Source organism: Phytophthora infestans, genomic scaffold (assembly GCF_000142945.1).
Source record: "Phytophthora infestans T30-4 supercont1.36 genomic scaffold, whole genome shotgun sequence".
NCBI classification, from domain to species: Eukaryota; Oomycota; class Peronosporomycetes; order Peronosporales; family Peronosporaceae; genus Phytophthora; species Phytophthora infestans.
In genome coordinates, this window is record NW_003303723.1 from 750,223 (window position 1) to 820,930 (window position 70,708).

The following is a 70,708-nucleotide window of genomic DNA, read 5'->3' on the forward strand; positions in this document are numbered from 1 at the left end:
ATCTTTGAGAAGACGGTCATTCTTGATTTACATCATGTCGTCCCAGCAACTCGCCGCTTTCTTCTACACCGTTCTCGAGCCTGGGCTCTACCGGTGCAACATCTGCAAACAGCCGCGCAAGCAAGCCCAGCCCCCAGGCTACACAAATCTGATCTCTCACCTGAACTCGAAGCATCCCACTCACGGCGAAGAGTATGCTGAGTTTCAGCGCCGAAACCTGACCTCCCTCGAGGTTTTTGGATTCGTGGACCACATGTACGACTGGCTACGCTGGATTGTCGAGCGGAATCTCCCTCTGTGCGAGGTTGAAAACCCACTAACGAGACAGTTAGTTCGCATGAAGCCTACCTCAGCGGAGACGCTGAAGACCTACATGCAACGAGTCGCTGAACGTGTCGGCAACACCATCGCCGAGGAGATGGGCGAGTGTTTCGGTGTTATGTTTGATTGATGTAGCTCTTGCTTGCAAAAATACACTGAATATTGCGGCATTGCGGATTATTGTTTGTCTTGATACGCCACTATGTATTGCTGATGCCACAGCTGCCTGCGTATACTGCCTATTGTATTTTAGGAGGCCTGAATAAGGACTCTTATTATTAAATCGCGAAATTTTGCAGCATAATTAGACATACACAGATTTTCATTGATCAAAAGGCCAAGCATTGCACACCAAAATGGTTGCTGGAAAACGACCTTTAGGCATAGTTGATAGAAGAAAGTAGATAAGGGACGTCGGCGAAATAGATTTGAGCCATGTTGTGGCTGCGAAGTTAGAGCAGGGCAAAGAGTTCTAGTTTATTTTAGATCTTAGTTATTCTGAGATAGCTTTTAGACAGCGAATCATGTCACCCCCCCCCCCGCGAAGAAACGCACAACCCCAGATTTTTTAAGCTACAGACACAATTACCCACATTCAAACTAAGGTAGTTCCTTTCGTGGACTCAGCGACATCCGAGGGCGCGCAGTCGCGTCTGGATGTTATAGTCGCCCCGAGTCCAATTTTCAAGGCCTTTATCTACGACAACGGATGGCCTGTTTTGAGTACATCGAGCTCAAGACGTCCAGAACCATGTCTTACAAGAAAAATAAAAAAGGACACGAAAATGCCACCATGTGGCTAAGAAAACTCTAACATGTAAATGGACACAATTAGTACTATTAATACTATTAATAGCTGTATCGTTCTGGTTTACCGGTAATAATACGCCATGACGCCGCAAGTCAAGTCTTCAACAGATTTGCGCTATTGCGTGCACGTTCGATCAAACATATTGTACGCAAAAGAGATTAACGAATAAAGCTGTCGCAAGTTAGCCTCGACGTGAATGATACATCACGAAAGGTAACAAGCATATGTTCTATGTACGACATTTAAAGTGCTTAAAGTGACCAAAGGTGTGACCAAAGTCGTTAGTCACCTTCGAGCATGACCGGCGCACAAAAACATGCTTTAAAATGAGATGGAATCTGTCTGCGCTCATAATTGCCTCGCTAATTCATCTCGTGTGCTCGATCTATTGGCCTCCTTAGCAAAGGGAATTGATTTTTTATGGACCTCGATAAATAAAACGACCTTGTTTTGGTAAAACCCGACGATGAAACTAAGTGAAACGACAAACGCATTGAAAAGCCCAACAATAAAGTAATTTCTCACCAAACATCTTTATTTGTGTTGGTTCCGAATTTGATGTAAGCTTCTATCGTCGCAATATAGTGCAGCTACACGATAATTTTTAACGGCTTTACCTTCGAGCAATCGCTACAGTCACTGGTTTATTGTCTTAAGCGCAACCTAAATGTTCTACGTTTGAAGCGTTTTCTTAAACTTTTAAAAAGACAGCAATCTAGACCTGCACAATTTACAACATGCAAATCCCCAGCCGCATAGCAACCGTAACGGTTACCGTTGTCACCGGCAAGGATCAATCACGACGCTGTTGAAAATGCCATGACGCTGACCGTAATAGACCAGAGAAGCGAAAAGCTTGGTAGAATAGTGTCACTCCACACAGGAGGTTGTTGTGTTCCTCTTTGTCCTCGAGTTCCTATGTTTTGGGCCTTTGTGGAAGCAGAAGAAGCAAAACCAGCGCGTACATAATAGCACTCGAGTAAACGGTATAAAAGCACTACATGTAATAAGCTGCAAAGGATAATCCCTTTAATATATAAGCCATATAACTGAGCGACATTCCATCTGCAAATCACAAACAGATTAATAATGTCCAATTACTGTTTGTTTTAAAGCTTATGAACCGTAACATTTTTTTTGCTGAATGCCAGGTAAAGATAAGCCGCCAATCGATGGCGTGAGACCGACTAAGAGAACGGGTGCGAACGCGTACCCGAGAGGCAGGACCGCACGATCTTAGAGGAAGGCTCAGCACCGATCTCACGAGCAAGCCGAGCATCGTTTTTTCGGTTCAGCCGATCTCTAAATGGCATCCAGCTACACTTCGCTGGTCAAGCAGTTTGCTTTTGCGCGATTAAGAGAAAAAAAGCTTTGCGCGTGGAGTGGCGGTTTATCCGAGAGCTTCGGGGGCGAAGATTGTGACCGGTGGTCGCGGGCTTGCCGGCAGTCATCTCACATTTACGATTCGGCCACCTAGCGTGTGACGGGGTCATACACAGGAAGTGCTTAAGGGTATGTACTTCCCGAGTGAACGTTCGTCCACGTGTTCCTGGCCTCAGTGGGAACGGTTTGCTATTTAATAGAGTAGATGTAAGACTGATGTATTTATAAGTAAATTTAGCTTGGATCCCATACAAACTAGAGGTTACCTATAGTGGAGCTAAGTAGCCATGCCCTGACAGGCTCCAAGAGCACCTGTTACCGTGTTCCAGGAGTCCACAAGAGCGACGAGTCACGTATTATGTAACATGGGGTACACTGGATTATACCTCGTTTCATCCCCCCCCACTTAGCTGAGAATCACCTGATTCTCCAATCAGAGAATTAAAACACCCAATAGTGAATTATCACGCTGATCATCCACGAGACTGCCGCGGCTCTCAGTCACACCCACAGTGACTTAGGCACCTAAAGCTCACTGGGATTTGAATACCTATGCTCACAACTGTGCTGGCCGCAAAGCTTACTCTCAGAGATGCCTTACCTCCTGCGCTAGCGCTCGCGTACAGTGCTTTGGCACAGGGTGCAATAGCATCCGAACGTGTGGCATTCGCCCACCGTTTTGCACCAGAGGACACGACCGTCCTCGCGAACGCGTCCGGAGCATGGTGATTACCTTGATGGTACTCGACCGTGGTGGGGTAAATCTCACCACCATCTCACTGCAGCGTTGATGTCTGGCATTGACACCGAGTACCCACGCGGTACCGATCCATGGTGAGGCAGGCAGCCATTGCCATGGTGTCATGCTCGGCACGGCACCCGTTACGACTGCGTGTGCTGCCTCGACCACCACCTGGTCGGTTGTGTGTGCACTCGTGCTCCACACTTGGGCTATGCTCCATGGTCCATTAAGCCCGGCGCGTTGCGTACATCGCGTACCGCAACCGCTTTGTCAGCGGGTGAGACGCTCCGTTCACCCTACTCGACAGGTCATTCATGTCCAAGGGACATGTGCGGTGATTGAACCAGGTCCGCGCTTCGCCTCGTGTGTGGATGCATGCAACCCAACACTGCTGATTCGCTCCGCGACTCCGAGGCATCTAGCGTCAGTGACTTCCGTCGCCACTCTGGCTTATTTGGCTAGGGTTGCAGCACTTCTAGCCCGGCTGTTTGCCTCCATCCTGCGGTCGATTAGCGCTAACGCCTGGTTTCGTAATGAGCTTGGTCTTACCTCAAGTCCAGGGAGGAAACGTATTTTCGAGCCTCTCCCTCACTTAATCGTGAGACTGCGGACTCTCGCGTGGCTTGTGATAGTCACCGACAGGCACGACGGCTCTCCGCCTCGTGCACCGCGCCGGTATGGGCGGCCGCGTTGGCCGTGCCGACCAAAGACATCCACCCTTCGCGTCAGCAGTTTGAGGCTGCGCGACGTCGAGCGAGTTGCTCACGTCTGGCGAGGCCAAGACAGCCTCGCGTCTCAAGTCAATGGATCTGTGTGCGGAGCTGTCTCGCCCGCCTTGGTTGTGGAACTCTGTTACCCACCTTGGTTGCGGAACGGCGTTACCCGCTTAGTGTATGTGGAACTCTTTTATCCATCTTGGTTGCCGAGCGATGACACCCGCCTTGATGTGTGGAACTATGTTACCCACACCGGAAGTGCATACAGCGACTTCCTTATCAGTTATGGTCTGAGTGACCTTGCGTGTAGCTCCGGTATCCACGCTCGGAGCACCGAATGTCGGTCTCCTGAAGCAGTTTCGCTGCTTAAGAAACTGGTACCGGCAATGTGGACCTATGCTACCCACCTTGCGTATGCCCTTCGGCACCACCACTATCGAAGCGCATACGGCGCGACGCCTTTCAGTGTTTGAATTCGGCGGGTATGGCAGACCCGCACACACACCGGACAGAGTTGGTGTCCACTGACCGAGTCAGCGGAGTCTGGGCCCTGGCCTACGAGTCGCTTGAGGCGATATCGGCCTGAACAAGGTTTCCACTCGACTTGTGGCGGCTGACGTGACATGGAACTTCGTTATCCACGTCGAGGTGTCTCGTTGACGACACCAGAGGCACTTAAGACCTTGTGTGGCACTGTGTTACCCACATCGGAAGCATGATCAATGCCTTCCGCTTCCGTTGTAGTCTGGGCGACTGCGCGTGGTACTATGTTACCCACACAGGAAGCACATCAATGGCTTCTTCTTCAGTTATAGCCCGGGCGTCTGTGTGTGGTACTATGCTAACCACACAGGAAGCGCATTCAGCGTCTTCCGCTTCAGTTAAGATCTGGGCGACCGTGTGATCCTACTGGCTAGCGCTTATAGGCATAACAACTGTCAAAGCCCGTACGGCACGACGACCTTCGGTGTTGGGTGCTGCTGGTGTAGCCTGTCCACACGCCGGGCAAAGCATCCATGTCCGTGACATTGCCGCAGCGGAGCATGGTCTTGCTGTACACAGAGCTGTCGGCGCGTCGACAAATCCGTGACACTTCTGCGTCCAGACAATCTGTATTAGAAGCCCAAGGCGTGACGGAGGTGGGAACATGACTCACTAATGCTCCGCCATAGACCTGGACTGGCAGACCCTTCTCAGCCCTACCACACCAAAGTCCGGTCTGTGCCTTATGTTCGGCACATCCACGTTGTTCATGGCGAGAACTGCGAGCGATACCGCGGTGCGCGAGTTCATCGACCCCAGACGTTCCGGTCCGTTGAGAACCATTGGTATTTCCTTCTCCGTACCAAAGGCTAGTCCACCAAGAACCAGCCACTCTGACATATAGTGCAGTCGGGTGACGCTATGCCAAGCGACGTTCCGGCGGCGTATCAGCGCTTCAGAACTTATCCGACGATCAAGGGGTACCGTATCCCCGTAAACCGAGTGTACTACCTTCACCGGTTTGAGAGAGCTGGGCTATGTCCTGTGGTGCGCACAGCCTGCACACCCATCACGAAGCCTTAGCGCTCTTCAGTATGTCATACCACCTCTACTATTGGTCGGGGAGTCGTCGTCCACCTAGCCATGACCTGCACAACCGGATCTGGGGTCCATGGACTGTCTTCTTCCCGAGGGCTGGCGAGGGACATACACGCTGGTAGTGTCCATGTCTGCCGCATCCGTAGCAGCGGACCAAGCTCTCGATCGAGCTTAAGGCCATGGGTTTGGGCTCGCTGTACGCACCGGTATCAACGGGCTGCGTGACAGCAGGATCAACAGCGTCATTGCTGCGATGCCCCGACTCCCGAGTAACACCATCCTCATCGTGGCAATGTTCCTCTTCCTGAGGTGTACCAGCCTGCGTGTGGCTGTACTTTTCCTGAAGGACGTTTTGAGTCGCCTCCTCCATAGTTGTCGCTTGCACCCGGAATAGCTGGGTGCGAGCAGGGCCGACCTTCATGCCGTCCATGAAGACTGTTGTCTTGATTTCTTCAGGCAGAGGATTCCCTGCTAGAGATACCGCCAGCGTGCGCATCTCTTACGCGTACTCCTTCGGCTCACGGCTACCATGCTTACATGCGAGAAAGTGTGAGCGCTGGTGGAACGCGCTGTTTGTCGGTAGGAACGCGGCTCGAAGCTGTTCATACAGCTGAGCCCAGAATGCAAAGCATCCATGAGATGTCATCTCCCTGGTGTATGTCCAGTGCTTGGCACGTCCACCAAGGTTGGACAGGGCACAAGCTACCCGAAGTGGCTCGTCCGAGAAGAGACCCGCCTTCATGACGATCTCCACGTCACGGACCCAGAAGCGAAGGCTCTCTCCTTTCTTCCGCTCAAACCAAAGAACCTTCCGCCTTATCGACTTAGACCTGGTTGCCTTGGGAGTAATCATCGAGGCCTTCAAGCTCCCGCGGACGTGAGCAATGAGACCCCGCGCATACGTCTCAAACGCGGCCACGAGGTCTTCTTGCTCAGCAGTCGTCACCGCCGCCAAGCTGCGAAGGACATCTTGTCCAACGATGCCTCCCATCTTCCGAACAGACTCGTACTGTGAGTCGTTCAAGCGAGGAAACTAAATTCGGTCCAACGTGGCTCCAACGTAGAGCGCGCATAGAATATAGGTAGTTCAATCTACCCGCGAAGGTGTACGATTGACTACGAGTGCTACCTAGTGTGATGGGGTCCCACAGCACCTTGCACAGACGAAGTGCTTAAGGGCATTTACTACCCGAGTGAACGTTAGTCCACGTGTCCCCAAGCTACTTCAACCCTACGATTGGCAAATAAGTGTGCGGGAAACCAACGGCTCCGATTCTCAAGTATTCCTGATATAATACTGTGGGACGAGACACCGGCCCGACCAGACGGCCTGCACAGCCTTCTCCTTTCGATACGAAACCAGGATATGTACGACCGCACCTGTGCAGACGACCACTGAAGAAATTTCCCTGGAGCATTTGTTGACGACGCCCGTGCTACACGATTTGCTCCGTAACCGGCCGTAATATGACCGGGTGCGGAAACCCCTTCTCTTTGACGAATGAGCGTTATCCGCTCTCCACTTCCGCCGATTTGACCTCAGCGCCCAGCTCGACCTCACCAAATTAAGCCATCTCAATTCAAGAAACTTCTTAGTCGGTGCGGAGCTGCCCGGCCTGTTCAGCTGCTGGTGCGCTGCCACCGGCAGCCCCAGACCCCTACCCAATCTCTCAGCTATACTATTGACTCAACGGCGAAGCACAACAGGCTCTGATAGAGCTGGTTAATCATGCTAATCTCTCAGTGGAAGGTCACGATTCGATTGTGGCGCGGACAAACGCATGCGGATAACCGACTCACAAAGCTCTGAATGCCGAACACCTCGAGTTGCTACGCATGAGTTTAGAGCTCCAGAACCTAGTGCAGGAAAATATACAATAGGTTTCAGCATACATTTCCGACGGATCAGAACCGTCATTCTGTCTCAAAGGAGGTGCGACAGATAAAGAGAACAATTTAAGTGCTGTGGTAATGAAAAAAGCTTATAGTGCGCAGTATCCGAGAAGGACAAGACAACAGTACCTATCATTTTCCACGGGTCACCCGTGAGCGCCGCATCAGACCCCAATACCCCCCCCCGGCACGTCGCGCTGAATTGATCACGAGCGTGAAGCTGAAGTCTGACGACGTCTAAACCGCTTTCCGCCACTATTGCGACCATATCACAGGTATGCTCAAGATTTACTAGATCCCTTCACAACAGGGAGTAGCTGTGATGGACTGGTCTCTGCCTTTTGTGTGGATAGGATCACCGGCCCACTACGGCACCTTCGGTGGAGCAATAACTTTCTTGGTGTTGCGAGAGTCCACCACGCTGGTGCTCGGTAGCGGAAAACAGAGCCATTCGTTTGCTACACACGGATCGATGACCAAATTACAGTCGAGGAAGACTACGCTGAGCGACTGTTACGTATATCCTTCAGTATATATTGTCGCGAAAGTTATGTTGTCTGGTCATATATGTCCACTTTATTGGGCGGAGGAGCATGACTTGATGGAGGTTACGATTTAACCTAACCCTCAATGGACCATTTTAGGATTGCTTACATCGTAGATCCCCCCCCACACACACTGGATCTCGTTACCGCTCTGGGGCTCTCGGTAAGCTCCTCCTTGTCAGTAAAGTTGCTGCTGCGAGTATCGATATCCGAAATCACCCGAGGAGGCGACGTGAGTGTTAATTACAGCAGTACTTGGATTGATCTGCTACGTCACAACGACGAGTAGTAGGACGCAATAGACAGAATCATAAAGCTGTCTACTAATAAGTCACGACCCTTTTTAAAACATGTATTGCTCTTAAGTCCAGTAGTGTACTCAATCTTAATTAAAACGCGCCCACTTCGACATGCAAACTGAAACAACATACATGAACTTTATTAAATTGCTTTACGGCGGATTTTATTTTAAAAAAAATCGCCCTTAGGACCCCGATTTTGCACTTATTAAGCTTAAGGTAGCGTCTCTTTGCTTAAATTTTAATTTTTACAAAAATTAGCAAACGAATCGTCGTAGAAGCAAATATTTGCCTACCAAAATACCGCTCTGGCCACATAACATTTTGACAGCTCTATTTAACCTCATGTCAATGTGTTCCATATTTGGCGCTTCAAATAGATCTGTATCATGTGATTAGATAAAAATTTCTGGGTTCAGTAAAAAAAAACTCTTTTCTTCGACCAGCCTTATGAATAACGCTTGGTATATATGATGCATATGATGTGGAGTAAAATGTCTCCGGAACCCTTTTTGATTAATACCGTTAAAAAATGATGATGCTGCTATATTTATTAGTGCTTACCAAAATCGTCGACGCAAATTAAACATTTGCATTCAAAATTTTAGCTAATATTGACAGCCGATCAGATCAAGCGAAAATGGGTAATCTCAGGCTTTATTTTAGGTCCTAACCAAAAATTCTGGATGATATTATAGCTCGAGAACCGAATGATCTATTATTAAGTGGGCCAGAGTGGTACCGAAAAAATCGGCCCCAGTGCGACAACGATTTTTGGTCAAAATCAAGTCAAGTATATAACCTCACCAAGGTTTTTTCAAAATTAACCCTTACGGTGACACCCCTCCTAAACAGGCGGCATATCGTCTTTTTGAGGTCTGTTTCCCACAACATGAGTTACTCGGTATTTGTAAGCCGACGGGGTTTCCCCATAAAGTATGAAGTAGGAAGGAGGGGGTGAAAGTCTACTCGCTTGGCAACACGAATCCATGTCTGTGGGGGAGGGGGGGGTAATAGAATTCACGCCAAGGCCTCTACTTTTCGAGATTTGCAGTATATCTGGGGGATATGCCATTCATTAAAATGGGAGCGTCGCGCTGGACCCGTTTGTCGCACTGGGGGCGATTTTTACGGTAGTTAGGTATACAGAAGACACAATCCTACACCATGACTAAATTTTATTGAGATAATAGTGACTGTATTGAACCCATGGCTTCAGCTTACCGCATTGCCCCTGTCCTAAGCGAAGTTTTGTCCTAAGCGAACTTCGGTTATGGCCAATAACAGCGCTGTATTCATAACAGATGGCTGCCCATTAAAGGGTCTTTTCGCGAGCTAATTATAGGCAGCAGTCTGACCGGGGCTGATAAAGATGCAAAAGGAAGAGCGACAGCGTACAAATAGCCAGAGGTGTTCGACCGAAATACTATTAGCAGCTCTCACCAGCGGACCACTTTGGAATTTATGGAGGCAGGTCTTTCACGAACGGAACGTTCAACTGGATCAGTGTCGGATAATTTTTACTTTTTAGCTCTCATTATGAGATTTGCAAGTAATCTTACCCGTAAGGCTCTGTTTCATTTGAGAATAAGTAGCGGAATAACCTCGCAGAAATAGCGAATCAAACAAAACAGATTTGGAATAAGTTGATCTCGTGGAAAAGTGATATCAACTTTTGAAGGTAAACGATTCCCCTACCAAAGAGCTATTGTGGTTTTCATCCATTTTGGCAAACCAGAGGTCTCTTATCCCGAGATAAGGGGTCCAAAATAGCGAGCAGCTCCGATATGGCAAGCACGATGGTGCGAAATGTGCTAGGCGAATAGGTGAAGAGAACGATTTCAGGCCAGTTTTGTTGAGAAGTCTCCATTTTGCCGTTTCAAAACGGTATAAGTAAGCGCGTTGCAGCCTCAGCCTCATCCTCAGCCTCAGCCCTCCCCCGGCATTGCAGCTCTTACAGTTGCTAAAAGACACGTTTGATAATTGCATGTTCCTTTATGACCTACGGCGATGACTTTCGATGGCGTGCGGTGGCACTGATGCATGTCTACGACGTGCCAACTGTATACGTATCTGATCTATTCGGTCCTAAGCAGCGCACCCTTCGCCGATGGTACGCGCTGTTCCTCCAGAAAGGCATTGTCAATGAAAAGCAGCCTCGTCAGACCTGCACACGCTGGCCACCTGACGTACTTGCCGCTGTCGAAGCTTACGTACAAGTTCACCCCACGTTTTTTGATCGAAGAGCTACGTGAGCACATTGTCAAGAATTTTCCAGCAATAACTACAGTCTCGACAGCGACAATTTGTCGCGTACTCAATGTTGATCTCAAGCTCAGCCGAAAAGTGTTGTCCAAGGCCGCACGAGAAGCCGTCCCTGCGGAAATTGAAGCCTACCGCGCCAAGCTTCTTCCACTTTTTTCTTTTGCAGAGCAACTCGTATTTTTGGACGAGACTGCTAAGGACGGACGCCATTCTCAACGACGCTATGGGTGGTCGAAACGAAATACCCAAGCAATTGCGAAAATGCCGTTCCGAAGAGGAACGCGACTATCAATTCTAGCCGCGCTTGATGTGCAAGGATTTTTTGCATGGAAGTGGACTGAAGGAACGTTCACGCGAGATAAGTTCTACGAGGCGTTTGTGGAGCATATTATTTCAACTCTGAACCCGTGGCCTCTTCCTCGCTCCATTGTTGTGATGGATAACGCCAAAATCCATGCCTACCCAGAGCTCCAAGAAGCCATACACCAGTGTGGAGCTAGACTAATATTTTAACCGCCCTATTGCCCACAGCTCAACCCGATAGAGCCGTGCTTTGGCCTTCTAAAACGTTGGCTCCAAAGGCGTGCTAATCTCGTTTTCCATTGTATCCAGATCAGGTTCTGGATGTTGCAATGCGAGCGTGTACGCGTCTCGAAGATAAAGGTTGTTTTGGCACTTTTCGTCACTGTGGCTACATGGCTACTGGAATAAGAGACCAAGTGTTTGACGATCTAATTCGAAGAAGTGCAGACGATGAGTAGCTTAATTTTGTAATGATGAATATTATTCGATACATGCATCTCGTACTGCACTAAGCTCGCGTTTTCTTCTAGTTCATGGGCTCGTCATCGGCATGGTCCTCGTCGTTCATCATTCCATTGGTTGGCTGAGTGGGTGTGAATTCATGGTAGATACCGCGAGAGAATATATCGTGGTCTGGCAGTCGTAATGCACGCCGAAGTGACAGAATGTCGACCTCAAGAGGCATCCATAAACCATTGACCCTAATGCTCACAATTGCTGTATCCGGTATGGCCTGCTCATCGGCTTCCTGCTGCTGCAGAGCCTCTCGCTATCGGTCTAATTCCATTGCTTGTGCAGTTGTGTTATCCTCAGGAACTTCAAATGAAGCCGACTCTGGTCTTCTTGCATGCACTTCATCAAGATGGTGCGAATTGATTGCTCCAAACTGCACTGCATTAGCTGTCTCGTAAGCTATCCTTTGTACTCGAGCATTGGCAATGCGACGCGCGGTAGCACGGTAATATTGCTCTGGTTGAGCCGCCCGCTTGCGTAGAGGAACGTCTTAAAGCGAAAATCTCCAATGTGGCGGAGATCATCGGTTGAGAGTATTTACCATCGGTGTTGAAGTGTTGTCAAAAAGTTATCAGACGTCAGCTCGATATACTTGGCTTGAGTATCGTTCCTCGCACGCCGCAAGTAAACGGATGAGTCGTCTGGTAGTACGAGAGGCTTTTTTGATACTTCAGGAGACGCCACGAGCGCAGTATATTTTGCAATTTCTGCTTAAAAACAGCATAGCCTTCAGAAACTTCGAAATCGACATCACTCTTCCAGCCACCACGAGCGCGGCCAAGCGGTTCTCCCACTCGTATAGTCAGTATTGCATCAGCTCGACTTGGCAACGGCGGAGGGCCAACATCGGGCGGCCCGAGAGCATCGACTGCCCATGGAGCGGAGGACGACGTAGCCCCCGTAGATGCACCGGCACCAGGCACGATACTGCTGTCGCTCGGTCCATCGAAACCGCTAGTCGACATGACAGCAAAACTCTAAATGTTCACCTGCTAGGCGATACGAATTCAAGTTGTCCATACAAATTATTGCTGTGCTTGCTCGTCCTCAGTATAAGGCTTTATTGCAGACCAATATGATGTCCGTAGTGTATGAGGGCCTACGCTTCTTATCGAGGCATTAGACCAGAATCATAATTAGCACAGCGATCCTTCAAGCCTGCTACTCAATAGCCGACGACTAACAATGCAGCTGCAACTTACCTATAAATTTACCGACAAGATTGATAAACTTCCTATGCATTCTGTGCGCCATTATGAGCAGTACGAAGTCAGTCAGTTAGCATTGATCAAAAGCAGTAAAGAGACCGTACCTGTGCGTTAGCGTGCATGCCTCGTGAGCACGGCGTCCCAAGCAGCTTCACGCATATTTCCTTCTCCTGCGGCTGCCAACCCTCGATGTCCGTGGGCTCCTCGGGTCTTCTCTGGCCTTCGGCTTATCCAGCATTCTGTACAGACTAGGTGTAGCTCTAAATGTGCATTTCCCGCCAAGTAATGCGCTTATAGCTTACCGACGGCGTGCGCCCCTGGTTACCTCGCTGCCTGCTCCGCTGCTTTGCTGTCTCCGTGGCCAGTGAGGATGTCACTCGGTTGGCCCTCCAAAATGATTCAACCTATCCCTATAAGAGGTCAGTTTTACAAATCGGACCCCCTCAGAGATGCGTAGCTAAAACGGGCGGCAAAAAGGCTGAAAACCACAATACATGTACTACGAGCCGCTAATGGAGCGTGCTGCGCGCTCGCTTCAGCCTCATCTGGGATATTGTTGCGCACCACACTGCATCCATCGCTTTCCTACGGGTGGAAATTGATTAAGAACGTGTTGAATCGTCGCCATCTACGAAAAGTCCGCGGACAAGGCGGTACGAATTCGAGTGCCTTGGGCGCATCGCCACCCGAGGAAATGTAGGTCATGTTTGCTTCGTCTGTCTGTTGTTTAAGCATTCCACGCATCCCTACCTACACCAAACGTCGCCTCGCACGTCTACTCGAGCGATTGATGCCAGCGTACGCCCAACCATGGCCCGTGGCTGGCCAACGATAGGTATCAGCTTGTGCAATTTTATTCCCGGGATTAAAGTTATTCTGACTTTGAAAGTCAGAGTAAAGATAATTCGAGAATAACTTCATAGCCAATGAAATTAAAGCATTTGTCAAAAAGGGCTAGGCTAGAATATCTTCATTTATTTTTATTCTACTTAATCTCAAATGAAACAGCTGTCGAACATGGGCGTTCGCTTATTAATAGGACAGGGGCGATGCGGTGTTTGTGTGAAAGGGGAAGTGTTTATGAGATTAAATGTTTACGTGTCATAATAATGTATGACAAAATTATCGTAATACAGCTCGATTTCATGGCCACAAGACACATTGATTTCACAACTGTCTGGACCAGCAACGATGCGGCTTCGTTGCTTTCTGGTATTAATTTGTGTGCCTATCATCTTCTCGATCAAATCCATTGATGCTTCAAGTGCCAAAGTACCTCGCTCACCGTTTTCTAGTGGTAACGATGTTCACAAGGCCGCAGAGAGATTCTTGCGAGTTAGCCACGCCACTGATAATGATGGCGACGAGGAGAGGGCAGGAGGGGGGCTTTCTGTGCCTATCGTAGAGAAAGTAAAGACGCTGGTCACGCCTCTGGTTGTGACGCCAGATTTCATTAGAAGATGGCTCAAGAAAGAGAAATCAGCTGCATCGGCATTCCAGCGCATGCATCTCCAGGATGCCGGAGATGATCTCTTTCTGAACGAACAGTTCTTCAAGTGGGTCTCGTACGTAGATGAGCTCAAAGTGGTCACCAAGAATGAAAATATTAACCCAACCTCGACACTAGCTGCCAAGTACGGCGACGATTCCCTCTACAAACTCATTGAAAAGGCCAGGGAGAGCACGAACGTGAAAACGAAGGAATTGGCAACGCATCTTCAAGCAGAGCAAATGCGGTACTGGATAGATACAAGAAAGGATCCTAGCGACGTCTTTCATCTATTCCAGCCCAGGATCAAGTCAAGTCAGGATATCTTCAGCAACCCTGAATTCAGATCTTGGGTCAAGTATGTGGACGATTTGAACGCAAAGTATCCAGAGCACACTGTGTCAATGGTTCCAGCATTACGAAAATATGCCACGGATGGTGATCTGCTCCAGTTAACTTTGAAAGCGAAGAATATTGATGCAACCAAAAGCATCGCAAAGAGGGTGGAGGACGATGTGCTTCAGTTCTGGCTGACTAGTCGAAAAACACCGGATGAGGCCCTGGTTGGTCTCAAACTTGACGTGTTGTACTCATTAGAAAACCCGATATGGAGCACGTGGACCAAGTACCTAAAACAAATTCAACAAAAGGTACCCCAACGAGGCAACTAGCACGGTCGCCACATTGACTCGGAGGTTTGGCGATAAAGAAGTGGCGACATTTCTTATAGCGTCGAAAGCGAAAAGTATGACGAAAAAGAGGGCCACGGAACTGGAGTCTGAACTGTTTCAGATGTGGCTGAGAAATGGTGAGTCTGTTCAAAAAGTCTTCGTCAAGCTAGAGCTACACGAAGCAGATTTGTATCGCACGCAGCTCCTCAAGACTTGGGTCTCGTACATGGATACTGTCGCCACTAACGATCGAGGAAAAATACCAAAGATATTCGCGACATTAAAGAAGGATTACGAAAAGAATCCCGGCCCCTTACTCCATATTCTCGATGCTGCAATGAAGTACCCCAGCATGGAAAAGGCAGCGACGGAATTGCGAGATAGGACGCTTACTGGTATTGTTGCGCTTTGGAAATCTCATGGCGAGGTATTTAAGCTGCTAGGGCTTCACAAAGTCCCGGAAAGTGATCTCGTCGGCAACTCCATGTACAAATGGTGGATGCGATATGTGAAGAATATGGAGAACTTAAGTTCGACTTGAATCATGATTTGAACGGGATGGCGCCAAATCACGAAGGAAGGAAAAGCGAGGCGATCGGCTACCACTACCACTACTGTAGATTAGTGTAGTGACTACACTAATCGTACCTGGTACCACAAGTTTACACAAAAAAGCTTTAAAAGGTTAATTTTTGCTTAGTACTTCTCCGGCCCGTTTCAAAATGATGATTGGGTTTTTTTATTGATCGCACATAACTGAATAATCTACTTCAATTGGATAAAAAAGACTTTGGTTTTGCATGGCTGCGGGCCACTAAAATTATGGTTGGCCTAGACTAAAGTCAGCCCCGCATTTTGGGTTTTAGCACGATGCCCAGAACACCTGGAAAACAAGACATTACGCCTGAAACTCGTCTCAATGTGGTTGTGTTCCTTGCTGAACGGAGCGCTAACGGTAAATTGCTCCGTGGAGCAGTTTATGCAGCTATGGAGGCTTTTGATATGTGTCGCAACAGCGTCAAGAAGATCTGGAAGTCGCGCCAAAAGGTCGGATTTATATCCGCCCAGAAGCGAGTGCAGCCCAAGCGCGGAAGGCGCCTGTCGGTGCAAGAAGTTATCGATATCGTCCAAGGGGTGCCGCTTTGCCAGAGGCAAACCCAACGAGCACTGGCGGCTGCATCTGGTATACCACGCACTACGCTACAGCGGTATCTTGCTGATGGGACTCTACGTCGCGCATCTTCTCGTGTTAAACCTACTCTGACTGATGCTCACAAGACAAAACGACTACAATGGGTTTTTTTCGCATGTCGAGATGGCATTAGGTACTGTAACATCTCGAAAGTTATTATTACTCAACCTTTTTAATTGTTATAGCCATTAATTATCTTGTCTAAATTGTTTTGACTCAGGTGCCCGAATGTACCGCATGCATCACATGTACGATACTGTGCATGTAGATGAAAAGTGGTTTAACCTCTACAAAGGGGCCACAAGATATTACCTGACAGCCAATGAGCAGCTGCCTTATCGATCCTGTGCAAACAAGAGATACAAAGGTAAAATCATGTTCTTAGCTGCTGTCGCACGTCCTCGCTACGACTATCACAAGAAACAGTACTTTGATGGTAAGATTGGCATTTGGCCTATTGTTAAAAAGGTCGAGGCGGTTCGTAGCTCCGTTAATCGTCCTAAAGGTACGCTAATTACGAAGAGTGTGTCTATGACACGAGCTCTTTACCGCGAACTACTTGTCGAAAAAGTATTTCCAGCAATTCGATCCAAGCTGCCAGGAATTTTTTAAGTGTTATTTTTTATTGCTGTAACTCAATTAATTTTTTTTGTTCTTAGTTCGCAGAGGCTCGACCGTGGTCGTCCAGCAGGACAATGCAGGGCCTCATGTTTTAGAAGGTGATGCTCAACTAGAACATGCTGGAATGGTTGATGGACGGAAGATAAAGATGCGCTGCCAGCCGCCTCGGTCACCCGACCTAAATGTACTTGATTTGGGATACTTCTCCTCTATTCAAGCTCTACAGTATCGAAAATCTGCCTACGACTCTGACAGCCTTATTACGGCGGTTGAGGAAGCTTTCGACGAGCTCAGGTGGCAAAACCTTGACAAGTGTTTTATCACTTTGCAGAAAGTGATGGAGTCTATTATGATTAGTGGTGGGGGCAACGATTTCAAGCTTCCGCGCGTTAGTAAACATATTGGACGTAATGCGCAACTGCCAATGTCGGTTGTAGTCGACACCGATGCGGTTACGAAAGGATATAATCAGCTGTATGCATAAATTTGAAGTTAATTGAACCTTTTGTTGCTCGTAATTATCATTATAATTTTTAGGCAATCACTGATTGGTCAATATAAATAGTTGGTTTACACAAATGCTCTCGACTTTCCGAATAAACCTCGCCCCAAACACATCTAATTCGCGGTGCTTCCAGTAAGCCCCTGCGTCTGAAACTGCGTCCAGCTGTTGTTAATTGCCCGGTTTAGCCGCTCTAAAAGTATGGTGTAATATCGCTAATTTTTGACTGAATTGCGACAAAAAACCTAATGCCTTTCCAAACGCGGCGGTTTTGATCGCAGCGTGCACGCGCATATTTACCATTCTTACAACCTAAAAAATATGATCCTGTGCGTCGTACTTCGGGCTATGACGTGGTGTGCCATGTGTCTACCAGCTAGCTCTTGTTAAAGAGTTTTTTGCCCAAAACTGAAATCGTCATTTTGAAGTGGGCCGGAGAAGTACTGCACAAAACTCGACAGCTGCAGACAATCCTCTCGGCAGAAATATCCCAAAACGACACTCCATAAAATTTCGGTTTCCGAATGGCTTCCAAGGTTAGAGATTTGAAAAGCTGAATTATCACTAAACAAAGGTCATTAACTAAGGAAAGGAATCATACACGGAAGGATGGTCAATGCAATTCAGCAGTGCTTGCAACCCGTATATCTGTAGGTGCTGTGTGCTGAAGAGGCGATTGGGTGGCGTCATGCGTATCAAAACTTCGCCCACTCCCTCAGTAAAGACTTGCTCGGAGCAAGTTGCTCCACGGCAGCAGCTGCTACTGTAGCAGAGGCGTCATGAAGCTAAGAGCTTGCTTTGCAATGTACATGCACTGCATAAATGACTGGATGGCTACATTCGTTTGCATGTACATGTAACTTACGTTTCGCTCACCTCAGCTCTTCGTACTCTGGGGGTTGTTGTGCGCCAGTAGGTCCGAGGCTAGCTTGGCCAGCGTCTCCATCGTCGCGTAGTCCTTGGTGGAGATGTTGTTGTGCGCAACTCCGTCTGCTGCACACAGGGACCCTACCACTTCTCCGTTTGGGGCTCGCAGCGGGAAACCAGCGTAGAACTTGACGCCCAGGTCTTCCACGCACGGCATCTGAGCGAAACGCATATCGCGCTGCGGGTTTTTAACCACTAACGGTTTGTCCGCGTACACGGCGTGTATGCACATGTTCTCGTTATGAGGAAGGTGATGCGCTTCCACGGGTAGGTTGTAGTTGCCGATAGCGTGGAACTGCGCATCGTCTACCATCGAGACGAAGCCGATCGGACAGGCGAGGCGTTCGGCCGCCACCTGCGCGATCATATTCAGCGCCGAGCGGTCGTAGTCTGACCGCAACGCGCCAGATTGCTGGATAAAGTCGACGCGTCGGGCGTCCTTCTGTCCATCGGGCATAGGGGCTAACGGGTGGTCTTCATTCGTGACTTTGGAGCTATCGAACTCGTACTTGTAGTCTCTGGTGCGATCGCTTACGTCACAGGCATCAACGGTGTATTTGAGCCGTGACCTGGCCAGCTCGTGGGTCACGTGGTTCTCCACACGCTTCCGCACGCGTTGAGACTGCGTTTTGGTAGTTTTCTTACTCTGCTTCTTGTGGCTTCGAATGCATCCATTACTAGATAGTTTCACGAGCTTACGGCTCGAGTCCGAGGAAGAATAAGAGCTTGCTGGGCTTCCTACAACTCGACCAAGCATCTCCAGTGCCCGAATGCGTGTCTCCGGATCTTCAAAACAAAGCTGACCGGGTAGATCGTCCATATCAGACTCAGAAGACGTGTCGTCTACATTACCGTTCGAGCCCAAGCTCTCCCAGACGTCGGGAGGCGCTTCGACGAGGATTGGACCCAAATCAGGCAGCAGATCTTCGTCGTCGAACTTACAGGAGTCAACACGTACGACGCACCGAACACAGCAGCGGTTCTTACGAACTTCTCCGATACGAGCTTCCACCTCGTACAGCTGAGAGCAGTCTCCACATACCATGTGGCCGCAGAGCTGGCAGTAGAAGTCACGACGGAAAAAGTGGAAGCTCTTGCTGCAGATCGAGCAGCGTTTCTCCCGAAACGGGTCTGCGTATTCCTTGGGGAAATAGATGAAAGACTGGAAGCCAAACCGCCGGCGACGGATCACCCGTTCAAACTGCGCGACCGACTCGGTCAACACCCTCATCACATGACGCGCCTCCGGGTTCATCAGTGCTGTACGGCGGCGGCTCAAGTCGGACGCGTGAATTCTCGCAGCCGCCTCACGCTTCTTGGCTACGGACGCTGCCCGGTTCTCGCCGGTTTCCTCTCGGAAGGCCGATGACGGCCGGTCCGAGGCGTACGCATGGGCAAAAATGCGCGTCATCTGGCGACTACTACCTCCAGGACGTGGCGTGAGCTGCAGATCAAACCCGACAGCAATGTGATCGAGTTGACGGCGCAGCGAAGAGCGGTTCGAGCTAGGAAGCACCTGGTCGTGGACAGATTTGGGCACTGTCTTCATCACGTGCACGGCGCGTTTCTTGTCTGGATACTGGTGCGTACAGGTCGAGAACAAGAGTTGTTGCGTGTGTCTATGACGAGAGGGTAGTAGCAAACCAGCGCTAGGACGTAACGTGGCCGACGCGACAGTGATGACGTCTTTCTGCGGTGTCTCGTCGTTTCCATCTTTCACGGGAACACGAGCTTGCTCCTGCGAGTTAGTGTCGAACGCCACGCGTTGGCGGAACAGTACTTCGCCCTTCTTAAACCTCTTGCCGTACAAAGCTTTCATCGTTGTATCATACGCGTTCGAGTCTTGATGCAGCAACACACTCAGTGCCTCGTTTAAGTGACAGCGGAGCTCCGTTGCTGCCACCGTTTCGTGAAGAATATCGAGATCATCGTCAGGGTCGACGGGCGAGTAATTGGGCTCCATTTCGCTTAGTTGCACGCCTCCTTTGACATTACGCTGCTTCTATCGACCGCCTTTGACCCCGTTGATCACGGCCGAGTGCAGTTTTACGATCGTTGCCAAAATATCATCACAGATCTCCTGATCCGAGAACACTAACGTCTATCGACAGTCTTTGGTACTGCGAATTACCAAACCATTGGCGTCATTCCCGAACATTACGGAACGGGTTCCGGACTCGGTGACACTGGATTCAGCTTCGGACACCGTGTATCGACTATCCGGTTGGTTGTCCGGGGTATATGGAGCCCATGGATCTTTCGAGCTCAACGGATCATTCAGACTTCGACTACTCATCGTTACGCTGTGCTTTGGGGTCGACGGCGAATTGCCAAGTGGTGGTCGTGCTGGGCGACCCAGTGCTGTGCTTGACTTGATGTCAACGAGAAGAGCCCCTCGGTACTCGCGTGTTGATCGTCGACACGAAATGGTTACTGATGCTGGCGTGCGGTGCAACTAGTTGACAGTTTGACCTTGTCCTGCAGCAGATGGCGGCACTCCCATTATAATAGATCTAGTGGTGCATGGGTCATCTTGAAAAAACCAAGATGATCTTCATTTTTCGTAGATATCGAATGCTACCTTGCGTGCTAACTTGCGACAGCTTTACCGCCTATGAACGGCCACGGCAGGATTCCGACCCTGAAATCTCTTTCCTACAGTCTCCAGCTGACTTCGTAGCCGAGGTCAGTTCAACTGACTCAGTTGAAGGCAACGTCAGCGTACCTCCTCATAATCGCTCTCATCTTCAAAAAAAATGGCCACATCAAAGCGGCAACGAGACAGTATTCATGTTACAAAAGTGTTACACCACCTGTCGCTCATACAGTACGCATGCAGCCTGAAAGTTGACGTACTGTGCTGAGTTTACTACTGTACCTGTAGATCGGGGTGATGTTCCGGTAGCCAAAACGAAATACATGTACCTGAATAAGGAACGCCTGATATAAATTAAGAAAGAGATTGCATAAGCTGACAATGCCTCGCTAAGAACAGACTATCATGTGCATGTATTGAATTATGTTAGGATAATTGAAGATTCCAGCAGTGCTGAATCGTGGAAGCGCTAACTTTAGACCATGCAGCCTCGCACCAGAGCAGTGCAGTTAGCTGGTCGACGTTGTACGAGTTATCGAGACCTTCGCCTAGGTGATCCAATGCGAACATCAGTTTTTTGCGATAAGATGTAGCTTTAATGCTGATGATGATCCTGATCCAGCGGCTGGATCTTGGCGGTGGTGTTCGGGGATAGCTTCTCAACACGGACATTGCTTAGTGGACGCAGTCGGCTAGAGAGCTTGAATGTAAATGTAGGAATGAAGTTCGGCTCGTAGGGCTTGAAGCGAAGGAGGATCATCTACTGCGCGCCATTTTTTAAATTGAAATCAAAGTCAGTGCCTGGATTGTTGTCAGTACCTTGCCCATCACTATCCCATCTCCCTAAATCTTTCCCGACTATAAAAATTGCGAGGTTATTCATTGAAACCCCGTTCCTTATTCAGGCAGATTTCTGTACTATATTGTCAATTCCGCCCCAATGCTGAAAGGGGCCAATGGCCCCTTTCAGCAAAACGTTGGAACCTCTAACCTGGAAGTTTTTTTCTAGGTTCGAGGGAAAACACTTTCAGCATACCACTTTTTTCTCCTCCAACCGCAAAAAAAGTCACTAAAAGTTCCAAGTAAACCTCGGTTCAGTGCCAAAGTTTTAGGGAGCGGAAGAGGTCCCTGAAACGTGGAACTTGTGAGACTGGATAGATTCTCCGTGGCACTCATTTTCACTCCCCCCCTTCAGCCTGCGCATGGATAGCGGAGAGCCCGAGGCAGAGCCCCTGGGCTCTGCGGAGCACGTCTATTGCACGCAGAAGAGCTAAGCCAGCGCCGCCAGCAACATGATGAGCACATGACGCTATTGCGAGCTTTCTTGGACAAGCTCTAACGCATTTTGCCACGTTACGAGCGACGAAATGCCCACCACTGCTTTAGTTTTTCTCGTAGGTTGTTAGTCATAGCTGGCTCGAGCTCCGTTTGAGGCTGTGGGAATTTTCTTTCGTACTCCTGCAATATACTCTTTACTTCTTCTTCATCGATACGATCTGCTGTGGCTTCCAGCGATGTGCCCTGAGCACATAGATACAAGAAGACAGCTACTCTCACTGGAGGCAACACAGCATCTGGTTCCATTCTTCCTGTTGTGAGATGGGGGGTCACAGTCCGTATCAAAGCGCCAATTGTAGAGCTATCCATGCGAAATAGGTTACTCATCGATCCATCGAAGTAGATGCGCGAAGAGAACAACATCTTAGCCCAGTGTGAGCTGCGCTGCTTCGCGAGAATCTCCCGATCCTTTGGAGCTGCTACTTCGGCTATCACATCGAGTTCTGCTTGGTACGCTTGCTGGATGAGGTGTCTTGCTTGTCCGCCCATGCCAGCTGGAGGAGGAATCCCCTCCAAGAGAAGCATTAGCAGCAGTCCGACGTTCATGGGCCGCGACCTCTTAGAATATATAGCCAGAATGATTGTGGAGAGCACGCAGCACCTCCAGGGGAAGATTTGCTGAACGCATGGGAAAAACAAAGCTTGGAACTTTTTTTTTCAGGTTCCAGGTTATATTTTTGCTGAAAGGGGCCAATTTGCCGAAGCGGGACGATTCGGAGAAAGGCGCGAAGCGAACGGCGAATCGACGCTGCGTTGTTAGAGGTCAAAATTAAGAAAACCTTTTTTATTATCCAATAAGATACCAGAAACACGTTGAAGTTAAAATCTCGCACTGAAGACTCCGCGCACTTGTCATGAATGAAGATGGCGAGTCAGAGGATTATTCTGTATTAGCGTTAAAACGCATTCTGTATGCTAGGCTACACGATTGGGTGCGCGATTGGGCTGGTCGTGTCTCTCAGACGCCCGCGGAAATTTCGAATAGAACGCACAATATTGTAAATGTTTTTTACTCACTCATTTTTAAATGAGTGAGTATTTAATGAGTGAGTAATTTATATAAACTTTAAAAAAAATACTGATATTAATAAGTAGTACCAATAACGTTTGTCTTACCGGTACCTTAGCTTCGGTATTTTTTTTAATAAAAAAATGAATCACTTTTTTTCGGCTCGTGCAATTCTGGGTTGCGTATTGCTGGAAAAGCTACACAAACTGGCGCGGGATCTCCTTCTCCCACGTCTTTTCAAAGAAAACCTCTTCATTCAGACGGACGATCATGTGATCTTTGAGGAAGAACGTCGTCTCATCTGAAGCCATGGAGCTGTCTGTCTCGACGCGAACCTTCCACGGTAGTACCGGGTGCTCTGCATAATCGACCCGCTCCAGCTTCAGATCGTTGACATGCGTAGCGGCAGTCATCTGGTCGGCGAACTTGTCAAGCAGCTCACTATGCTCACTTGAAGTCAGTTTCTCGTACGTAAGAGTGCGCTGAATACTGACACGCGGGTGGAGACATTGAGGGTCGGTCGTGTACGTCTTAATCGCTGTTTCTTCCATAACAATTCCTTCGTCAACAAGCAAATCTTTGCCTTGGTCTTCGTTGACTACAAGGAGCCTCTCTCAGTGAAATAGTGCGTGATGGTGCTCCAGCATCCAGAGGATAATCTTTCACAGGGCAACTCGCTGCGTTCTCAACAGGAGTAGGACCTTCAGGTAGCACAGGAAGCTTGAGCAGATTCGATTCAGCAAAGGAAACTGACAGCTCCACTGGCTCGGGCGACGGCCAGACCATCGGCCAGTAATTGGGTGTGACGGACAGCACCAGAGTGTGGCTTGCACGTAGAGTGTATGCGCACGCATTGAGTTGCCACGTGACTCGAGTATTCTCGCCAATAGGCATGTGGCTTAGCTCGTCGAGCTTGTGGCCATGACGGTGGCTCAAATTGAGCACACCACGCGTGATCAGAGTCGACTTTCCAGAGGGAGAAACGTCACTAAAACGCGCCATGATGAGGGCCTGCGGCTTGCTCGACTTGACGAATACACTTATTTGAGGACGTCCAATGATCTCGATATCCTCATTTAGTGGACCAGTAGTCCACGTGGTAGCGATTGCATCCTCATTTAATTGATTACCGGGCATATCTTCACCGCCAAACGACAGCCACTCGCCACTCCACGCACCTTGCAAACTATTAAACGCTATCACACGCTCACGAGTACTGGGTGGCTCCGCCGTAGTCTGCAGTTTGTAGCCATCTCCACTCGAGCAGTAGAACGTCACAAACTTCTGCTCTAGCTTCTCAACATCGTCCACGCCACACCATTTGCCTGGATACTCAAGAATCCTCGCCGTCGGGTTCTCGATCTCGTCTTTGACGAACAACTGCAGGTCTGGAAATCCGGTAGCTAAATTGTCCGTTTTATCATTTAATGAGTACTCCCACCACTGTCGACACAGTTCTAAAAAACCCACTTGCGGTCCAGGAGTGGCACTATTCGGCCAGTTGTGACTCCACGGCCCAACCACGCCTTTACTCGGAGAATTCTTCATCCCTTTGATCATCCGCGCCACACCGTTGAAATAACCATCATTCCAGCCTCCGATCTCCAATACCGGACACTTGACCTTGTTCGTAGGTCCTCACAAAATGGAGCCATGTTCCCAAAATTTCATCTCGAGTTTGTTGCGCTAGCCACTCGTGTAGCCACGGGAACTGCTTCTCCAGTCTTTCTTGGTATCGTCGCTTCCCATGCTACCTCCGACCCTACCGTTTCCGGAGCCATCGGTAGTGCGTTCAAGCTGAACATAACGGTGGCCCAACTCAAGGCTTCAGACCCCAATACTGCGCCCCCCATGTAGTGCACGTCGTCTGCATACCGGTCGTCAATTGAGTAGAGTGATACTACTCCACGTAGAGCAGGTGGGGCCATGGCTGCCAATTGCAGTCCATTGAACCCACCCCAGCTTTTGCCAAACACACCCACACTACCAGAACACCAACTTTGACTGGCGAGCCACTCAATGACCATCACTCCGTCTTGAAGTTCTTGGGGAGTGTATTCACCGTAAAAGTGACCTTCACTGTTGCCGGAACCTCGAATATCGACTCTTGCCACTGCGAATCCCCGTTGGGCCAGCCACACGTGATTACTCGCATCCCGAGTGGCCGTCCAGTCTGATTTCCGGTACGGAATGTACTCGAGCACCACCGAAAATTTGGCAGTGGACGACTTGGGCAGCCAGATCCGCGCCGACAAGCGCGTTTCGGCATCCACGGGGATCCACACGTTCTCTACATTGTAGAACTTGGACTTCGGTGCACGACGACATTATTCACACGAGGGGAGGGATCGATAAGTGAAGACGTGTAGACGACTATCCTCCATGATGTGTGTACAATTTGGTGCAATTGCATGCACATTTTTGTCTGGACTATTTTTATTTATTATACGCGACTCAATTTATCACAGTTTCGATCATGTCGGAGGCGGCGCAGCTCGATGCCTTCTTGGCGGCCATGACGCAGTACTCGCCGACGATCCCGGACGAGCTGGTGGAGTTTTATCTGCAGCAATCAGGGTTCGCCACCAACGACGTGCGAGTGTACGTGATATCCCAGTAAGTGGCATCGAAAGCAACGTATTAAGGACCAACGTTTATTCCGAACAGGACGCGGATGATTTCGCTGGCAGCACACAAGCTCCTGCTGGACGTGACACACGACGCTATGCAGTACCAGCGTATACGCTCACAGGCCACGTCGTCTACAGCTACGGGTGCTGCGTCGGCAGCGCTAGGGGCCGTACAGAGCCCCGAAGGTACTGCGCCCACTGGCACTCGCTCTGTACTGACGATGGAGGACTTGGCGGCTAGTCTCAAGGAGTACGGCATCAACATCTGCAGACCAGAATACGTCAGCGACATCGTAGAAGACCCCACGTCCTAAAAAGTAAAAGATATGTCTTTTTTTTGCTCAAGACATGGTGTATTTTGGAGCTCCTATGGTCTACAGCTCCTCGTGCTCGTCCACAGGCACGTCCTTCTCGACAGCCTTACGTTTCTTCTTCTTCAGATCCTTATCGGCACTTTTGACGATATCGTCCATGAAGTTGGTCTTTTTCGGGTCCGTCTTAAGCGCCTTGGGGTATTTCTTAAGGACCCGTAGGAACATGGTGGGCTCCTGGCCCTTGTACTTCTTCAGCAACGTGTCGATGGCCTCGTCCTCCAGTTCTTCTTCCGGCGCGCCGTTCTGCTCGAGGAAATACTCCAGACGATCACGCGTGGCGGCAGCGGCGTCCTCAGTTGGCACACAGTCGCACGCCTCCTTCTGCGCGTCCTGGTACGCCGGACACGCGATCATCTAGCCACAGAAAATCCGTCAGGTATTGTATACAAACAGCGCAATGTGAATGGCCGTACATTGGCGCCGATGTAGAAGATCTTGGCGGTCGAGAAGCACTCTTCGCGCTTGTTGGGGTCCCGGATGGCCTTGCACCTCGCTTTCATGCACTTTTGCAGGCGTTTCTCGCAGTTGGCCTTGGGCATGCCACATACGCTGTAGCACTGCATCAAATAGTCAATAAATAATAATCACGACAGCCACGACGACAGTCTCGTACCGCATCATGCCAGTCGCAGCATTCCTGGAAGTCCGTTGAAGTGGAAATAGGCATGCCGGAGGTACCACAGCCATTTGCTGTGAATTCAAAGTCCCTGAAGAGGATGAAGAGACAAGTTAGAGCGCATGTTTCCATTTTAATGCTCAGGGGGGGGGGGGGGGCTCACTTGACGGGGGCTGCTGCTCGCTTAGGGCGGCACGTGAAGGGCTCACATGGCTGGCTGTAGCTTGTCAGGTCGGGGAAGTCGAAGGGCGCAGCTGCGCTACCAGCGGACAGCGCACAGCAGAGCAACACCAAGCGAGAGAGCACCATGATCTTCAAATGGAATTCCACCCAGTGAACAGGAATATTGGGTTATTTACTAAAGTGAAACTTTATTTGGGTTTAATAACGATTCAATAAGTGTTAGAGTTGAAAAAACGTAATTTCCTTTTAAAAATACTACGTAGTAGTAATTTCAATAAATCTGTCTAAGGCCCGTTCTCAACGCATGCGTTTTCGAACACTTTGGGATTTGATTAGCTAGATGGGTATGGCAAAAAAGGCGCCCATATTAGAATCCACACGCATGCGTTTTCCGATTTGGACCAGTAACGTGTAGCTTTTATTTCTTACGTATTACCGCTAAGCTCGAAATTCAGATGCCACTTGTCCCGCTCCCATCGACATGACGCGTATCTCATTTCGTCCCCACCGTATTTCGCAGCAGCGGTACGTCCCTACAGCTCGACAACGGCGTCGGTGGAAAGACGACGACACCTTGTGCGGTCTTCTCGTCTGCATGGCTGTCTTCAAGCGCTATCGATCACATAGGAAGGTAGATCCTGTTGTTCGTGAACGCATTTCATGGTGAATCCATGCCACCACGCTTTTGAAAGAGTCTGCATTCGAGAAGTACTACAGGATAAGCTTGTCTACTTTCCAGGAATTACTATGTACTGTGGGACCCTATTTGGTAGTCGACTATTTCCAGTCGCTACGCCGCTCTCGCGGTGTCCCTCCACTCACACCAGCTGCAATGCTACAATGCGCGCTCTCATGGCTAGCAGGGGGGAGCCATCACCACATCCGTGTCATTACCGGTTGTAGTACTGCTATATTCTACCGTGTTGTGTATCGTGTGATGTACGCTATCAACGATACTGACGCTCTAGCGCCTCAGTTTTTAAAAGCGCAGGATGATATGAAACGAGTTGCGAGCGAATTTCAGTCTCTCAGTAATCGAGGTGTTATTGATGATTGCATTGGTGTGATTGACGGGTGGCTTTGCCCAATACGCGTCCCTCGTCAAGATGAGTGCGGTCGCGTACTATCGTTTTTCTCCGGACAATATCAGAAATATGGACTGAATATCCAAGCTTGTGCCGACTCTCTTTCTCGCTTACTGCGTTTTCGATCAACTCACCTGGTGGAATGAATGATTTGTACACTTTCCAGCGTTGGCAACTAAGCAATATTCTACAAGAAGTCTCAGGCAACTACGTCGCCATCGGCGATAATGCTTATGTCCAAAGTTAGCGTGTAATGACTCCTTTTAATAAGACGCAGCTGGTAGACAGCCGAGACCGTGACAGCTACGATTTTAATATAAGCCAGCTACGAATTCGTATCGAAATGGCTTTTGGACTTTTCGTGAACAAGTGGAGAATTCTAAAGCAGCCACTTCATGTTCGCCTTCGCCATTGTCGCGTTATTGTATCATCATGTATGAGGCTACACAATTTCTGCATTACTCAGCGTTGTGCATCTTCAGCCAAACCACCTGATCAAGTCTTGGGGGCAATAGTTCGGGAAGTAAGGTCGTGGAATGATCAGGAGCCACTCACCTACGATTCGTAGGAAGTTGAGTTAGAAAATGGCAGCCACGTCGATTTGCTGGACGAAAGGGTTCGATCTAAATTAGTCAATCGCATTTCAAGACATAATTTGCATCGTCCGCAGCGAAATTTACTGAGAAATGAAGGCCGTATTAATGCAGTAATGACCACTGCCCAACAAGTACCGACGGAAGCAGAAGTTATCAGTGTTTCATCAGCACCAGGGCCCTCTCGACCTGATCAAGATAACACAAATGATGATGCACGTGGCACAGCTAGTATCTTGCAGTGGCAAGTGGTGTAACAAGATGAGTTCATCATCGGATTATTAATAGATGTCACCAGGGACAAGTTGAAGTACGGTAATTGCGGTATGGACCAGTCCGGCATCGACATTCGCTCCACACGCTGCTGCGTCACGCCGCAGAACCACGAATACTCTGTGGACTCGAGCACTCTGTCTGAGGGCTGAAAGGCCCTCTTAATTAGCGCCAACGACAAGTCGAACAAGGGTATTATCCACGAACACAAGTTTTTTTCTCGGTGCAGTTCCACCTGGAGGCATGTGGTGCTCCCACGAGCACGGGCTTCCTCGTCGGCATGCTCTTGGAGAATGTCAACAGCGCTCCTCCTATGTGCACATTCATGGACACGACCACCCAGCGTTCCGTTCTGGTGGTCTGTTGATCTGTCAGGCTGGTGAGTTCGACTACTCTAGCTTGCAGGTCATCGATGCTGTGGTGAGGAAGGCGCTTACGTCGTACATTGCAACGGTGCAGCCATCTCAGGTTCTGGTCGACAACGGCCACTTCGTGCGGGCGCGTGCCGAGGCAATGCTGGAGATCATCACGAAGGAGTAGCCGGTTGGAGTACTGGTGAGTGTGGGTGACCAGACGGCCTTGTCCGTCGGTATTGAACTGTACCTGAACGGCGACCTAAAACTTCACAACGCCCGCGTCATGGGCACGTTGATCGAGTCGATCATCGAAACGGGGGATCGTGAGAAGCTCTCGGCCAAGCTATTGGAGCGTCGCAAGACGATTGCTCTGCGTCAGTCGGTCTTGGCCGTCGAAGGCGCGCTGAAGGCTGCCAAAGATATAGGCTACGCTGGTGCGTTCGTCTTTTGCTTTCAGAGTCTGGGATCGGTTTCGCTGCCAGCTTGGCGGAGCTGCGTGTGCTGACAGAAAGCGCGTACACGCAACGGCCCCGCGTGGAAGGGTCAGACCAAGCAGATTCCGATCAATCAGGACCTCCGCGGCTGGAAGGAAGTCGAGTACAGGGTTGTGCGTGACGCCAAGGACATCTGTATCACGGTGTCCGGATGGAGAAGTTCGATGCCTAACCTCAATCTGGCCATGCGGGGCGAACGGTTTCGCTGACCGTCAGATCGCCGACGTGCTGCCCAGCGCCACGGCCATGCTGGTGTGTGAGCGTCGTAAGCGGTGTGTGTGTGTGTGTGGAGGGGGATCGACACGCTGGCGGCTGAGCTGCTGTCCCCGACGAACTACCTGCACATGACGTACGGCGACTTGGAGGACGACATCCCGACGAGCGAGGAGGCCATCGTGGTGCTCGGCAGTGGCACACACCGCAACGTTTCGTTTGTGAAAATAGATTGGTGTGGCGTGAGTGCTGTGCGTACGTGGACAAATCGTGGTCAGCTGCTTGAGCTGGAGAGAGCGTCCTGGTGACGAACTCGCCGCACTGACCAGGAAAAGACAGTGATGCAAATTTTAACGATGAAACTAGGAGTATTGTAGGCGACATTGAACATTCAGCCAGAATCTAGAGAGGCATAAGAGGTCTACATTTAGGAAAACCTATATCGACATTTAGATATAGGGTGCAATCATGCGTTTAGATTTCGATTTTGTGGTAATTTTTAGCCAATTCCCAGTCGTTTAATAATGCCTTCTCAGAACACTGTCATTTTCGGGGGAAAGGCGCGCCAAATACACGATATGATTGGTCTAGAATCAAAATCATATGTCAAAAAGGAAGATGACACATCGCCCGGTCGCAGATTGCCCTTGTCGATTTAACATTCAATTCTGCCAGCAGGATGGTGAAAACAATTATAAAGGTACATGGATTTTGTTTTGTTTTTATCATCTACTGTTCTAATTCCTTCTGAAGAGCGACGAACTGGTCCTCGATCTTCTGCACGTGTCGATCATCCGCTTGTGATACCCGGCGCCATCCATGTGGATGTTACAGCCACCATAATTATCCTCCAACGTCATATTATCTGACGAGAGCCACGTCTGGCCGCTAACATGATTTGCATTGCAGAATGATTCGTCCAAATAAACTTCTGGTCGATCAACTGCGTCACCGACTCGATTCGCATTTTTTTTTCCTTAGATACTCGTTACGAAAAGCAACATTTGCTTCGGAATCTGCGTACATGTGCCTGTTTTCACCTTTCACGTAGCGAAAACCTAGCTCGCATAAAACTCGTTGCATTGTACGATCAGCAAGATGGGTCCCTGTCACTTCTTGCAGATGGGGGCTAATGCGAGTAGCTGTAGTTGGTCTAACAGCTTTATTTTCTCGTTCGATGAATTGACGGATTGTAGGCTCGATATCCGTCAGGTCATAATCTCGCTTTCGACCTCTGTCGTTTTCACTGGGCTTTGTACAAATATTAGTTTAAAAAGGAAATGTTACAATATCAGTTATAATTGATATACCTCAAAATCAGTGTCTGGGTTATTCTTTTTCTCATTAACCACGGAGTCAACGGTGTTGAGGGCACAACCAAGGCAATTAGAGACCAGTTGGCGTGTCCTGATGCCTTTGAAGAGGCCTTGTTCCTTCTGGCTTTTGAAATACTCGTAGCTGTTCACAATCATCCGCTTCTCTCCTGGGCAGAACTCGTGCTTGTCGGACATTTTCGCTGACCTTAAAGGATGCCTCTGGCTAATTGATGAGTTCTACCGCCCTCTCAAGACACTAAGTTATATATAGCACTTTTATTTATATCAAACAGACAATTATTAGATTTTTTACAGTCTGTATAGTATGGGTTACAATTTCTGGCCCAATGTTCAATGTCGCCTACAATAACGATGAGGCTGAGCTGGACAACTCGGATCAGAACGAAGCGACTCTATCCCATGAGAATGACCAGCAGCGTGATCAGGCTGCGTGGACCGTGCTAATGTGATTGACCTACTGGATGAATGCAGCGACGTCGAGTGAATCCTATAAACTACAAATGCGCGTACGATAGCTGTCTGCAGCGTGAATCTACACCGACATATACAACGCATAATGCAGTTGTAAATGCGATCAGTTCCATCAAAAGGCACTTCCTGAAACACATTTTCCGTATTATGGATTATTGTCACCAAGCCGATCTGACGGCGCTGTTGCTTCTTGCTGTTAGCCAGCACGAGAGCGGACACTGTCCATGATCCGCTGTCGCTCCTGCAGAAAGAAGTCCAAATCTCCTTGCAACCGTAGCTTTATAGGACTGGCGGCGGAGTTCATTTCGCACTCAATCGCACTAATGCGCTTGCGAATGTCGTCGAGCATTTTATGCTGCTCGCCGCGCACTCGCATCGAAGCTTCTTGTTCTTGCTCCCTTACAAGAGCGACCTCAGCTTCCCGCACCGCTGCAATTCTTCCAACAAGCGTAACGAGAGCATTCATTGCTTCAGCTTCAGATTTTTACTTCTTGTTCGGTGTGGTTTTGGTGGGTGAGCGCACATTGCGTTTTCGGTTGCCACCGCGCTGACTTGGCGTGGCACGACGCTCTCGCATTGGGGTGAATGCGAAAGTGGAGAGCGAATCAAACTCATCCTCCTCGTACATATTGCCACGAACGCAGCTCAGTTCTTCCGGTCGAAGCTACAGTAATTTTATAAATCGCTTATGTTATACAACGTATGACAGCAAACAAACTAAAGCCCAAACTTCTACCTTGGTCCAGTAACACAAATAAAGCACATCGACTTTGCCATGCGTAAACTTCTTGAATTCCTGATTGTAGGTCCCGGATAGACGAAAGTTGGCTTTGGAGATACTGAAGAAGGACGTCAGCTCCCTCCAAAGCTCTTCCAACTTTGCGGCATTTTGCGGTACAATGGTTTCCGGGGTGATTCCCACGAAGTCGACATCGTCAGCGATCAGTCCACTATACTCCTCGTCGTTCTCTTTGTACGCTGTTTCAACATCGCGCCAGAAAAGAGCTTTCTCAGAAAACTGGGGGTCGTCTAAATCAGCTCGATCAACGTTCTTTTCTTCAAATACAGCAAAATAGTCAATTGCATGGCAAATATATCCAACATGATACATACCCGTAACCTCAACAAGTCTTGTCACCATATCCTTGGACAGCACGACATTCGCTAAGCGGAACATGCAGTGCCTGGTACGACGGGTGTTGCCAGCAGCCATTGTCGATGCAGATGTAGGGTCTTCGCCCCTGTTTACCAGCTCATCAAACCGGTGGAGGCACTTTATGCGATCGGCCTTGTTTGTCCGCGTGTTAAGCTTGATCTCTCGTATGGTGCATTCCTTGCGAATAAGATCCTGTGGCATTTTCTCGTACGGCTCCCAGGCAAAATGTCCTTCAGTTAGTGAGCCACTTAGAATGGTAGGGACCGTATCAATCCTTTCTGCATCTCTCGCCCTTATTTGTGCTGCGTGGGAATCGCTTGAAGCTGAACAAACGGAAGATAGGGCATCGGACTCAGCGTTTTCCATAACGTAATTAGAGCGGTTACCGTGAATTGTGGCAGCGACCACCCCATTGGTTGGTAATGCTGTAATTGAAGGTGCCACCGTAGCAAGCTCCGCCGCGAGACGGCGAGCCACTGGAACCTCTCGATTCGGGTCCTTCTCAGCTTCCATTGTTTTGTTGGAAGGGGGAAACGCGGATCTACAGCATAAACAACGTATTTTACTGGCCAATATTTGTTTTTGCTGCACCAATAAATGTCGCTCAGTTTTATTCACAGCCCAGCACACGGGGTAGGGTACGCGTGCAACGCATGCGTCAAGAAAAACGCTTCGGTTGAGAACGGGCCTTAATTTAGCAGCTCAATCGAAATACATGTACTAGTTGCTGCTTCGAAGCCAGCGTAAGGCAGAATCTGCTGATTGGTCAAAAATATAGGCATGACAGGTCTGCTACGGTCGCAGACAGCAAGCAGAATCCCCAATCGTAAGATTCTTCCCACCATCAATGCAAAGGCGTGTTGCCTGCTGCTTGCTCATTGTGGTAAAAACTTTCTAACCTCTATTTTTCTCTATTGCCGACGGTGCTCGACCAGCTACTCACGCGCTGAGAGGTACATCCGTTTTCCGCCTGAACCCTTTCGTGGCATAAGGGCGCCTGGTGCGTCCTTGTTGTTGTTGTTAACGGTAAATGCCGAAGTGAGTAGATTAAAGTCAATTAAATCTGTCCTCTAAACTTCAGTGCTCCTGGCCATCCACCAGATTAACCGGTTTGGGACCGGTCCATCCTGGAACGTTCAGCCGGTTAATTGAACCGTGCAGAGTCGGTGTGAATTAACACTCCCACTCACCGCTACTGCACGACGTTCGTCTTCGTTAAGGATCGCTACTCAGCGGCGTTCCTCTTCTTGATCCCGCTTGCCTCGCGAAGGAACGCTAGCGACTTCGTTCCAAGCGGCTTCGTCAGCATGTCCGCAAGTTGGCGCTTCGTGTCGACGTAGTCCACCTTGATCGTAGAGCGTTCCACATTCTCCCGAATGAAGTGATGTCGAATATCCACGTGCTTGGTCCTAGCGTGATACCCAGCGTTACTTGCAAGTGCGATAGCACCTTGATTGTCCTCCCAGACCTGCGTCGCTCCCACTTGCTCGTGACCCATGTCCTTGAGAATAGCACGTGTCCATAGTACCTCTTGCGTACACAGACTCAGAGCCATGTACTCTGCTTCCGCTGAGCTGAGTGCAACCGCTCTCTGGTACTTGGACTTGAACACAACCGGAGCGTTCCCAATCATGACCATGACACCTGATACGGAACGCCTGTCGTCAATGTTGCTTCCCCAGTCTGCGTCCGTGAACGCCTCTGCCTTGACACCTTGCGTTCCACTTTGGTAGACGATACCGTGCTGCCGAGTTGTCTTTAAGTATTGCAGGACCCGTATCGCTGCCTTCCAGTGTTGCGTTCCAGGATTTTCCAGGAAGCGTGACAGCTGCGTTACAACGTACGCAATGTCCGGTCGAGTGCATGTTGTGATGTACATCAGGCATCCGATCAAGGAACGGTACGGTCTTGACTGCATTTCACGTCGTTCCTTCTCCGTGGCTGGCGACATCATCTTCGACAGCTTCATGTTGGACGCGCATGGGTTATCCAACATCTTGGCGTTCCGTTGGTTGAAGCGTTCTACAATGTCGTCAATGTACCGAGTTTGCTTGATCATCAGCGTTCCAGCTGCCTTATCATGATCAATCTCCATCCCCAGGATGAACTTTGCCTCGCCAAGCTCTTTCATCTTGAAGGCACTCTTCAGAGCGCCCTTTACTTCGCGAATCTCTTCGCGTGTCTTCGCCGCAATGATCATGTCGTCCACATACAGGCACACGTACACGAATGCGTCCCTGGAACGCTTGACGTAGACACACTGGTCGGCTCCACAACTCTTGAAACCGTTCCGCAGGAACACACGATGGATAGTCTTGTTCCATGCACTTGCAGCTTGCTTCAAACCATATATGGCCTTTAGCAGCTTGCACTTCATGCGTTCAGCGTTCTCGAGACCTAGTGGAACGTCCATGTAGACCAAATCCACCAAACCACTGTTTAGGAACGCTGTGTCAGCATCCAGTTGCTCCATAATGTAGTCGCATGCCACACACACAGCGAGTACAACTCGAATCGAGTTCATGTTTGCAACAGGAGAATACGTCTCAAAAAATCGATTCCAAACTTCTGCTTGAACCCTTGAGCTACTAGGCGTGCCTTGTAACGGATAACACGACCGTTCTCGTCACGCTTCTTGGTAAAAACCCAGCGACATCCAATGGAACGCGTAGCCGTTCCACATGGAACCAACGTCCACGTTCCGTTCTGGGAATGAGAGTGTAACTCAGCCTTTCATAGCCCGACGTCATTCAGCTGCTTCATCACTGGCGATAGCTTTCTGCGTACGTGTTCGGCGTATCCGGGACGCCTCCGATGCTGGCCGCGTATGCCAGCACTGCCTCTGCGAGTAAACAGTCTTCATCGATCCTAGGACGCTTAGGAGACGGCGGTCCATCACTACCTCTTTCAGACTGGCGTTCCACATCGTCATCGTAGCCGTTCCCAAGCAGAAACACCGGTTACCGAGGTCGGGTTGAGCGTTCCGTTTCAGGATGGAAGATTATCCGGTCCTCTTGGAACGCAGGAGGTTGTGAGCGGTACGTTGCCAGCTCCAGTCCACTCGAACGGCGTTCCTCCGGTGCGGGTAGCTGTGGTAGCCGGGCGTTCCGTTCCGGTTCAACATCGTCCATCTCAATGTCTTGAGCAGGTTCTCCGCTTCTCCCATCGGTTCATCTTGAACAGACTGTCGTTCCACTTCTGGAGTTGGAACCACGGTATCGTCATTGTTCCTTGTCACATGGATGATCGTTCCAGAAGCTGGCGACGGCGTGTCATAGATACCGCCCACCTCACGCTCGTCCAGCTTTACCGATCGTGACACCTTGACCTTGGATGCATCCAAGTCGTAGACACGATACCCTTTTACGTTCTCTGCGTATCCGAGGAACGTGCACCTGAAACTCTTGGGTTCCAATTTCGTTCTCTTCACGTCATCCACGTGAGCGTACCCTTGTGATCCAAACACGCGTAGGTGTTCCATCCGTGGCTTCACTTGGAACGCCAGCTCATATGGCGTGACATCCGAGTTGGATGTGTTCGTGGAACGGTTGATAAGGTACACTGCAGTACTCACCGCTTCAGCCCACCACTCCGTCGACATAGACTTGTAGTGTAGCATGCTTCGTGCCTTCTCCATGATGGTACGGTTCATGCGTTCCGCAACACCGTTTTGCTGAGGGCTGTATGGAACGCTGCGTTGATGCACGATGCCATTCCGCTGGCAGAGTTCCAATACCGTCTTGTTTACAAACTCCGTTCCATTATCGGAACGCAGGCACTTCAATCGTTTCCCCCACTGATTTTCATACAGCACCTTGAACTCCTTCAGCTTGCTGCCCACCTCACTCTTGCTCTTCATGAAGAATGTCACAACATATCTTGAGTAGTCGTCTACAAAGGTCAGCACGTACTTGGCACCCCCCTTTGAGAGCGTTCTCATTGGTCCCATAACGTCCGTGTGTACTAGTTCCAACACACGCGTTGTCTTCGTCAGTGATCGTGACGGGAACGCTGTCACGGTCTGCTTTCCCTCCATGCATCCACCGCACAAAGTCTCGCGCCCCCTTCTTACTGGCGGGATACCGGTCGTGGAACGCTGGGTCTTCGTCAGTGCGTCCTTGTTGGGGTGACCCATGCGAGCGTGCCAAAGCTCCCACTCGCTGTCAGGACCGGCGTATTCCACGAAACGGGCCTCCTCCTGCTGACAGTCCAAAATGAACGCCTTACCGACCTTCTTCCCTGACGCTATTGCAGCGTTCCGTCCCCAAATTACACAACTGGAACGCTAGAACTCCACACTCATACCGCGTTCCGCGAGCTTCCCGACTGACAATAAGCGTCTATCGAGCCCGGGGATGTGGAGCACGTCCACCATACGGATGCGTCTACCGTCCAAACCAGTCAACTTGACCGTTCCAGTTCCTGCGACGTGCAGCTTCTTGCCGTCTGCAATCGTCACCTTCATGCTAGTGTCCAACGACTTGTACTCAAACAGGTCGTTCCGGTGAGGGGTCATGTGCGACGTCGCACCGCTATCAATCAGCCACCCGGCCGAGCGTTCCCCACCAACTGCAAACACTGCATCGTCTTGGCTACCCTTCTTCGGAGCAGGACAGTCCCGCTTCATGTGGCCCACGAGGTCACAGTTGAAGCACTTGCCCTTGAAACCAACGTTCCGCTTCGGAGCGTTCCACTTTCGACCGTTCCCTCGGCCGTTTCGGAACTTGCCTGCGTTCCCATTCACTTGGAACGCCTTCTCCGTGGTTTTCTTCTTCTCGAGTCGCTCATACTCCTTCAACAGCTTCTCCTTGGCCTCGATGAGCGTCACACCCTTGGCGTTCTCCAGGATAGACGATATGAGCTCGTATTCGGCGGGGAGGCTGCTCAGCAGTACCACCAGCTGACGTGCCTCGTCCATGGGCTCTCCCAGCGTCTGCAAACCGACGATCAGCTCATCGAACGCATCCAGATGCTTGGCCATAGACGATCCGCTTTCCATCTTGAACTCGTGCAGTCGACGCGTCATCGTCACGCGGTTGTGGAGCGTGGTGCGATTGTAGAACTCGCGGAGCGTTTCCCATGCTTCCATGGAACGCGTCGCCGACCGGATCTTGGTCTGGTGCTGGAGTTCCACACCCTGGGCGATGATGCCAAGCGCCTTGGCATCGTTGACGAGCCACGCCTCTGTGATCTCGTTCTCAGGCTTGACGACTTGAATATGCGCAAGCAAGCCCTTTCTGGCTAGCGTCATGCGCATATTGTACTCCCAATGGAAGTAGTTCCCACTCCCGAGGAGGACTTCGGCACGCTTGGTAGTTGTCATGGTCTTGAGCGTTCTTGCGTGGAGCGTTCCGGTCGAGTTGAGGTTGCGGCTGTTAACCTGTTGTTGTTGTTAACGGTAAATGCCGAAGTGAGTAGATTAAAGTCAATTAAATCTGTCCTCTAAACTTCAGTGCTCCTGGCCATCCACCAGATTAACCGGTTTGGGACCGGTCCATCCTGGAACGTTCAGCCGGTTAATTGAACCGTGCAGAGTCGGTGTGAATTAACAGTCCTTAAAGTACTTTTGCAAAAGAAGGGACGGTATCAGGTTGTCATAGGGCCGCTGGTGTATCCTTTTGCAAAAGCTCAACTGATTCTGCTCCGTCTATAAAACATGCGACAAACTGTGCGATTCGTAACCACTTGGCATACTTTTTTGATCTATTCGTATATCATGATGTATCATCAATGCATCTTCAAAGATTTGTTACAAGAGATGGTGCAAACAAGTACAGTGATTTCGCTTAAAGGCGCATGGGGAGTCCTTAGGGAAATTAATATATTAGATTGTATGTTTAACTTTAGATAAGTGTATCAGGAAAGGGTTAATGATTTGCGCGCTCGACTCCAAGAGCCATTATTGTACTCCACATAATTCATGATACCGGTTTCTTTAACTGGTCAGGTTTAATGTTATTATGCAGCGAATACTAATCGTTTACTAACATTAGGACCAGCCATGGATGGCCCGGAGTCTCCTTTATCGACTACAACCTCTCGTTTGTTCTTATCTTGCGTGTATTTTGCAAAAATGCAAGTTAAGCAACATGAGTACTCAAGTACTGAGAAGAAAATGGTGGTGAGGAGCTACACCTTTTTCGCCCTATAGAAAGAACAAGGACTATTTTGCGGAAAGCGCACGATAGAACTTGTTGCTGAGTGCCTTGGCTGTTCAACGGACACGGTAGCACGCGTAATTGCAGTGTACAACGCGAGTTAGAACTTTATGCATTTGATATTTAACAGCTACATATCAATTACCTTTAACATCTAATATTTTGGTGCTGTATTCCTAAAGCCTGTTTCGAATAGCCAGGGAAGGCCCGCATGTTTGTCAATCATACATTCGCTCCAGCGATTCGCGACTTCGTTGTAAAGCAAATATGGCAGGCCAGGACGATCATCTTGTCTTCTTTACTCCACCTTACCATCCGACATTTCAACCAATCGAGCTTATTTGGGGGATTGTCAAGAGGAGCATCGCAAGGACTCTAAAAAGCGGCGCTGATGTTGTCAAGAAGGTACTTAAAGATCTGAAGGAATGCGATACCGAGTGGCTAAAGGCTTACCGCCACGTCCAGAAGACCGAGGATGTCTACATCAAGCCTGATAGCTCTAACTGCTAAAAAATGCACCTTTATAAATAAATACTTTTCATTCGCGATCTCATCTTGCTACATCACGATGCGACACAACGATTGACGACTCCACTGGAGTCGTACTGCGTCTTTCTCATGAGAACCAAACGAATCTCATTATCGGCAATGATAGCTCTTAGATTATGCATAACGAGGCCAGATCAGCCTCCGAGCAATTTAGAACTTCCAAGATCCTTTTTTTGAGAGCCCATAGCGCTAAACATACTGCGAATTAGCTAAAACCGACCTGATTTTCAGACTCAGAAGGCGAGAAAACCTTATATATCTAACTATCGATATTGGTTTTCATAGAATAAGACCCTTCTATTGTGTGCTAAATTTTGGTATTATGAGATATGCGGAGTACAATAGTAGACGGTGATTCACCCTGGAGGAAAGCTACATGAATGCCTCCGCAAGTAGTAATGTTTGGGCTACAGAAAGACATTTCAACTAGAGTATGTGCACTTCCTGACAGATTTGGTTGATCGGCTCGCTCGACTACTGGAAGCATTTATGGAAGTGGAATTTCACAACAACAACTTGAACAAACATTAAACAAGGTCCTATACAAAACCTGCGGCTTGAGTAGCTATGACTCGCCGGAGCGGATCCTGTCGGTCATAATACGGTACATTTTTGGGCGAGCGACGGTAAGCTGCATTTGCTGCCAGAAACGTTCGAATTTCCCAGTACAGATGTGCTTCAGGCGTGGAGCCGCTGGTCGTTCGGAAAGAGCAGGCGAGGGCCAGCCGCTGTACAGGTCTATCAGCAAGTGACCTGTCAACACGTCGAAAACGAAAAAGTACTCAGAATGGAGAGTGATGACGAGCCGATGAAATACCAGAGCAGCCAGACAAACTTCAGGATTGACTGCACGGTGATATCAGCAGATAATATCGGAAACATAATCTGAATACCTTCCACAATATCAGCATTGTCGCGATCCGTAAGATGAGGTGGTAAAAGCAAGAATTGTGCACTGTTTAGAGGAAGTCCTGCCACGACTCTTCCAAGAAACTGGTCACATGCTGTTTTTTCGTGAAAAAGTAGCGGTCGTGCACTCCTCCAAGTGACCACACACAGCGCATGCACACGCTGACAATATGGGGAGCCCAGGTACTTCCATTACAGGCAAATGCTGCAACACCGAATGCGCTTCACAGGTCTTCGTGTCGGCAGGTTGATCTAGCGTCCTTGCAAACGCCTTACGAAATCGGTTTCGCTGTAGTGATTCAGGAAAAAGTGGGCCCACATCTTGGCGAGGACAGCAAGACCAATATTATGTAGTAAATACTTAGAGTAGTAATGTCCACGGCGATAAAGGGCTGGCATGTATATGCTGAGGGTCTCTAGGTCCAGTACCATCTTGATTTGCTTTGCATTTGTAAAAGTTAACACCGAAACTGTCGTCATGGCTGTTAAAGTGCCCGGTGTTGATTATTTCGACAGACTGCGCGCGACACATAAGATTCCACAGCAGCGCCAAGAACAGGTGGGAAAACCCAGCATCCGATATTATGTCTGCTTGCATACGCGCTCGTATACAGAGAATATGGCTAATTTCCTGGGATTTCTAGTGTCTCCAGCTCCATGTTGATTGCGGGAAGCCTCAAACCTCTTAAGACCGGCAAAAAATGTTTTAAGGTCGTATGCATACTCCGCTGGAGGTGACCGTCGTCTCGGTCTATAAATGTCATTTATAAAACTTATACATCCACTCAGCGCCGTGACCTTTAGGCATCAAGTTAAGTCGTTCATCTTAGCCAGTCAAACCTCTTCAAAGCGCGATGTCCATATCGAGCTGCCCTTCAAGCGTTCCTTCTCTCACGAAAAAGCGTTCCAGTTGATCCTGCGATGTTCTAATCCAGGATTCGATGCCACGGTGGTAGCTTTGATATGCTGTTTCTGTTGTTGACGACGTGCACGCAAGTCAAACGTTGTCAGCGCACAGACCGCCACCTTGGACATTAGCTGCGTTGAGGGTGGTCGTTGAGGACAAGTCGGTGCCAGCAGTGACGCTGGGGATGTCACTCGTAGCTGAGCGAATGGCAAGCATCTAGCCCGCTGGGAGCGGGTAGATGTAACGGGGTTACATGGTGTGGAACACACAGGGGTACGAAGTACCCGGAGAGTTAACAAACTCTCAGTACATAAATTGGAGAGTTAACAAGGTCTCTCAGTACGCTGGCTGAAAGCCACACGTTATGCATTTGATTAGGTTTTACTATGCTAGATAGTTAAAGAGATATATTTACCCCTAGGCGGCTTGGCCGCAATAATAGTAAATAAAACACTTCTGGTTTAGAAGCATAAAAGTTAAGGTATTAACTTTGAGCCCTGGTCTTGGGCTGTAAGTGTCCTTTGGATAAGGAACTTAGTATTAGTGACTCTTTGAGTCGAACGTCTTCCTCTGACGCTAAAGCTACGGCAGCCCCGCTGCACTTGGTAGCACTTGTAGTCAATCCCGCTCCTGAGTCGGTTGACTATATCCTCTGCGAGGATGGAACACCCCGTGTTCGCGAATTCGCCCCCGGCGCAGCAGGACGCGCTTACTAAGCTTATGTCCTTGCTTGGCCCGGAGGGCGTGGCCCATCTTGCATCGCAAGGTCCAGAGGCGGTCACCGCCAGGCTGGAATCGTTCTCCCGCTACGAGAACGCGCTCTTGGAGCACGTCCAAGAGAAGATGAGCGCCGCAACGGCGGCGACGTCGATGACGCGTGAAGAGTCTATGAGACTGAAACCGCTCATGGTGAGCGTAAAAACCTTCGAGGGGAAGGATGGAGAGAATCTCCTTCTCTGGACCCGTGAGGTCGAGATGGCCATGGGATCGGCCCTGCTCCGGCCTGAGCATCAGCGCGTTGCGCTGGCTATCTCCAGGCTTGGAGGTCGTGCTCGCGAATGGGCACTAACGTGCGGCACGTCTGTTGACGCTGCATTTCCCACTTGGGATCAGCTGAAGCAACAGCTTTCGCGCGTGTTCGCGCCGCCTAATCAGGCGTACCGCATCCGGTCGAAGTTCCTTGCTACCCGCCAGGGTAAGAAGGATTTCTTGGACTATGTCCAAGAGTTGAGAACTCTTACCGCCGGAATGGCGGCGGACCCTCCTCCGGAACTGGTCAGCGTGACCGTGTTCATGGAGGGACTTCGTGTGAGCGCAGCTCGAACGGAAGTGTTCCGTGTACACCCTAACGCTTTCGAAGAGGCGGTGGATGTGGCATTGAATGCCGAGCACAACTTCAGGTCGGCGCGACCTGGTTGGAGCGCTGGTAGCGCAAGCTCTTCGAGCGGTCCAGAGCCGATGGACCTCAGCTATGCGGAAGGTGAAGAAGCGGAGCTTCTTGCTGCGGAGCAGCGCGCCGGCATCCGCCGATGCTTTGTGTGCAATAGCACTAAGCACTTGAGGGCCTATTGTTCTCTGCACAAGAAGCGCGAGGCTCCGGCGAGCCAACCCTCCGGGTCATCGCCGGGAAACGGCAACTCCCAGCCTACTGGGGAAGAACTGAGTTCTGTTGTGCCTCGAAGAGGTAGAGAACAACGGGGCTCAGCCCCGAAGAGAGCTGAGCTCTCTTACGAGAAGAGTGTGTGCAAGCCGGGCTTGCTGGTCGTTCAAGCGAACTTGAAGGGCTTTGCAAAGCCATGGAGAGTCTTGATTGACTCGGGAGCCTCGGGCAACTACGCCCGTCGCTCCACCCTAGAAGGGAGTCAGCTGTATGCTGAAGCACTGGAAGTGCCAACGAGAGATACGATCTCTGTCCGTCTCGCGACGGGGACACTGGTAACTGTGTCGAAGGTATCTGTCGACCTTGGAGTGAAGGTTGAGAACTTCAATAGCGTGGAACGCTGTTTGGTCTTAGACCTGGATGCGAGGTATGACCTCATCCTTGGCATGGCATGGCTGGAACGCCATGAGCCATGGACCGACTGGAAGTCGAAAACGCTGGGTGCGTCGCACCCTGCTCCTAGTGGGGCTTTGGTGAGTCATGAGCCCACCTCTGCTAGGAAGCAGAAGCGCTTGTGGCGCGAGCACGAGGCCGAGGCGGCCGTAGTGCTGGACATCGGTATGTCCGAAATTGTTAGCAACGAGGTTGCTGTTTGCCTTGAGGGCGAACGTGGTGCGGCAGGTTATCCGCTGAGCGGTGCAGGTCAGGTCAATGACCAGCTGCTGGGTCCTGGTGAGGACGAGCGCGGAGTGGCGCGTAACCCACTGAGTGGTACGAATCTGGTCGATGACCTACCGCTGCGTGACCCGAGGGTCGCGGTCGACTGCGACTCGAGGCATCATGGGTGTGGCCCAGGAGATGCAGGTGCAGTGACACCTAGTTCACTGTGTGAAGGTCAAGGACCTCTTGACTTTCAGCCGAGTGTCTTGCGAGACACTGTATCCTCTTCGAGGAGTGATGGTGCTGCTGCACCCGGTGGTGGTGATGGAAATGTCGCCACACCGCCCTCATCCGGCCGGGCTCAGTCGCGGATGGAGGGGAGAAGACGATGCAGGGCGTCTGTGACGTCTTTGACGAAGCCTTAAAGGCAGGCGAGCTAGCCGAGGTGGTCCTGCTGGGACCTGAGGAGGAGTTGAACTCCTCATCCGTCGTGGACGACGCGGTCCTAGAGCACACCAAGAAGGCGCTGAGCGCTAGAAGTGGATCGGCGATCCTTAAAGATCCTTCGGATCCCTTCTACCCGGTGGTGAAGGAGTATGGAGACGTTGTCTCTCGAAAGACCCACCGACGGGCCTGCCTCCGGATCAAGGCGTGTGTCATGAGATTGACCTGGTTCCTGGAACCAAATACTGCGTAAGTAGGTAATGGCCTTTGCCGAGAGAGCAGTGTGACGTCATTGACGCATTCTTCCGTGCGAAGCACGAGGCAGGGATGGTGCGTGAGAGTAAGTCTCCGCACTCGACACCCACGTTCTGTGTCAGAAAGCCGAACGGCAAGTGGCGCATTGTTCATGCTTTTAACAAGCTAAATGCGGCCACTATTCCGGCACAAACGCCGATTCCTCGCAAAGATGTTCTGCAGAACAACATGGTAGGCTGTACGTTGTACAGTGCGCTCGACTTGGTCGATGGTTACTACCAATTGCTTATGAGAGCGAGCGACATTTCGCTGACAGCGGTGAGTACTCCGAGCGGTATGCTCTGGGAGTGGCTGGTCATGCCCCAGGGGCTGTCGAACGCACCAGCAACGTTCAGTCGTCTTGTGACGCAGTTGGTTTAGGCCCCACCGGGCGTACGCTCAGACGTACTTTGACGATAAATTCGTCCATAGTCGTACCGAGCACGGAAAGTCAGACGTGGATAACCACATTGACCACTTGCGAGCGGTGCTCGAGTGCATGCGCACTAATAAGCTGTATGCCAACTTGAACAAGTGCGTCTTTGGCGCGGAGGAAATACCTTTCCTCGGGTGCTTCATTGGGAAGCGGCGGATCCTGCCAAAGTCAAGGCCATCGTGGACTGGCCGGTTCCTAAGAGCCAAAAAGACTTACGCAAGTGGCTAGGCTTAGCCAATTACTTGCATAAGTACAGCGCGAACTACGCGGAGATGGCTCGGCCATTATCAGATCTCCTTAAGAAGGACACACCATGGTGCTGGAACGTCGAGCACGACGGAGCCTTTGAGGCTGTGAAGGAGAGCCTCCTCCAGGCTCCGATCCTTGCGCTACCGGACCCGGATAGTCCGTTTAGCGTCGTCTGTGACGCCTCCGATTTTGCAATCGGTTGTGCTTTACTACAAGCAGACACCGAAGGGCGTGAACGCGTGATTGCGTTTGGGTCTCGCCAGCTCAAAGCTGCAGAGAAGAACTATCCAGTTCATGACAAAGAGCTACTTGCAATGAAGTATGTTCTAGTCAAATTCAGGGTACACCTGCTAGGCTCTAAGCCTTTTATGATCTTTACTGATCATGCGTCGCTACGCACTGCGACACAGTCGCCTAATCTCTCGCAGAGAATGGCAAGATGGCTTTCCTTCTTTGCCGAGTATAACTTCGAGGTGAAGTACAAGCCGGGGCGACTTAATGTAGTGGCCGATACGCTCTCGCGCAGGCCGGACTACGAATTAGCTCATGTCACGACAGTGACGTCGTCAGTGCCTGACTTGATACGCAGGGCGTATGCGCAGGACGACATGTGCGTAGCGCTGCTACGGCTCTTGGGAGCGAGGAGTTTAAAGACTCTGACAAGGAATTGTCTGGGCGCTTACGCGCGAGGCTGCATCGATACTCGCTCGATGGTGGCCTGCTCTACTACAGCACCGATTTTGAGGATAACCCTCGTGTAGTCGTTCCTCATGATGAGGATCTAAAGTAGAATCCTCTTTGAGGTTCATTGTACGCCCGTGGGCGGGCACTTAGGTCGGGAGAAGACCTATGGCTCGGTGAGCTCGATGTACTGGTGGCCCAAGATGTATAAGTGGGTCGGCACCTATGTACGCACGTGTGAGACGTGTCAACGGACAAAGTCCGCGCCGAGCACGGCAGCGCCATTGGTGAGTTTGCCTGTCCCCAAGGGATGCTGGCAGTCCATGAGTATGGACTTTGTGTTTGGCCTTCCCAAGGAAAGGGGGGGACACGGGTATAGTGGTCTTTGTAGACCGATTGAGCAAGATGGTTCATTTAGCGGCAGTGCCGGACACCATTGATGGTGAAGGTACAGCTGTGCTGTTTTTAGACCTAGTCTTTCGCCAACATGGCTCGCCTGAGGCAATTGTCTCGGATCGAGACCCGCGCTTCACCGCGAAGTTCTGGACGTCCCTCTTCAGAGTGCTCGGCACTCGTTTGGACATGTCCACAGCGGACCATCCGCAGACAGACGGTCAGACCGAACGCGTGAATCGCGTTGTGGAGGATACCCTCCGAAGCGTATGCGCTGAGGCGCCAAAACGCTGGAGCCAGATGCTCCCACTCGTTGAGTTCGCATTAAATAATGCAGTGCACGCCTCGACAGGCTACACTCCGTTCTATGTGAACGGCTTGGTTAACCCTCGCGTCCCACTGACGCTGCCACGCAGTGGCTCAGGGCTTGATGGGGGAGGGATAGCCGAGCGACTAGCTGATGTCAGCCCTGTTGCGGTTCGCAAGCAAGTCGATGACTTTGTCTCTTTGAGACTGAGCGTAATGCGTCAAGTACGCGACACTATGGCTGAAAGCTAAGACACGCAGAAGGAACATGCAGATGCCAAGGGCAGAAGCAATGTTGAGACGTTTGAGGTCGGTGACCAAGTTTTATTAAACGCTAAAAACCTACCTACTCATGCAGTGTCTGCAGTCTTTAAGATGAAGTTAAGACCTCGGTTCATAGGACCGTTCAGGGTCGTGACCAGGAAGGGCCTAGCGTATACGCTCAACCTTCCGAAGAAGATGCGCACGCATCCGGTCTTCTATGTTGGCTTGCTTAAGCCATATCAAGACCCTGCTCAAGTGAGCGCGGAGGCGTTGGCACCAACGGTGGCTGGACCACGGACAGCTGCAGGGCAGCAGGTGGTAGAGCCACGGGAGGCTGAACGACAGCAAGTGGTGGATCCACAGATGGCTGATCAACAGGTCGCGGAGCGAAGTGCTCGAGATGCAGGAGCAAGGCAAGCTGAACGTTCAGCCGAGCGACTGGACGCTCAAGGTCCGAGACCTGGTTGTGAGTCAACAGTGGTGGCTCTAACCTATCCACAAGGTGGATCATCTCTTCGAGATCGACCGATGGGCGGTGAACGTTCGCGTCGTGGGCGCCGGCATTGTATGGACGCAGACGCCGTTCCGGCAAGTGCTGACTCTCCCCGCGAGAGCCCAGCTGAGGCAAGGCCTCCTCCTGCTCTGCTCGATGAGCATGGTGAGCTCCACTTTCACGTGGAACGCCTTGTGGTGTGGCGTAGACGCCAGGGTCGTACCCAGTACTTGGTGAAGTGGAGGGGTTACCCTCACTCACAGAACGCATGGGAGTTTGAGGTTATCCTCCGGCAAGATTGCCCTGACGTCGTTGACGCTTACGACCGAGCACATCATGTGCCGAAGCGCCACCATGGCGTGCGACAGCGTCGCCAGGCGCTGGGCGCCTCCCACTAGAGTGGGGAGCGATCAGGTCAGTAGTTGAGCTCAGGCTCTGACCAGTGGCTGCAGCAGCCAGCTCGTACATATGAGCGGTGCTCGCAGCGGGAGCAGGAGGTAGAGAGACCTCGTGGTGATAGGGACATGGTCCCGAAGGAAGCAGGTGCTTCGTGTTGTGCTGAGCAAGGTTCAGGCACAAGCGTCTCGATAGACGCATAGTTATTTTGAAACAACTTGCTTGATGAGCATGATCCAAATGTGGATGCGCTGTAACAGCGAAAGTGGTGTTCCGGACGGGGATCGAACCACTGGCCTTTGGCTTGACAGGCCGGAGCTCTACCATTGAGCTATAAGGGCGATGTTCGTACGTCAGTCCGAGAACGGACTACTCATGGTGCGCCCGGGTGGATTTGAGCCACCGACCTGTGACTTCCAAAGCCAATGCTCGACCACTGAGCTGAAAGGGCGTTGCCCGTAAGCTTGTCCATTCAAGGACAACAGTTCATGGAACGAGAGGGCTGTGCTCTAGTGGGTTCGAACCACCGACCTGTGGCTCTCAAAGCGAACGCTCATCCATTGAGCTAAAAGGGTGTTGCCCTTAAGCTTGTACAAGCGTGAACAATCGTTCATGGAACGAGAGGGCTGTGCCCTGGTGGGTTCGAACCACCGGCCTATCGCTTGTGAAGCGAGTGTTCAGCGCTGAGCTGTTGTCGACGACTCGAATGAGTCAATGGCATTGCTCTAAGCAGTCCGCGACTCTTGGAGTAGGCGCAAGGCGCGAGCGTAGGTCTGAGACCGCTTGGGAGCAAGATGTGCGCTGCACTTGGATCATTGGGCCGTGGGCCGACGACGAGAAGTTGGGCATCAACGATGCGTAGGCGTATGTGAGCTCACGGAGCTGTACAACGCTGGTGTAAGGTGTAGTAAGTAACCTCCGCCGTCTTAACAAGACGTGACCTTGCTGAGGAAAGTTTCGAGAACGGAATGTTCTCGTCTTAGTGGTTACATGGTGTGGAACACACAGGGGTACGAAGTACCCGGAGAGTTAACAAACTCTCAGTACATAAGTTGGAGAGTTGACAAGGTCTCTCAGTACGCTGGCTGAAAGCCACACGTTATGCATTTGATTAGGTTTTACTATGCTAGATAGTTAAAGAGATACATTTACCCCTAGGCGGCTTGGCCGCAAATAGTAAATAAAACACTTCTGGTTTAGAAGCATAAAAGTTAAGGTATTAACTTTGAGCCCTGCTCTTGGGCTGTAAGTGTCCTTTGGATAAGGAGCTTAGTTTTAGTGACTCTTTGAGTCGAACGTCTTCCTCTGACGCTAACGCTACGGCAGCCCCGCTGCACTAGAAGTGACCTGGCGATCTGCGAGAGAGCAAATAGCACTATTTTGACTAATTAAACGTTAGAATTTCACCATAAGACATATTGTATTACGATTAATGCGTCAAAATCAAATGATGGCTCAGAATACACAAATCAAATTGACACAATGTTTTTTGGAGGAAGTCATGTATTACGGTGTCTTTCTGAAACCGTGTTTTGTCTTAAGGGAAGTGGACAATTCGAGGCCGGTTTGCAGGTGCAATTTTCGGAAAGGCACTGCTTCGGACTCGAGTCTCGGAAGTCATAAGTTTTGACAGTTCTGGAAACCTCCGAAATCTTGCTTTTTTAAGGTGGTGATTGGCACATAATATGACAGTGTTGGTCGCTGTATTGTTACTTATAGACACAACTGGAATTGTGGTGGAGGTTCAATTAAAGGCCGGAATTAGACTTGTCTTGAGTATGTTCATTGGTACACCAGCATCAGGGGTAGGTCTACTAGAACGGTGCATATCGGTCGTACTTAAGGCATTATCATAGGTTACTAGGTTTGAGAGGTGATGCCATTTTGGAAAGGACTGCATTTCCATAAGCACGCAGACACAGACAGCGCTCGAAATGTCGAGCACTGTCTGTGTCTGCTCGAGCCCTCAGAGCTCCACTGCCACCCCGAGAACCTCGTACGGCTGCTCATGCGTCATGGCTAGCGACTCCCACATTTTGCTGAAGCCAAGACCTCCTGTGTGATGTGGAACTGCCCGGCAGGGTGGGGGTAACGCTGCCGGATTGACAGACGCACAGATTCAACCAATTTGGTACGGCAATCTTTTAGTTCCACATACTTATGAGGTCGTACTGACAGTTGCTGTGTCTAAACTACTGTAGAATCTACAATATCACTACCAGTGCCAGCGCTTGGCGACATCGAGGTCGTCTTCTTGCAAGGCTTATCCCATGAGCTACTCGTGCTCGCATGTTTGCGACTTTTAGCTCCCGATCTGGCGGTGGACGCTTCAATTTCCTGTAAGACCTCATGTTTCAAGAGACGTCCGCCGACGGAAACGCGCTTGCGCTTCTGGCCGCGGTCTTTGCTCGGTGGAGTTGGCATTGTGAGGATCTCGTCTTCGACAAGCGCCTTCATATGCAGCCATGTGGCAAACAGGACGTGGCGAGGCGCCCCATTTCGTGTGAACCGTTCAAACGGGCGCCCATCTTAACCAAAGACAAGGGAAACAGTCCACAAGCTTTATACCCTACCTTAGCATTTCCATCGATCCGAGCCCCTCACCAGGCCATGCTAGCCACTTGAATCGCATCGTCTTCAGCTTTGCCAGGGTGTTGAAAAGCGTAGTTAGGTCAGCATGAACAACAAAGTTACGCTTGATAGCAAGCGACTGGGCAAATCGCACGGTCAGCGCTGGATAGCGCTTTTTAAAGCCCTTGTACCAAGCTTGGCCCACACGTTCGCCTCAGCCCAGCAAGTCCACTACCTGCGCCTTTCGTATGATCACGGCGCGCTCGACTGGGTGGCCAATGAGCTGTCGTCCTACCACCCAGTCGTATAGATGGTCTTCTGCTGCTTTCGGTAAGAACATTTTGGGCCCAGGCCGTCCGGCTTTCAGTGACTTGCCCTGCGCTAGTGCATGTAGCCACTTTCGAATAGTTCTCTCATGAACGCCAGTAACAGCGGCGACGTCTACCACTGTACTGCCGGCTTGAACTTGAGCGATAGTTGCTTGTTTAAAGCCCACCGTGTAGGTAGGTGCCATTGGGCCGGTTTGGAAACGAAAGCTGCTTAGAATAGCGCTGCTTTTTGGCAGTGATCGCTCTCCCGCCAGCAGTTTGGATTTCGCGCCAAATCTGTATAAATTTCTGTGAGTTTCGTACTTGCTTGTATATCTACAAATGACATGCTGGAAATCGTAATACAGCGTATGCATTGGCTAATACCACACCGGCCTCGAATAGATCAACCGGCCTCGAATTGTAAGTTTCCCTTACAAAAAATCATAAATCAATTTGGAAACCAGGCATTTGAGTTTATTTTTAAGCCTGGTATAAAAACTCAAACCCTCATGACTGAAATAACTATTTGGAGGGGAAGTCGACCTTAGTAATTCACTGTATACCGCAGTAAAAGTAAAAAAAAAGCAGTACCCTTGACTCGAACCGATGTATCAACGAAATATCATCTCCTCGGGCCTTCACAATTATCGACATATACAGCCATTCGTGATACTGTTAATTCCGTTCTTACTCCCTCAATTAAAAACAATTATGTTTAACAGAGGACCCATCCGCTGAAATCTGCAAACCTGGGTTTTGACGACATAAAATGTGCAAATGCGACGTGCTAGTTAATTGTAAAGCGTTTGCGAGCTATGTGCATCCTTTTTTCTATTGATTGTTACCAGGTGCGTTCAGTGTGGAAGCCGATTGTCTATCGGTTTGTGATTGGGCTCCATCCCGTGCATAGGTCCATAGCAATCAAGGCGAGGAGATGAGAGTCGAATCATTTCATCTCAGCTGTTCCATATCATTCCTATATCGTACCCACCATTTGTACAATGGGATGTTGATGAGATCACTTCCCGCGACGTTGTTAAGCCCTAGTAGCTTAAATACCTGGTCAGGGGATTTCCAAAGCGCAACAATGCCATTAAACGTCTTGTCTCGCAATTCCATCGCTGCCATTTCCATGCTGGGGTACTTTATTGCAGCATCGAGAATATGGAGTAGGGGGCCGGGATTCTTTTCGTAATCCCTCTTTAATGTCGCGAATATCTTTGGTATTTTTCCTCGATCGTTAGTGGCGACAGTATCCATGTACGAGACCCAAGTCTTGAGGAGCTGCGTGCCATACAAATCTGCTTCGGGTAGCTCTAGCTTGACAAAGACCTTTCGAACAGACTCACCATTTCTCAGCCACAGTTCAAACATTTCAGACTCCAGTTCCGTGGCCCTCTTTTTCGTCGCAACTTTCGCTTTCGACGCTATAAGAAACGTCGCCACTTCTTTATCGCCAATCCTCCGAGTCAATGTGTCGATCGTGGTGGTTGCCTCGTCGGGGTACCTTTTGTTGAATTTGTTTAGGTACTTGGTCCATGTGCTCCATATCGGGTTTTCTAATGAGCACAACTTGTCAAGTTTGAGACCAACCAGGGCCTCATCCGGTGTTTTTCGACTAGTCAACCAGAAGTGAAGCACATCGTCCTCCACCCTCTTTGCGATGCTTTCGTTGCATCAATCTTCTTCGCTTTCAAAGTTAACTGGAGCAAATCACCATCCGTGGCATATTTTCGTAATGCTGGAACCATTGACACAGTGTGCTCTGGATACTTTGCGTTCAAATCGTCCACATACTTGACCCAAGATCTGAATTCAGGATTACTGAAGATATCCTGACTTGACTTGATCTTGGGCTGAAAGACGTCGCTAGGATCCTTTCTTGTATCTATCCAGTACCGCACTTGCTCTGCTTGAAGATGCGTTGCCATTTCCTTCGTTTTCACGTTCGTGCTCTCCCTGGCCTTTTCAATGAGTTTGTAGAGGGAATTGTCGCCGTACTTGGCAGCTAGTGTCGAGATTGGGTTAAGCTTTTCATTCTTGGTGACCACTTTGAATTCGTCTACGTACGAGACCCACTTGAAGAACTGTTCGTTCAGAAAGAGATCATCTCCGGCATCCTGGAGATGCATGCGCTGGAATGCCGATGCAGCAGATTTCTCTTTCTTGAGCCACCTCCTAATGATATCTGGCGTCACAACCAGAGGCGTGACCAGCGTCTTTACTTTCTCTACGAAAGGCACGGAAAGCCCCCCTCCTGCTCTCTCTTCGTCGCCGCCCCCATCAGTAGCGTGGCTAGCTCGCAAGAATCTCTCAGCTACCTTGCCAGCAGTATGAGCATCAGTCCCGCTAGAAAGGTCCGAGAGAGATATTTTGGCTCTTGAAACAGCAGCGCCAGTGACAGAGAAGATGGTAGCGGCACCTACCAGAAAACAGCGAAGTCGCATTGCTACTGTCCACCGGGTTGTGAAATTAAGCAATGCATCTTGAGGACAAAAAATCGGGACTGTCATGTATAAAGTTTACGTGGTAAAAATGTTCATGTGTGTCAAAAGCATTTTACCACGTAAACTTTATCTCGCGGTCAGCTCCAAACCTTGATAATGTTATACAAATAGAGATGGCAAAAAAACGAGGGGCAGCAATCTTTCACCGAAGATTTAAACGTGAGCACCATGAAATCCATAATTTAGGAGGGTTTAAGTAAAGCTAGCCAAGGGTGGATCACCACGTGCAGTATTAATAGTAGACCACGACTGGCTGAATACTTTGGCTCGCCCATCCTCAAAACCATACAAAAGCACAGTCGTCTCAAATGCTGATGGTGAATAGTTTGATAAACTTTATTTTTAGATTGATAGTTTTTCAAATCTGCAAACAATTAATTGCTGAATTATTCGTTGTCAAACGGATGCGAGCGTACACGCCCCATAGCTCCCTATTCATTGACAACCGCTCGCATTCGTTTGACGTTGGCGGAACGAAGCCGACGTCCATCTGGCCTTGGCGCCGATATGACTTGCATCTCTTGAACGCACTTCAAACGAACGAGCAGGCGTTTCGGCTTGACATTCATCGTCATCCGCCAGCCCAGCTACGCACCCATTTGACTTTGTTTATGTCGGAACCGGTGGGAATGCTCTTACGCTCACTATTGTAGAGAAAGCTGTGCTTGTACGTATTTCCTACTCGAAGCTGTCCTATTCGTCACTATTAAGGACGTCATCTTTGCAAGACTGATTTTGATGTGGTTTCTTGGTCATCAGATCCCAATTCATTTTAAGAAATGGGGTCGTCTCCAGCGACTCAGCACTCAGCTGCTTACGAAGATACCCAATCGAACTCATTCTAAAACTTCTAACATTTCTGTACTATAATAAGTGATTGGCCATATCCAATCAGAAGGCGAAAAGAGCTGAGATTTTCGGCCAATGTCAAGCCGAAAAAAAATCGACAGCTCAATTACCTTCTACCAGGGAACCCGAAAAAAATAATATGCGTAAAAATTAATCCCAATTTTTTAATTTAATTATTAATTTATGGCTGCCAGCAACGGGAACAACCCCAATTTTGAGTAAGGTCTAGTCAAGTTACAGCGTGGGGACGCGCTGAACGTCGCGGAAAAATTAGCCTGCGCTGAATTGAGGTCGCCTAATCTCGAACGGTCGTCTTCAAGAGCCGCCGAAGAGCGTTCTATTGTGAGAGCGGCGTTCAAGAAACGCAATTGCGCACTACGTCGACGTCGCGTACATCCCGCCAACGTCTAACGAGTGTGAGCGCTTCTTCTCTCTCGCTAAGCTGGTGTTGTCTGATCTACGGAAGCGAATGTCTCCAGCCAGGCTCGAGATGATAATGTTTCTGAACTACAATCGTGACTTACGAAGTTTTGCAAATAATTGAATTATTAATTTTCTCAGCTCACATCGATGTATTAATCTAAGTATTGCATTTTCGGGTTCCCTGCTTTCTACTACGTAGTATAAGCTATCAAGATCGCAGGATTCGTCTTTAGCGCTCCTCGCTCACTCAATTATTCGTGTAGCTCACTCTGGTAAAATGCCTTGAACTTAGTCACGATCACTTTCTCCTCATCCGTAGCTGAGTTAACTCCCTTCGTGAATATACCGCTCATAATGTTCTCCGGCCTAATACCTTGAGCTATCCACGTGGAGAATTGCTTCTTCTGCAATGTTGTAGCTTCCGTAGTCGTACTTGCACTATTCAAAACTGACGCAAGCTCACGCTTACTACCAAATGTTTGGTTCAACGTACTGATCAAGTTCCGTTCTCCACCCTTTAACCCAATGAACTTTACCAACGCGTCCAGCTTCTGACTGGTAGCTTTTGCATCTTAATTCTTTTGAATGTTCGGTTTCGCAACTATATCGTCAACAGATCTCCAACCCGGGGTCTGTAATTTCTGCGCGACAGCTCTGGTCGCCGGGTCATCCAACGCCGCTACGAGCTTAATCGCCATATCAGCGTCTCGAAAACGGTTCCTGTAAATCTTAAGCACCGACTTTGCGTGTTTGGGCTCCTTTAGATTAAAATCGTCGACGTAGTTCGCGAATTTGATCAAATTATCGGCCGTGAAGGCAGTATCCACATCGTCGTAAAGTTTTAGCCATTGGAATACATTTGTCGGCGATTGACTTTCACCAGTCCACGTACGGAGTAGAGAATCCTCCATTACCTCGGCCTTGATCTTTGTACGGAGATGGGTCTTTGCAGTCTGCAAAAGCGCCCCCAGCTTCGCCTCGCCACCAAATCCCTAAATCAATGTACTGAGCAGCGAAATCTGATCGGTCTTCTTTTTATTAGTGTTGATGAGCTTGACGTAGTCTTCCAGAACATCCAGCTTTCGACTCATAATGTAACGACGCACCAACGTCACAGCCGGCGATGGCCATGACGTTGGTACCAATGCGTCCTACTTTCTTCTATTTCCTTCCTACTTGTCTTTGCTGACTGCCAACTGTCTTCTTAAGTTGCCAATAAGCGGCCAGGCAGACACACTCCTGACCGGAAAACAATCACCATGTTTGGACGAGTATTGCCAAACATGGAACTTCAATGACAGTCATTCTTTTTCATTTGAATTCACTATGGAGATTCTGACCCGGTTCAAATGAACCGCGGTTCACTACTACGCTACGCTACTTCAAGATTCAACTCAATGACTACTTAGAATCTAATATAGTGAAATGCATACACTTACATAGGATACCAAGGTTATGCTAACAAGCACTTCCTCGTAGCCGACAACATCAATCTCACTTTCCAATTTACCTTCTTCGAGGCACATCAACTGCCTCCTACGCCTTACCTTCGCGTCCCCATCGTTGGACTCTCGCCGCCCTCCTCCGCTTCGCTCCTCGCCACGCGACTCGTTCCTCGTCGCTGTTCCTCTGCGCCGTGCTCTCACCAGTCGTCACATCTGGTAGCACTTGCTGTTTTTCGTCCGGGAGGGCTTTCTTCATTCTCTATTCGCTACGCGACACGTGAAAAGCCGCTCGTTGAGCGTGTGGCGTCGTTCTTCGCCTCCACATTCGTCGAATTTCTTCGTTGCGACCTCATTTCATACGGCTTGCCGTGTTGAAGTTTTGCGTGTGTACTGCACTAAGCGTCTGGTCTATAAGAACCGGATCAAGTTAGTACCCGTACCTAACGTCGCATCCTTCATCAGCGTTATCGTTGATTGCGTGTGTACTGTAAGTGTCTGGTCTATAAGAACCGGATCAATTCAGTACCTGCACCCCTCGTCGCTGTCCACCTGTACCCGACTACCTTTTCGGCACTTCATCGCTGAATTTTTCGACAATCAACCTAGAACTTCCTTAAATCCTCAATGATGGTCTACTGACGCTATCACGCAGAAACTCATCGAAATGGTTGACAAGCAACAGCAACTGCTTGAAGCCATGAGTAAGCGTGAAGTGAAAGTGGAAGGTATCCGTCTGCCTGAATTTCAAGGCACGATGGGAGAATCTGTTGATTTGTACTTCGAGCAACTTGCTCAGTACTTTGATGCCAAAACCATCGATTGGCAAAACGACAACCAAAGTTCTCGAATTTTGGCCATTACTACTGCGAACTTTAAAGGAAATGCTGCCGCTTGGTACAAGCGGAACAAGCGTGATATCAAGGACATGCAGGACCTTATGGCCAGGTTGACCGATGAATTTGTGCCTCCGGATTTGCAAGAGCGTTTGCGTGATCAATTGTACGCGCTCAAGCAGAAAAATTGCTCTAGCTTGAAAGATTACATCTCTCGCTTCCGTGAAGCCATCATGCAAGTGACAGACATGAGTGAATTGGACAAGATCACTTACTTCACACGTGGACTAGTCAGTCCTACGTGCGAAGAGGTGCAATATCGTCGCTGTACAACAGTGTCGCAAGCAATGAAGATTACTTTGGAGTATGATCGATCGCATCATATCCGCGGTAAGAGCTATCGTCCACCGTTCTTTTCGCAGGACTGATCACGCTCTCAGTCCAACAGCAATTCTCACCAAAAGCAAGCCACGCCTTTGCGTGTTCAGGAGAACGAACCCGAGCCAATGGAAATTGACCCAGGGAGTACTAGAAATCGCCGTTCTGCTTCTTCTTCGTCGTCTAACAAGCGATGTCGTTACTGCAAGAAGTCTGGTCATGTCATTGAGCAGTGCTTCAAGTTGAAGAACAAGGAGAAGTATGCTCGAAAGAACCGTCACGAGCAATCTGCTGCGAACTTTAATTCTTCTCCTCCTACAACCGCCGCTGCTGCTGAACGAGCGTCTATGACCCATTTCGATGACGAGGTTGAGGTTGTTGAAGTGGAAGAGATTTCCACGTCCACCTTGTCGTCCATGCATCGTGAGAACGAGCTCATTCGTAAACAAGGGACTTGTGATGGGAAACCTGTCGTCATCATGTTCGACAGTGGTGCTACGTGCAATGTTGTTCGCCCAGGTTTAGTCGCTAACACCGCTACGTCTGGTGTCTCGCAAGTCACTCGGTTCGATGGAACTTCTACGAAAGCGCGTTCTGTGAAGAAAGGTCAAGCGACTATTGAATTCGGTCGCTACCGTTTCCGCAAACTTCAAGTCATGGAATGGTCACTTGGATCTGTCCATGATGTCATCTTGGGAAAACCTTGGTTTACCAAGTTTCAGCCATATATCAATTGGCGTTCGCATGAGATTTCGTTTCCAAGTGTGTCTTGTGCACCTCCATCAACGGTTTCTAGTCAAGCAGGTGTGGAGATTGCTGCTGTTGACTTTAAACGTAACGTGAAGAAACATGTGTACAAGCAAGTGTACCGTGTCAAAATTTGTGCGCTCATGCCAGTTAGTGAGTCGACTCATGCTCCGATCACTCACTTATTGAAGCGTTTTACTGACGTCTTTCCGGAAAGTTTACCGGATGGTTTACCGCCATCACGTCGTGTGGATTTCGAACTCCACATGAAACCTGATGCTGTTCCAAGTAGCCGTGCTCCGTTCCGCCTGTCTAAGGTTGAGCAGGATGCACTTGATCTCTTCGTTGCAGAGAAGCTAAAGAAAGGATGGATCGAAGTTTCTGATTCTCCTTGGGTGTCCAACATCTTTTGGATTCCAAAGAAAGATCCTACTTCTGGACATCAGCTGTCTCGCTCTGAGTGGGTACGCTCTGGAACCTCGACTTTGCCTATCCGTTGGGTCATCGACTTTCGCTATGTGAACTTGCAGTCGATTGTTCCAAAGATTCCACTGCCTCGCATCGACGAACTCTTCGATCAAATGTCTGGTTGTGTCATCTTTTCAGTTCTAGATTTGGCTCAAGGATATCACCAGATGCGTATCGCGCTCAAGAGTCGCAAGTATACCGCCTTTCGCACGCACGCTGAAACTTACCAGTGATGTGTAGCTCCTATGGGATTGTTCGGTATGCCTGGTGTTTGGTCTCGCCTCATGAGGGTACTCTTGGCGAAGTAACGATTCATTGTTGTCTACTTGGATGACATTTGTGTCTTTTCCACCAGTCTGGAAGAGCATGTTGAGCATCTCCAAACTCTCTTCGAGGTTCTACGTCGTGAGAATTTGTTCTGTCATCTCTCGAAGTGTCACTTTGGTCAGTCTGAAGTTAAGTTTCTCGGCCATACGATTTCTGCCAAAGGACTTGCTGTTGATACTCGCAAGACTGAAGCGATTGCAAAGCGGCCTACGCCACTAAACCAAAAGCAACTACAAAGCTTTTTGGGTCTCGCAGGTTATTACCGTCGCTTTATCCATGATTACGCCATTATTGCGTTGCCTCTTGGTTCTCTTGTCAAGAAAGAACATGTCTGGAGCTGGGGTCCAGAACAGACGTGTTCGTTTGAGGAAATCAAATCCGCTCTTCAAGAAGCACCCGTGTTGCAGTTACCGGATTACGAGAAACGTTTCATCGTGACAACAGATGCCTCTGGCTACTGTGTTGGTGGCGTTATCTCTCAAGTTCGTTCCGGTCAAGATCATCCGATAGCCTTCTTCTCGAAGAAACTTGGTCCTCACGAGATTAATTGGCCAACACACGAGAAAGAACTCTTCGCTATTAAATTAGCGCTAGACAAGTGACGTCACTACCTATATGGTCGTGAATTTAATATCTACACGGACAACACTGCTTTCAAATGCTTTTTGCACCACCCGAAGGTTTCAGCGAAATTAGCTCGCTATTTGACGTTTTTCGCACAGTTTACGTTCAAGTTGCATCACGTTAAGGGACACCTCAATGTGGTTGCCGATGCGTTGTCGCGTCAATCTTCGGAACATACGACCAATACGGTTTCGTTTCATCAGTGTACCACGCGCTGCCATACCCGTGCAGCTCGAAACCTGGCGAATCGACGCGTTATTACCGACTACCGCAGTCTTAACTAACATTTGGTTCGACCACCCTCTCGCCCTCAATTTCGTGGGGAGGATGTTGCTGCTGGTTACTACACGCGCCCTGTTCCGACCTTAGCTCAAGCTTACCGACATGTACCAGTGGAAACTCCACGTACCGTCGCTGCGGCTGAGAATATTGTTGTGGCCACCAATGTGACCCAACAAGCTCAGAATTGGAGCTCGCTCGGTTGGTCTGATTCGATTAGCAGAGAGCTCGCTGCTGGATATCGCAATTGCCCAGACTACGGAGATCGTTTTAAGCATCCGGAACAACCATTTGTCAAACAAAATGGTTTACGTTTCCGCAAGTATCAGACGATGATGCGCTTGTGTGTTCCGCTTACTCGGGACAATCATCTTCGAACTTCCATCATCTCTTGCTTCCATGACTCCAATATTGCTGCTCATCCTGAAGCTCATCGAACGTACCTTCGCATTTCGCAATGCTATCATTGGCCCACCTTGGACCAAGACGTTCGCGATTATGTGCAAAGTTGTGAAACTTGCACTCGCTGGAAACACGCTCGCAAGAATGGCAAGATGATTCCTATTCCGATTCCTGAGGAATGCTGGTCTGTCGTCTCTATGGACTTTATCACTGGATTACCTGATTCCAATGGTTTTGATGCGATCTTGACTGTTGTCGACAAGTTGTCCAAGCGCCCGAAGTATCGTGCGTGCAACCGGACTGATGATGCACAGAAGACTGCGTATCACTTCTTTGATTGCGTTGTTCGCCATCACGGTTTACCATCGATCATCATCAGCGATCGAGATTCCAAGTTCGTCTCCAAGTTCTGGTTTTCCTTGGCTAAGCTAATGGGAATTCGTCTGCACATGACAACTTCCTATCGTGCCCAAGCCGATGGACAAACCGAACGCCAGAATCGGATTCTGGAGGATGCTCTACGCTGCATGATATCGTACCACGGACGTGATTGGTCGGATAATCTCGGAACGATTGAGTATGCTCGTGCTACTCTCGTCAGGCATCTACCGGTATGTCGCCCTTTGAAGCTGATACTGGACGCAAAGAACGGAATCCGCTGAATCCTTTGAGCAATCCCAGTACCATGACTCAAATTCAGCGTGGAAATGTTGAATATGCGAAACAGTTCCAAGACAAACGCCAAGAGATCATTAATTTGGCAAAGAAGCATCTTCTACAAGCCCAAGAACGTCAGAAGAAGTACTATGACAAGAAGCGATCCTCGATCACGTTCAAGGAAGGAGACTTAGTCATGTTGGATACACGTCGCATTCCTTCCGCCCATGTGACTCAAGACATTGATGGGAAGCGAGCTAAGCTCGCTGCTCGCAAGATTGGACCATTCGAGATCGTGAAAATGATCAACCCGAATGTGGCCAAGTTGAATCTTCCGCGAAGCATGAGTCGTCTGAACTCCACGTTTAATGTGGACGGGTTGAGTCATTACGTTAAAAACCCGTCGCGTTTTAAGACTCGTCCTATCCCAAATCTAAAAGACAGTATGCACAAGTGTACATTGATTGATGCATGAGGATCTTCAGACTACATGTACATGTACTATGATAAGCCTATGGATACCGGGGCTTTAACCATTGCTGCTCAGCCTGAACCACACCATGTACGTACGTCGTGCTGTCGTACCTACAGAAAGCTAATAAAAAGGCAGCCTTCTTCAGACCACATGATAACTACATGAATATGTGGTAACTTATTACTATCAGTACAGACAACGACGGTGAAATCCGCCATACGTTTGAAACACGCCCGGCCCAAACATGGTTTTCCACTAAGGAAACCGTTTCAGCCAATCCGTGTCCCGTATTCGGTCGTTTCTGTACATTCAAATCAGGATCTGCTGATTCTTGCATCGGTTTTGTACCTTATGGCATCGTTTTTGTAATTTGAACTCAGACTTTTAGCTGAAAATACCACTTTCAACCAATCAATTTTATGGGCGGGTATTCCTGTCCCGCGTAATACTTTTATTATATATGAAGGATAGTGTTCAAACACCGGGCGGATTTCATCGTCGTTGTCTGTACATCGAACGCCGCTACTAGTTTTGAACTTCGATTATGGCCAATGGCAGCGTTTCATCTAAAACAGATGGCTGCACCTTAATGTGTCTTACCGGTAGTAATTATAGGCAGCAGTCAGACGGGGGTTGATAAAGAGACAATAGGAAGAGCGACAGCGTACAAGTAGCTAGAGCTGTTCGACCGAAAAGTTATTAACAGCACTCCACTTTGGAATTAGTGGAGGTAGGTCATTCGCGAGCGGAGCATTTAACATTTACTTTTAGCACTAATTATGAGATTTGCTAGTAATCTTACACGTAAACGTCGAGCGCTTACGACAGCGGCAATGCGGTGGACAATATCTATAGAGATCGTGGATATCGAGGTGTGAAAACCACGCGAACGCACATAATATGTCCTCTAAAAAGAGAACCATTTTAGAAACACTCAATTTACATTCAATTCCTCAAAATTTATAAAAGGACAGCAAACGAGATGGTTTGTGTTAAACATGATGTTTCAGTATAATAGTAACATGCACTTTTTTGCTTGGTTTAAAAAAACGTTTATGCTCTTTCTTCAATTTCTTCCAAAAAAGGTGATGGTAGAGTCAGACTCGTCGGACATCAGAGCCGCGGACGCCACCTCCACCCTCTCGGGGAGCCTCTGCTGAGACAACTTTTAACTGGGCGGATGCGCAAATATCTTACTTCAAAAGTGCCACTGTGAATTTTGGCCAAATTCGAGGACAAACGGTCAAATATTCATGCAATCAACGGCGTATCTGGATTGGTCAAAATAGAACTTCAGCTTGTTGCCCGAATTCAAACAAGAGATAAGGTGCGCTCTCAGGGAAGCGCGGCCTCAACACGTCCTTTTAGGCGACTTCTCAAGTGCACAATTTGTCCGCCTGATCTTTTTCAGTAGGTGATACTCTATACGATCTAATTTTGCGGTGCTTATATACCGCATTAGTTGTCTTTTTATACAAGCTCTACTCGATCTTCTCTGCTTCATTAGATTCCCGAATATGGAGGAAGCAGTGATATATCAACATACCCTCCCAAATACAGTACTTGTATTCAACTGACTCCACCGATACTATAATATCAGCTACTCAAGACCAGCTTTTACCCCAAAAGCGAGACTACGATTGAAAACTGGATTCGCGTGCACGCGTCCACCGGCCCATTCGAGCGAGAAAAAGCCTTATCCGATGGGAAGTATACGGTTGGGCACAGATGTTGGCTATGTGAATTCTACGCGGAGCACCCTCTTGCTTTCCTTGATGAAGCGCAGGACGCTGCTTATATAAAGGCACACCACACCACCATATCCAAACCATCGCTGTGGCGCATCATACAGGACTGTGGTATAGCCTGGAAGGTTTGGAAAGACGCGCGATGTACATATTAGAGGCCAAAATATTTTGCTTCACAGAGGAGCTAAGCAGAGGCGAGGCTCCATAACGTAGTTTGCTTAGATGAAGTGTTCTTCAACATTCGAGGGATGCTTCGAAAGAGAGGATATTGCATAAAAGGTCAAAACCTTGGAGGAAAGGGTGATTTCCAACTGACATTACGAGTGTCCGTGTTGGCCTTCAAAGGCGTTCATGGGGTGATCGACAATTTTGACACACAAGGAGGGTTCGATCGAGTCGAATTTGTAAATTCCTGTCAGGCGTTTGCCTACTCCACCCGAGGAAATGTGCGAATGTACCCAAGATCAGATTATGAATGGATCTTAAACGGAGCGTCGATCCACCAAGATCCTGAAATCGCTCGCTTTCTGGGGAGCATTGGGAATGTGTCCATTTATCCATCGGTGTACTGCCCAATCTACAATCTAATAGAATACATGTTCGTATTACTTAAAACACCTTTCGGCACCATTCCGATGAATCAAGTGGACGAGATCTAGTGCCGTTCGTGATTGAGTCATCTCGACGCTTTAAATTGTACAGCATGACAAACGTTTTCAGCTATTGTGACTGGGAAATACAACGGTACTTCGATCCCACAGGAATAATGTCAACACATATTCGAGAAGTAGCCGATTTCGCGGTAGCACAGTGACAAACGTACAACGCAGATGGTAATCTTGGAATTAGACAGTGGCGCGAATGTGTGAACGCGCACTGCACAAGTGACAGATATTCGTGTGTGGGCTTTGGCTCCTGGGTGGTCGCTGTCGTCTGCATTTTCAAGACGTTAGGCCAGTCCGTTGCTGGTGGTGGTGGCAAGTCGCGAATAAAAGCCTGAGCAATAGATTTCCGTGTCTGCCGTTTATCTTCATGACTCGGCCAAACGCATCCTAATTATCTCGAAGCACCTTGTAGCCGTCTAGAGCAGCATCAACATACGCCAGTGACATGTTGTCTGAGTGAGAAAGCTCTGACAGCTGGCGCATAGGGGACGAGTCTGGGGTCCGGAGCATTTTTTTATAACATATTCCGGTGGAGAGTCAGTTATCGCTTGCTCCCACATAACTCTGCTAAAGATATCGCAATATGGGGTGAGCCCACATGCGCCAAACCATACCTTCTACATTCACGCCCCCCCCCCATTTGCACTTGTAGCCTTTCGGGCATGTTGTGAACGGAGACTTTGATTGCTGGGCCAGACCGATCGGTATGTTCTGGTCGGATACACGCTGCCATAAACTATTTGAGAGCCGTATCAGTAGGAATTACCATCCCGTATTCCGTATTCATACACCACAAGCGAGATCGTCTCACCGCGTGCTGAAGCAAGCCAATTGCTTCACACTTGTTGTGACTGTCAGCCGTGTGACTTTTACTCTCAATTTACATAATTTTGTTTATACTTCGTCACCGAGGGAGAGATGACACTCCACTCTCCATCCCGTTTCACAGCTTGATCTTTGACTCGCACACTGAATTGATCCCGTAGTTTGGCAATAATTTCATCAAATGACGAACCATTGGCAGCGAAGTCGTCAATCGTCTCGCTTAAAGATTCACGTTGGCCAACAGTGCTCTTGATTAGTGTCAGGACGATTTCAGCTGAGCATGAAAGCGTCGTGGCAGATCTGAAGCAGCTACCGCCAATACAGAACCTGCAGCAAAGTGAGGGTGTTTGTCGCGTAACTTCCAATTGCATAGAACGTGGGGACGATGGCAGCTTTATCCGGTATGGCGACGTACGGCTCTTAGGTCTCTCCGAATGTGACGACGTACGACTCTGAGGCTCCTATATTCTGTTCGGCACCGTACGGCTCCAATGTCTCTCGTGTGAAAGCCCACAATAGAATGAGATTCGGCCTCAGTAGACACCACAAAATAGCCGCCAGTATTAGCTTTCACACGTAGAAGGGCCAGTGCGCGTTTGCACGACGCCGAGCACGCTGCTGCACAGCAAATCATATCTTTTGTTTCCTGTGCGCAGCGTGTCTTCATTTACTCGAGTTTAGCGCGCGACCATGGTCCATGGCCTCCGTGGCATGAAGGCCTACCTAGCCTTCGCAAGCCGTACATCAATGGAGAAGTTAAAATTGACATTTTTAACGAATTAATTCAGTAGAACTGTGTCCTAGTAGCTAGCTTTTACATAGTCTTTGTGAGCTGAGAAAGCAGAGACGTCCTGGCTTGCTGGCATTGAAGCCACCCTTGGCGAGCGTCTCAATCTGCAGCAGGATGGAACTTGGCTTGTGCTGCTTGATATGCTGGGCGACCTTGTAAAGGTAGTGCAGCAAATATATGCCGCAATCTACCGCATTAGTCTGACGGGACTTGCAGGTGTAGGAAAACCCCTTGGCTGCCTCGAATCTTCCATCAGACCGCCAGTCCAGACGCGCGAAAATATACTCCTTTGTCGTGACCATTGTGAAGCGAGTCGATGTGATAATATATATTTTTTGCGTCACTGTCATTCTGAATAATTACAAAGCTCCAATGGTCCTTAAAAGTCACAGGCAGTAATACATATTAGTATCCACTCCAATCGAAATCACCAATTGTGCAGGGGGCGCTGGATGTAGGCGTAGTTCATGGCGGAAAATACAGATGATCTTGCAGCTAACATGAGCTCTGGTTCAGGTTTCGTGTAACGAGAGATAAAATAGTCCACCACGGAGCTAGTAATCGGAGCTCCTTCCTTCACGCTGGCGATATCATCAGCGAAGAGTGGAATCGAGACAAACTCCGCGGACCCCCCTGCGGCGTGGGGGTAGATGCGTACAGGGGCAAGTATTTTATTTCGTGGCCGCAGGCTGTATGGGCCGGCACCCTGTTGCAGGAGCTTGGTGTCGGGATCTCCAGTTGGATTTTCCAGGCAAATTTGAGGCTTTTTTTCTCTTTCCTGATTCCACCCCTGATTCAACGCTAGCCACTGGTCGTAGAAGCTCCAAGTCTGATTCCAAAACTGATGGGATCAGTTGCAGCGGTTCACAATAATGCGACCAGGTCAAATAGTTATGGCCAGACAGGTCACAATTAAGTGACACGGTCAAATAATTTTGACCAGACAGTTCATAATTAAGGGGCACGGTCAAATAATTATGACCCGACAGTTCACAATTAATTAACGTATTGAATTCAACGCGAGAAGTGGTTATCTACGCTGCCATCACGCCTTCGGTGGTTGGAGTTTTGTTTCTTGGCGACAGCCCAGAAATCCAAACAAAGGCGATTGACATCTCTTCGCTTTCTGACGACGTTTCCGTGAGCAATGAACGTCCGGGGTCGTTACTTTCCCCGAGTGCCTTCAAGATGAGGAAACTCAAAAGACTGCAGGCTTTTACAGGTCTGCTGTTAGGTGGTCGGTGCGTCGGGCCCACCATGTTGGTATGCCCAGAGAGGGGTGGGTGGTGCGCATCGACTCCCACGAGCGCTCCTGCTACTACTTTAAAAAGGTTTTGTCCTACGCGCACATTGTTTGCGGGCTCAATTTAAAGGTCACCGGATTCGGCGCAATGCACAAGCTTAAGGTAGTTCGAATCAAGGCTTGCCAATCTACTGAGGGCTCAACTGACATTGCTTGGCGGTTTACCGGCGCTACCCTTAATTACTCAATCACCAATCTTGTGGACGGTGTTATTCTATCGATCTCTAGAGAAATAAGAGGGCAGTAGTCTTCCGATATCGCTAGAAGTTATTTTTTAAACTAATCTCCTTGTCGTCGTCGGTGGAGCTTTTCCCATCGAGGTATCCGTTGCCAGCTCCTTGTTGAACGGAATCCTGACACTTTACTTACTTTGTCATGTACGTAGACTTCGTAGTAATCTACATGGACTTATCTATCGTCGAACCCGAAAACTTCGTTTCCGACCTCCGTTACATTACGGTGGAAACTACACACCCATTAGCTGAAGAAATAGCTCGTAAAAGTTTCTATTCTTCCGTCCAGCAGCAAATTGTAGAACTTCCATTCCACTCCAGAAAGATGGTTCCTGCTAAGCGTGTAGTGCATACCCAGAACTCCGAGGTAGACAACAGCTTGTAGGGTTCGGCAAGGTGCTGAATACGCTTTCGTAGGTTGCACAGTACGTGGAAATAGCACATCAGGTAATTTCTGTTCTCATACCCACTGATAGCAACTAGTCCATAACCTGAGCCTTCTCCGCGTCCCCCATCACAGCGTCGATACGCAGTCCTACACCCGACCGCTCTCGAAAACCCTGATGAAACTATTAGCAGCCTCATTGTACTCAGGTTCAATTCACTGGCTCACGATAAACATATGGCTTGGAGGTAGATTCTTCGCCGGCCAGTAAAGCCACAGGAAATGTCTTGCATCTAGGTGAAAACTCACGAGGTTTTGCAGGATTTTCAGACTGGTGATACCCAAAATCAAAGGTTCATCGTCCTCGCCATATCGTAGGCTTCTGCCTTACCATGGACGGATGAGTAACCAACGGAACACCTCGGGTTCAGGATGGATAAGAGAGCGGATGAACGATAGCCATGGACACTTGCTACAGTCTAAAACTAGCTCCGACACTATACAAACTAAGCAGATCAAAGGTAAAGGATAAGCAGATCGCCGACTCAAGAGTAACAACAACTCAGGAGTAGCAGGTCATCGACTGAAGAGTAACAGGTCTCCAATTGAAGAGAAACCGCTTGTAGGAGAGCGGTGGTGAAGGTAGCCGAGTCCCAAGAGATAACGTTTGGGGAAGAAACGGTTGTCAAGCGCAAGTGCATAATAGCATCCTAGAACGGCTCTGAAGTTTCTGCCAAAACTCTAAGGACCTTAGTAGGGTTGAGTAGCACGAGATAAAAGTGTTCGAACAAGGACTTAATCCAGTGATAAGCGAGTTATTTCATAAGCCATTCCCCACAAACGGGAATCCACTTTCGCTCTGTCGATTTTCCAAAACGAACGCCGACTCTGGGTCAATATTGATGCTGATCGTTTTCGAAACGACCAGCTCGCGTGTCTTGAGTATTGAGTTCTTTAAACTGTGCACCCATCGATTGTAACGAACATTTCGCTGACCCTGTTCGCACTGGAAAAGTGCTTGAGCAAGAAAAACTGATCCTATTGGTGTAGAAAAGGTATTAGATTTGCATGGAAAAAAGTTTGGTGCTAAGCACAATTATTATTTGTCCTAAAGAACAGATTTGTAATGATATAAAAATATTAAGCCCGCTAGAGCAGGATTTGTCCGTCAGGCGATTAATTCTGAACCTCAGCTTCAAGCGTCAGATACTCTCCTACCGAACCACCACCTAAACGTTTGAACGATGCCCCCCACCCCCAAACTCGTCTTGACCAAGCGTCCGAACTGCATATCGAGCTGGACTTCGTCAAAATCGCGTCGCTGCTGAGCTCAGCGACGTCCGATCAACAACGCCAAGCAGCCCAAGAGTTCATGGAGCGCGAGCTAGCCGATGCGAATCGGCGAGCAACAACTCCCGCGCGTTCCTCGAAAAATGATGTCGTGAAGCTAGAGACGTCTACATACTCCGGTGAAGGAGCGAATCGCCTCCCGCTGAACCGGTGGTTTCGCGAGGTCGACATCGCGATTGCTTCGAGAATGATCGAAGCGCAAGGGACAAAGATCATTTATTTATTGTCCCGGTTGTCCGGGAAGGCCAAGGAATGGGCCCTCGGTAAACTTGTCGTTGATCACGACGCATTCCCCACTCTGGAGTCTCTCCAGAAAGATCTCAGGCTCGCGTTCGAGCCACCTCAAGACGAATCCCGCGTGCGTGCCGAGTTCTTCGCCCTTCGTCAAGGTAAAATGACTATGCGCGACTACGTTCAAAAGACTCGCCACCTCGCGTCATGCATCGTGACAAATCCGATTGACACAGCATCGCAGGTCCATGTATTCGTATTCGGCATGCGTGAAGGCATGACACGGTACTGCCTGACCCGAGCGGAACCTTCCTCTCTCGAGGAAGCATTCGCCCTCGCATTACGCGAAGACTACGTTGTGGCGGCGTCTTACGCGCGCGCGATGTCAACGGCAGCTCGTGAGTCAGCCCCCGAGCCCATGGAGATCGACGCGATTGACGCGTCGAATAGTCACCGTCAGTCGACTTCTCGTGGGCCCAACGGCCGTCCTAATCGCCCGCTCACTTGCTTCCGCTGCCGGAAGATCGGTCATCGCGCGGCGGAAAGCCGCGCGCCAGCGCCGGTACTCGCGCACACCGCCGAAGTCTCACCTGCCGTTCAGTAAAAATACGGTCAGGGCCAGTAGGTGCGGGGCGCCCTACTGGCTGGAATGGAGGTCCGGGTCCCCCGGTGGCTATCCAACCTTCTAGCCCTCCTGTGCTCCACGCACACTTTAATGCCACCACCACGTCGGGCGACTCGAGGCTGATCATCGTCAGTCTTCATGCCGCCGGCGCCCGGCGCCCACTTTCGCGCACTCCTGGCCTCAGGAGCGTCGAATAACTTCTTTCGCGAATCGTGCTTATCGATGCTTCCAAGAGAGATCGCAGTCCGTAATGGTCGAGGTCAGGTCGTCGTCAAACTTGCTGACGGAAAGCCACGCCGCGTTGCGCGGCGCGAAATCACGTTGCCATACACATTCGACGGCTTCCGCAGCAACGACGACTTCCTCGTGATTGAGATGAACTACGCGTTCGACTGCATCTTGGGTATCCCGTGGTTGTCACGATATCAACCAGAGATTGACTGGTTGGCTCGGTCGGTTAAACACCGCTCTGGCTTCGATGTGAGTGAGGTGTTCACACACCTCCTGGTTGCCCAGAAGGACTGGCCCCATGTCAGGGTCGTGGACCGGTTGTCCACAATGCAGGTTGGGCAGAGAGCGAGCGATGGCCCTCTCTGTTTGTCTTGCACAGCGCTGTTGCGCGAAAACCCCTCGCTGCGAAGCGAGGTTGTTAACACTTTGGCGGTAGAGCAGGGGCTCCCGCAATCCGAGCAGGCGGTCGAGCATGAGTTCCCGTCACGCAACACGGCGGTCGAGCATGAGTTCCCGTCACGCAACACGGCGGTCGAGCATGAGTTCCCGTCACGCAACACGACGGTCGAGCATGAGTTCCCGTCACGCAACACGACGGTCGAGCATGGGTTCCCGCAACACACCAAGGCGGTTGAGCATGGGTTCCCGCCAAACACTCTAGCGGTTGAGCAGAGGTTCCCGCAACGCGATTCGGCGGTCGAGCAGTTGGAGCTCCCGTCATCCACAGCGGTGGTCGAGCATTTGACACTCCCACCGGCTACGACGGCGATCGAGCAGGGGCTCTCGCCAGTCGATGGCGCGGTCGAGCATCGAGAGCTCCCGCGCACTACCGACACGGTTGATGGTGCCCCTCCGTGTCTAGAGGGGGGTGATCCCTCGTCCAGCGATAGCGAGTCTTCTGTCTCGAGCAGCGGTTCGAGACGCCGCAAGAAGAAATCCAAGCGACGCCGCCCTAAGCGACGTGGTCAGCCCACCGCCGATATCGCAGTGAATGAGTCCATACACGTCCTGGAACACGTGGAAGGAGGCGTCGTTCGCTCACGCACACTTGACATTGAGAGCCCACCTCGCGAAGCTTCTTCCATCACACGCCTTCCGGGTCTTTCCTGGAAGCATTTTCTGCGCGATCTGAAGTCAGGAGACATCGAGCAGGTCTGCTTGATCACCGAGTCTGCCTCAGCGGAAGAGATCCACACGGTCGCTACCGACAATCTTCCACTTCGTCCAAAGAACGCTGAGCCGAAGTCGGCGCGCGAAGAGCGCTTCGCTGCCCAGTCGTGGGAGTCACTCCGCGACTCGGGCAATCCAGTATACGACACCGTCAGCGACTTCGCAGATGTTTTTCCCGACAAGATTCCAGCTGAGCTCCCTGCTGACCGAAAGCATTCGCCATGAGATTGGATCTACAGGCCGGGTTCGAAGTACTGGTGTGATGCGACAGTGGGCCGCTCCCCACGCCATGCAGGTTGAAGGCCATTTGGCGACTACTTTCGAGAGGCCGCCGCCAATGGGGGGGACAGGTGAGCGGAGGAGTGCTTCTGCCTCACGCCAGGGTCCGACGTTGCAGCGAGTAAGGAAGGG

General features: G+C 49.6%; 9 protein-coding genes and 1 pseudogene across 10 annotated transcripts; 2 read left to right on the forward strand and 8 right to left on the reverse strand.

The window, feature by feature from the left end:
* Positions 1-9,753: 9,753 nt before the first annotated feature.
* Positions 9,754-10,766, reverse strand: PITG_14665 (uncharacterized protein; the record flags this gene model as incomplete). Its single annotated transcript, XM_002898508.1, has 3 exons — positions 9,754-9,789; positions 10,298-10,352; positions 10,609-10,766. The coding sequence occupies 3 exons, from the start codon at positions 10,764-10,766 to the stop codon at positions 9,754-9,756; spliced, it is 249 nt and encodes an 82-aa protein (XP_002898554.1).
* A 3,005-nt stretch (positions 10,767-13,771) lies between these two features.
* Positions 13,772-14,740, forward strand: PITG_23024 (secreted RxLR effector peptide protein, putative; the record flags this gene model as incomplete). Its single annotated transcript, XM_002898509.1, has 1 exon — positions 13,772-14,740. The coding sequence occupies one exon, from the start codon at positions 13,772-13,774 to the stop codon at positions 14,738-14,740; it is 969 nt and encodes a 322-aa protein (XP_002898555.1).
* A 3,192-nt stretch (positions 14,741-17,932) lies between these two features.
* On the reverse strand, positions 17,933-20,278 carry PITG_14666 (GAF sensor protein; the record flags this gene model as incomplete). Its single annotated transcript, XM_002898510.1, has 2 exons — positions 17,933-19,981; positions 20,144-20,278. The coding sequence occupies 2 exons, from the start codon at positions 20,276-20,278 to the stop codon at positions 17,933-17,935; spliced, it is 2,184 nt and encodes a 727-aa protein (XP_002898556.1).
* Positions 20,279-23,122: 2,844 nt separating this feature from the next.
* Positions 23,123-24,853, reverse strand: PITG_14667 (serine protease family S15, putative; the record flags this gene model as incomplete). The annotated part of the gene is made up of 4 exons (XM_002898511.1): positions 23,123-23,536; positions 23,592-24,527; positions 24,568-24,639; positions 24,692-24,853. 4 exons carry the CDS (start codon positions 24,851-24,853, stop codon positions 23,123-23,125), a joined length of 1,584 nt encoding a protein of 527 aa, XP_002898557.1.
* A 548-nt stretch (positions 24,854-25,401) lies between these two features.
* Positions 25,402-25,869, forward strand: PITG_14668 (transcription initiation factor TFIID subunit, putative; the record flags this gene model as incomplete). Its single annotated transcript, XM_002898512.1, has 2 exons — positions 25,402-25,526; positions 25,593-25,869. The coding sequence occupies 2 exons, from the start codon at positions 25,402-25,404 to the stop codon at positions 25,867-25,869; spliced, it is 402 nt and encodes a 133-aa protein (XP_002898558.1).
* A 47-nt stretch (positions 25,870-25,916) lies between these two features.
* Positions 25,917-26,854, reverse strand: PITG_14669 (phospholipase A2, putative; the record flags this gene model as incomplete). Its single annotated transcript, XM_002898513.1, has 4 exons — positions 25,917-26,283; positions 26,343-26,486; positions 26,543-26,636; positions 26,709-26,854. 4 exons carry the CDS (start codon positions 26,852-26,854, stop codon positions 25,930-25,932), a joined length of 738 nt encoding a protein of 245 aa, XP_002898559.1.
* A 3,997-nt stretch (positions 26,855-30,851) lies between these two features.
* PITG_14671 (uncharacterized protein) lies at positions 30,852-31,253 on the reverse strand (the record flags this gene model as incomplete). Its single annotated transcript, XM_002898514.1, has 2 exons — positions 30,852-30,884; positions 31,053-31,253. 2 exons carry the CDS (start codon positions 31,251-31,253, stop codon positions 30,852-30,854), a joined length of 234 nt encoding a protein of 77 aa, XP_002898560.1.
* A 988-nt stretch (positions 31,254-32,241) lies between these two features.
* PITG_14672 (uncharacterized protein) lies at positions 32,242-32,907 on the reverse strand (the record flags this gene model as incomplete). The annotated part of the gene is made up of 2 exons (XM_002898515.1): positions 32,242-32,606; positions 32,664-32,907. 2 exons carry the CDS (start codon positions 32,905-32,907, stop codon positions 32,242-32,244), a joined length of 609 nt encoding a protein of 202 aa, XP_002898561.1.
* A 15,041-nt stretch (positions 32,908-47,948) lies between these two features.
* Positions 47,949-48,020, reverse strand: PITG_28228 (annotated as a pseudogene). Its single transcript has one exon. The product of its transcript is annotated as a tRNA-OTHER (tRNA).
* Positions 48,021-51,949: 3,929 nt separating this feature from the next.
* Positions 51,950-52,774, reverse strand: PITG_14673 (secreted RxLR effector peptide protein, putative; the record flags this gene model as incomplete). Its single annotated transcript, XM_002898516.1, has 1 exon — positions 51,950-52,774. One exon carries the CDS (start codon positions 52,772-52,774, stop codon positions 51,950-51,952), a length of 825 nt encoding a protein of 274 aa, XP_002898562.1.
* Positions 52,775-70,708: the final 17,934 nt, after the last annotated feature.